Source organism: Phascolarctos cinereus, unplaced genomic scaffold, assembly GCF_003287225.1.
Source record: "Phascolarctos cinereus isolate Bilbo 61053 unplaced genomic scaffold, phaCin_HiC Scaffold_4;HRSCAF=312, whole genome shotgun sequence".
In the NCBI taxonomy this organism is placed as follows: Eukaryota; Metazoa; Chordata; class Mammalia; order Diprotodontia; family Phascolarctidae; genus Phascolarctos; species Phascolarctos cinereus.
The window spans coordinates 485,641,474-485,713,223 of NW_027555847.1; the positions used below are offsets into that span (position 1 = coordinate 485,641,474).

Sequence of the window (71,750 nt, forward strand, 5' to 3'; positions counted from 1 at the left end):
AATATCATATTATAAGCAAGTCATTACATGCACGTATTCCTACCCAGGTATGCTGGACTTCCCCACAATACACAACATGCTCACCTGCCAACACCTGATTGTTAAGCCCTTGGTGGGGGACTTGACCACTGATTGGTTATAACTTGCATTTTGTGTGTCCATTTGGAAAATAATATAATCACTATGACTTCAATTCTATTACACAATAGATGAAACATGCATGAATGGTTTTCCAAAATTTTCTTATCCTCTCTTTCCTTATGCTCCTACCACCCCTTTATTTTTATTCAATGCCCCCAATTGCACCTGAGGTTACTATCACCCCCCTGGATTGTTCCAGGGGGTAGTATTGACCACTTCAGGAATCTGTGATAACTCAGAATCAAGGGGAAAAGAAAAGTAGCTAACATTTGTCTTTTTATTTCTCCTACTAATCAGGCACAGATCAGCAGCAAAGAAAAAGGATGAGAAAGGAGGTTGGCATGAGTGTTAGAGACAGAGTCAAGCACATTCAAGCTCTATACTAACTGAGGAAAGTACTTAAAGAGGAGGGCAAAGACATCTTACAGCTGGCAGGAAAGAAGGAAAATGCTATGACAAAGGTCATAGTCACATCCAACACAGAAGTCAGTGTAGAGTCCATGCATTTGTTACTGCTCTACAATTCTTGGAAATTATATTGTACATATTTTGTAATTACTTATCTATAGACTTGACTCTCATTCGTGGTCACTTCCCATCCTGGTCACCCTCTTGAGAGCTGAGCCAAAAGTATTTTTTATTCAGTCATTTCAGTCATGTCCAACTCTTTGAAACTCCATTTGGGGTTTTCTGGGCTAAGATACTAGAGTGGTTTGCCACTTCCTTCTCCAGCTCATTTTATGGATAAGGAAACTGAGACAAATCAGGGTTGAGTAACTTGCCCAGGGTCACACAATACATTTCTAAGGCCTGATTTGAACTCAAATCTTCTTGACTCCAGGTACAGCATCTTACCCACTGCACCACCTAACTGCCCCACTTAACTGCCCCTCAGAGTATTTTTACCTTTGGTCTTTATGTCTCTAGCATCTAGGACTACAGGGACAGCTAGGTGGCACAGTGGACAGATTGGTGGGAGTAAAGTTCAAATCTGGCCTTAGACATGTATTAATTATATGACCCTGGCAAGTCACTTAACCTTGTTTGCCTCAGTTTCCTCATCTGTAAAATGAGCTAGAGAAGGGAATGACAAACCACCCAGTATCTTTGCCAAAAAACAAACAAACAAACCAAATGGGGTCAGGAAAAGTAAGACAGGACTGAATAAACCAAAACAAAACATCTAATGCAGTGCTTGGCACATTGTATCTGCTTAATAAATATTTGCTGCATTAATGAATGAATTTAGCCTTTTGGAAACATGCACTCCTGCCAGGTCATCTTATCTTGAAAACATAATCATATCCTTCCACTTAGAGCTCATAAGGAAGACTCTATTTAAGGAAAAAGAGATTCTTACCCAACTCAGGTGTAACTCTTACATGAACTAAGAATGACTTAGTGGCTATGCTCTTTTCTGGAAGCAGAAATAGAGTTGTTGCATGAAGTCAATACATTCAAACAAGTGAACTATGATTTGAAACAGGCATCGTAAGGGGAAAAATGGGGACAGGAGAAGCATTCATACAACTCTGGTCAAAAGATGAGCTGACAAATGAAAAAAAAAGGCAAATGGAGAATCATGGCCAATCCATCACTGTCTAAATTGAAATAAAACCCTTCTACTTTTGGTAAAGAGAAAACTGTAATACCACACCAGAGCCAACTGGAATAGACACTTCCTTTATGGAAAAACTGTGGTTTAGGTTCCCCTTGGGAAATTTCTTATTAAATTACCATTTTTCAGATCCATAAAGAGAATAACTCCCAAAGTGCTTTGAAATGCATTTCTGTCTAGCCTGAAACTCACAGAACCAATTAGTAGTTTACATTTATGCATATCTACACACAGAGAGAGTCTTAAAACAATTCATCCAAACCCTAAAGCAGGGAATTATAGTGTTATGATTGTGCAATGTTTTCCCTAGAATCTTATAGGGTCGTTGTTGTTGTTTGTTGTTGTTGCTGCTGTTTTCAATTCAGTTGTCCTCCATGCTGAATTTTTACCTTGTTGCAATCACCACATCAAATCGACCAGCATTTGTTGAGTCTCTTCCTATAGGAAGTAGTTAGCAGTACTGGTAGTGTTAGGTACTGAGCATAAGATGAAAAATGATACAGTCCTTATTTTCAATAAAGTTACAATTGTGTAGAGAGGTGAAATATGCATAAGAAATAAGTATGATGCTGTGATAAGTGCAAAGGAGGGATCTAGATGAAATTTCATGAAACAGTATAAGAAGAGAGATATTACTTTCAACAAAGTTTCAAGAAAAGATTAATAGAGAAATGCCACTTAAGTTGGTCCCTTAAGGATAAGAAGGATGTCCACAGGGGGCAATGTAAGAGTAGGGCTGATTGATTTACTCAATCCCTCAAGCTACCCCACCCCACTTAAAGTAAGTGATAAGATGTCCCAATCAATCTCAATCTTGGGCTTTAGACTGATTACTAAAAGTACTTGGAACTGGAAAGATTGTATGGAAAGAGTTGACAGACGAGAAAACTTGGCCACACCCAGAGGTCATCTATAAACTATCAAGCTATTTCAGAGCTCAAATCATTTGAGAGGTTAGAGCAAGTGCAGCTTTTCAGTAAAACACTTGAGGAAGAACTGGAAAGGGTGGAGGGGAGGGAAGAATAAAAGAATGGAGGGAGAAAGGGAAAGAAGAGACCTCAGTTTTGGCTTTGTCTAAGTTTCATTCCCACCCCCACATACCCTTTAGTCAGAGGAAAACCTTGTGAACTTGGAAAGGTCTGGAGAAGTTTGGACTTCTAACAAAGTCCAAATGGTGTCCCCAGACCAGGTGTCTGCATTGGGAACTAAAGATAAGCTGGACATACATTCAGGACTTGGCTAGAAGCCCACCATCTCTAATGGGAATTTCTTGAGCACCCCACAAATGGGAGATGTTTTCTGCACCTTTGTAAACACCTCTTTCTTAAAACTACTTAAGAGTGAATGACTAAAACAAGTCTCAACTAATAATATTTGAAGGAAATACATTGGTAGAGGCTTGAGCCAATGATATAAAAGAATAACCCAGCCCCTTCAGCCCCCTAATAACCCATCGTTGAAGCCCTGAGAGGGTGATATAATCAGCACAGATCTGGGAATCCTACTTGCTAGTGTGCATATGGGTTGGGAGAATATGTCAGGAGCCACTGTTACAGACATTTTAAGGGAGTGGTCCAAGCATGGGGGATGACTTGTGCTAATGAATAGCAACAGAGAGGACAGAACAAAACTGAAGGACAAGTAGTGGTATAATTTGTCTAGAATTATTCACGAGGAGGGAAAGAGAAAAGGAAAATTGTAAGGATAGGTTAGTGTCACACTAGGAATGTTCTTAAAAGCCAGGTCAATACATTGTTGTTATACCATTTAGCAATAAAGAGACACTGGATATTTACAAGGAGCAGTATAATATAGTAAGACTGGGGCGTTAGGAAAATGATGTTGACAGTGATGTAAAGGATAGACTAGAGAAGGAAGAGTCTGGAAGAAGGGAAGCCAATTAGAATACTGTTACAATGATATAAGTGAAAGATAATGCAAGCTAACCCAAGGTGGAGACAATAGGAATGGAGAAGAGGTCACAGAGGCAAGGATATTGTTGAGAATCAAGAAATCATAGCAACTAATTAAATATAGGATGGGGTGAGAGAGAGAGAGGAAAGGCAAAGATAACTCCAATGTTCGGGGCTTGGGTGCCTTAAAGGATAGTGAAACAACAGCTAAAATAAGGAAGCTGGTAGGAGAGGTAAAATTTTTAAAAGAAAGATGAAAGAGTGATCATAGTGTATGAGCATAACTCTTGGAGTCAGAACACCTGGGCCTGAGCCCTAGCTTTGACAATATGAGTTGAATGAAACTAAACAAGTCAATTTCTTCATCTTCAAAATATGGAGATGGCATTTATACCAGGTCATTGTGAGAAAAGTCTTTCACAAACTCAGAGCTCTACTTAAATGTAACTTATTGTTCTTGTTATAAATTTCATTCTGGACATATTGAGTTTTAGGTGCCAAGAGAACATCTATGCTGAGATGTTCAACTCACAGCTGGAAATGTGGTACTGAAGCTTAAGGAGAGACTGAGGTTTAAGTAGGTAGATTTAAAAAGTTACTTGCAAAAAGGTGATATAGTAATTGAAACCATGTGGATTCACGAGATAACTGAAGAGGAGAGGAGAAGAGAGGAAAGGAGAAAAGAGGAGAGGAAAGGAGAGGAGAGAGAACACAATATCAGGGAAGCCAACAATTAGGAGGCAAGAAATGGATAAGAAGGAAACAGGTGAAAATATTGAGAAGTTGTCAGACAAGTAAAGAAGAGTGTCATTAAAGATATGGAAGAAGAGTGTATGTTAAAAGCTCAGGCTAATTCTTATTCTCAATGGCAAATGCTGCCAAGAATGATGTCAACTGAGAAAAGGCCACTGACTTTGGCAATTATGAGGTCATCAGAGACCCCTGGGAGAGTATCTTCAGTACGATGGTGGGAACCAAAGCCAGATTTCAGAAAGTTGAGGATAATTGATCGCACAAGGTCCCAGTAGAAAGGAACAGGATTAAGTAAATGGTCTAGTCTTAAAAAGGAAGAGAGTCACCACTTCCTCTTACACAAGAGGGAAGAAAGGAAGAGAGCATGGTTCAGTCCTGTCCAACTCTTCATGACCTCAGTTGGGGTTTTCTTGGAAAAGACAATAGAGTGGCTTGCCATTTCCTTCTCCAGCTCATTTTACAGATGAGGAAACAGGCAAACAGAGTTAAGTGACTTGCCCAGCCAGTAAATGTGTGAACCTGGAATTAAACTCAGGTCTACCTGACTCCAGGCCAGGCACTGTATCCACTGTACCACCTAGAGCATGGAGACAACATGAAAAGGTTTTGAGATACAGAGGAATAGCTACGAAGTAGAGAAGATGAGAGCTTGTGACAGGTAGTCTCATTCTTCTCAATAAAGCAGAACATAATGTCATATGCAGAAATGGGGAGCTCCAGGCTTAGATTTAGGGATTGAGTGAAGAAGTGGTATTTTAAAATAATTTTTGGTGATAGGGAAGAAACACTCCCAGATATGAACCTTCTTCAAATGAATAAGAACAGAACCAATTAAAGAAAATACATCTTACCTAGTTACAATTATTATACCTGTGTATACTCATTAAACCATAAAATAAGTTCTAATAAATCTTTGTGTTCAAATTATAACTCAAATAGAACATTTCAGGAGCCCATTCTCCTATGTACTTTGGAAATGCCAGATACTGAATAAATAATAGGAGTCCTGATAAATATAGAGGGATTTTTCCCAAATGGGAAAGGTTTTGTTTTGTTATTTTAAATCACAAGTAAGAGATAAGTTAATTGCTCACCATTTCACTATCTAGTTTACTCTAGTTCTTAGTATTAGATTCTCTAGCATTTAGTACTAGGGTATTCTAAAGCAAGAATTGTCCATCTTTTTTATATCATGGATCCCTATGGAAGTCTGGCAAAGCCTATGAACTATTCCAAATGTTTTAAATGAATAAAACAAAATACACAAGATTACAAAGGAATGAAAACAGAGATATAATTTTTCTGCTACCCAATGTCATGGACCCCCTGAAATCAATCCATAGGCACCCATGGATCCCAGTTAAAGAACTCCTGCTCTAGAATGATTTTCCTATGACTGTACCCAAGAGCTTTAACATATGAGCTTAGGCATCCTGTGACTCACCATTCTGCCACAGTACATTTTGATCAGCCCTATTGTTCCAATATAGCCTCTACCCTCATTTAACTACATCAGTGGTATGGTTATGGTCCTCAACAGTGACAGACAGCATCCCTAGTGCAGCAGCATCTGTTTGCTGCTAGCCAAATTTCTGGATTTCACACACTTTAAGTAATCCATAAGTTAAAACAGCAGTGATTAGAGCATGAAGTTGTTTACTCAGTGACTTAACCTTTCTCCTTGAAATCATCAATAGCAGTCATCTTGTTAACCATGTCCTCTAAAACCTGCATTAGTCACACTTCATTTCATAGCTCCATAGATCTGAGTTTAATAGGCCTCCTCAGGGAATACTAAAAAGGCACATCAATAGTGAAGGTTCATTGACACATACAGACAGTTGACAAATATTTTCCACATGCTGTATGCATCAGGGAAAAGAAGCAAAACAACTTCATCCTTTGTACCTTGACCCTCTACTTACTATGCCTTTTGAATAATCACGAATATGCAATCAGAGCTTTAATAAGAGTCTCTAAGATTTGCCAAAGCAAAAACTTGACCTCAATCAGGAACTAATTTCAGCAAAGATGAATGATGATGAAGAAGAATGTATTTGGATTTCTCCAGGGCCCATGTTAACCAAACTGAGGTCATTATGTGGCCCCCATAAAATCAATATTTTATTAAAGTAGAGAAATCTTGGCCTGTAACTCCATTGGTACAGCTAAACTCTGTGTGTGGCTAAGAACAAAGGAAAGACCAGTGATGTGGATGTTTGTGACTGCTGTTCATCATAAAAAGCAAAAAAGGGTGGTAGAGGGAGTCATAGTGCTTAAAAGGAAGAGTCTAACTGTTCTGAGGCTGACTCATCAGAGAGGCTTAATAGATGTGATGGTGATGGCCCAGAAAAAATGTAGGAAATTAATTATCCACAGAACTCAAACCAATCTTTGACATGGAGAATGATGTGATTGTAAGTGCACCTCCAAATGACCCATCTTATTATCTTGCAGGCATCTCTTTAAAATGGGACCTGATATCATTTAATAGGGTACAATGTAGTTGAAGGTTTTAATAATCTCAAAAATAATCAAAATAAAGAGAATAAATTTAAAGAAAGCATATTTTAACATACTTGGGGAGCTAGATAAAAAGGGCTTTTAAGAATACAAAAAAATTACATGTCCATTAAGGAAACAATACTAAAACCATCCCAGTGAGAAAAAAAAATAAGGTAAAAAAATAAGGAAAATGAAGGTAACCTACTTTACTAAATCAGAAACTGCAAAAAGACATGAGTTAGTTATGGCAGCCTGCTAGGAGCTAATATCAAATTAGCCAAAACCTATATTCAGAGGCATCTGGAAGTTTAACACAGGGAAAAAGAAACAGCTCTCAAACTAAACAGAAAAAAAAAGAATTATGTCAGAATGAGAAAAAACTAAGATTACTTTGGTGGAATTTGAATGATAATAAAAGGTGACATGTAAAAGGCAGATATTGAAAACCTTGAAGTATGATATAAGTATGAGTGATTATTATATGACGATGAGTAATTATGATTCAATGACTTGTTATGTTAGACTTTTAGGTTGTTATTTGTTTCGAGTTACATCATGAGGTGGCTAGTGATACACTGGATAGAGTAGACCTGGAGTCAGGAGGACCTGAATGCAAATCTAGTGTCAGACACATACTAGGTGTGTGACCCTGGGCAAGTCATTTAACCTTCCTTAACCTCAGTTTCTTCAACTATAAATATGGTGAGATATTAGCTAGATTGTGGCACTGAACTGCACCCTTAAGAGAGAAAACAATTTCAACAGGTAAAGATGAAGGGAGATGTGCCTTCTAAGCCCATTGTGTGAATTCATGGAAGTGAGAGAACACTGAATAAGATTTTACAATTGCTGCTTTTCATTGTGGCTAGAGCTTGGACTGCATGAAGGGCAGTAGTATAAAATAAAAGTGGAAAGATATATTACAGAGGGCCTTAAAGACAAGGAGTTTATATTTACCCATTGGGCAATAGAGAAGCATTGGAGGTTTTTGAGAAGGAATGTGATATGATCATGACAGTTCACTAGGAAGATTATTTTGATGGTTAAATAGGGAGGAGTACAAGAGTCAGAGAATGCTAACTGAAGGAATAAGAGGCTATTTACAGGAATACAGAAACCAGAAGTGATGAGGGCCTGAATTAGGAGGTGGCATTGGTGAATGGAGAGAAGAGGCAGATTGAAGACAATATTGTGGAAACAGATAAAACAGAACTTGACAAGAAGTTGTGCTTTGATCTTCTGTTAACTCAAAGTTCTTTGAGACCTATGAGGAAACAAAGGTTTTCTACCAGCCAATGCTGTACAATTTATACATGAAATCATTGGTTACAAAAAATGGAGAAATTTTGAATGCTGTGGATAAGTTCACTTACCTTGACAGTACTATGAGGTTGATGCACACATTTCCAGATCATTTGGGAAGTTCTGAAAGAAAGTATGGAATAGAAGAGTCATTATGCTGCCTAACAAACTGAATTTCCACAGAGTCATTGTGCTGATGTCATTGTTGTATGCCTGTGAAACCTGAACAGTCTATCAACTCCATGCCAGGAAATTGAACTGCTTCCATTTTGACTGTCTTAAGGAAGATTCTGAAGATTACCTAGCAAGATAAGGTACCAGACACTGTGGTCCTCTATAGAGCTGAACTGCCAACCTTTCAAACTCTACCACTTTCAACTCCAATGGGCTGGCCATATAGTCAGAATGCCAAACATATGTTTACCTAAAAGGCTATTTTACAGAGAATTAACACAAGGTAAGTGCCCCCATGGAGGTCAGAAGAAGAGATACAAAGACACTCTGGAGGTCTCTATGAAGAACTTTAGTATCATTGTGTGACAGGGGAGATTTTGGCACAGGACCACCCAGCATGGCATGCTTGCATCAAAAAAAAAAAAAAACCCAAAAACCAAAAAGCATTGTGCTCTATGAGCAAAGCAGAACTGAAGTAGCTCAAAAGAAACACAATATGCTCAAATTTAGAGCTATCTTTACCTCAAATGTTCAAACAAACTATTTGTGTGCCACCTGTGGTAGAACTTTTTGACCTTGTACTGGTCTGAACAGCCACAGTTGAACACACATTGACCCCAACATCATGATGTCATTTTGGTCTTCTTTGAGTACAAAGGACAAACAACAATATCAAAGAAGTGGTGCTAACTTCTACTATATGCCAACATTATAGCTACATGCTCCTATCTTCCATCTTCATGCAATCACATTTGCTACCTTTCCTTCAGTATTTGAGAATAAGTTATAATTAGGCCAATAGTCTCAGCTATTCCACTAATCAAATTCCTGATCTCAATCAGGTCACATTATTGGGATCATGGCTAGAGAGCTGGACTGATGTGTTTCTTCATCTCCTTACCATTTCTACTAAGGACCCAACCCTTTCATGATCCTCTTCTTGATGTCCTTATCGCAATATTGCTTGAAGAAGTAGAAAGCTTCTAGCACAGTAATATGCTCCAACACTCTTATCTTCATGCCACCCCACAACCAATAGCCTATTTAAGATATGAAAGAAAGAGGAATGGGTAGAGGAAGTCCATTGAATCATTCACCCCACTTCACTTAAGGTCCTAACTTTGTCAGGTGAATATACCTCAATTGAGTCAATCAATAAGAGGTATGACTTAGATATGAACAAGGCCTTGATGTCTCTGGATCAATAACAGACATTAGAATAGGTGTGAAAAGTCCTTGAAATCCATTAGATGAAATGGTGTTGACTCTTTACAAGAGGTATCTTGGGATTGGCTGAAGAAATCAGTCATGTCCTGTGGGGTTTTTATAAAATAGCAGACTGATTCGATACTCAGAAGATTCTAATGTGGATCCAAGAGAGATAAGTTTCAGCCCCGTCTCTGAAATGGAATCACATGCAAGGGAAGAAGTAGAGTCTCTGTCTGTTTCCCAACTTCAGAGGGTCAGGATGCTCATACTTCTCACAAGACTCCTAGCAGTGTCCCCAGAATAACTGACAGAACTATTGCTATCCAAGGACAAACTAAGTCGTTCTAAACTATGGAAAACCAGGTTCTAGACTCTAGGAGGCACGACAGCTAAGATGAACAAGTGGGGACATCAGAAAAAAGAAAACACCTTGCAGGAACACTGATTGCCCCCTTTACTCAAAGCTTGAGCCCACTCCCCTAACCTCTGTATGTACTAATAGGAGAAATGTGTCATGGACTTTTGAGAGGGAAGTTTTGTACCAAATAGTCTTAATATCCGACTTTAGTAAATACTCCCTTTCTAATAGCTAATTAATTCTGATTGCTAATTAATGTTAATAAGAAACCATGGGTGAAGCACACCAGTGGGGCCTAACTATAATACTAGAAAAAACCATAGCTCTGCCACTTTTCAGGTTCCCCTAAAACTCTGGGGACCTGGCCTATGAGTGCCTGTGGAGTTGGAAGAATAGCTCCAGTGTATATTGGGAGAATAGCTCCAGAGCAGCATTTCTATTCTCATTTTTTTAAGGCAATTGGGGTTAAGTGACTTGTCCAGGGTCACACAACTAGTAAGTATCAAGTGTTTGGGCTGAGGCTGGATGTGAACTCAGGCCCTCCTGACTTCAGGGCCAGTGCTCTATCCACTGTGCCACCTAGCTGCCCCTCTAAACTCACTGTTCACAAAGTAATTTTCTGAGCAGGTATACATATGAATTCTGGCAATCAAGGCAATAAGCAAAAAACAGAGTTTTCCTCTAATTGACTTTTTAAAGAAAAAATAATTTGGTAAGGAAAAGCTTTCAGACCTCAGAAAGCCAAGAACCCAGGAATCAGGACTCACTTGGGCTAGCCTATAACTAAGAAAGAATTCCATCTGATGGTGTCTTACTTGAATGTATTAATTTTGCTAACTAGGTATTAAAATCAAAGTTCAGTTGTCTCTATCAAAGGAGAGTGCTGTCAATGCCCTCTAAATTGTGGTACCCTGGGGGACAAAGCTTTTGCCACCATACCTTAGTCACAGCTGTACTCCTAGAACCACACTCCTAGAATCCAGTCAAAGACTCCATATTTCCATTCCACAGTCTGTCAAGTAAACCAGTATGTCCTTCTGAATGTAGAAAACCATTATGCAAATCCATAAATGTTTGGATATTGCTACTGGACAAATCATTTTAAAATAATTAATGAGAAATAGTCTTTTTTGAGTCAATTAAGTTCATACTACCAAAAAACAAATGCTCCTTTCTAAGGATCCTGACATATAACCCCATGTTAAAGATTAGATCAGAGCAGGAAGAGGATTTTCCTATAACACAGGCTTTCATTTCTCAAGTGCTAGAACAAAATGTGCTCTGAGTGGCTTGGCACTATTAATTTTAATGAAAGGCCAGAAGATATATCCACATGGTTTTATGTGTCTCTCTTTATGAGTTGTATGTCCAATTTCCTCAGGGCACAAAAATGTTTCAATGGCAAACCATGAGTGATGCCTTGCTCAAGTCCCATAAGATTTTATGACAGCCATTTGGTGTTCCCAAGAAAACATGTAAAATGGCAAGAGGGGCTAGGAAAGGAGAGAAGGGGAGGAGAGAAGAGGGGAAGAGAAGGGAAGGGATGGGTTGGAGGACAAGAGAGGAGAGGAATGAAAGTTGGATTCTCTGTCTTAAAAATAACTCATAAATGTGAAATGAGAAAAGGGCATTTGAATAAAAAGGTAATAAAGCTAGCTTGGGTTTTTAGATGATATCATGGCTTTTACTCAAATAATTTGAAGCCATGAGGAAAGTGTTAAATATTAAATTACCAGGATGGATGTGGGCTCAAGATGAATACAGCCAAGATGAAGGCATGTTTTGTACTAAATCTTTATCATGGTATTATAGTGTCAAGAGGGTCTTTAGAGACCACAGCACACATAGTAGGCTTTATAGTAGGTAGCATTGTTGTTAGATGAATGAATCTAGACTGCCATGCTAATTTTGCAGAAGAAGAAACCAAAACCCAGAGTGGTTGTCATTTGTCTAAACTCACATTGACAGCAGAGACTACATATTTAGAACCCTTCTAGCTGAGAAAAATCTGTTTTCTAGTTTCTGCTACATCCTTCTTTATCTCTTTCTACATTAACAAAAGTTTTCAAATAGTATTTATACGTACAAAATCACATTCTAAGATAAAAGAAAACTTTGAAGGATTCCTATTAAATTCCTGGAATAACATTGACTACATTTTGACCAGTGAATAATATCAATTTTATATTCTGTTTACTTCTCTTCCTCCATTTTCTGTTCCATAAAAATAGTATAGTATCTATAAGGATAATACTTGTTACTCACTCTTAGTAATGTAGGCTTGACTTTTTTCTAATTAGCATTGAAAGATTTGGATAAAAAATTAATTAGAAATTATCTGAATAACTATGGTATATGAAGATAGTATAACATTTTTGTGTTAAGATAAGAGGAATCTAGAGAAATAGGGAAATATTTGTATAACCTGGTAAAGAGTAAAATAAAATAAACTATGAGAACAACATATAAAAATGCCTACAATGAGATAAATGAAAAGATAACTTTTGAACACTGAATTATTTTTTTTAAATAGTGAAGACTGAAGAAAACAGATAATGAAAAATAACTTCCCATCCCTAATAGCAGACAGTAGACTACTACTAGGACAGAATATTGTATATATTGATAGATGTGGTCTCAGCATCAGGTACTTTTGTTTAATTGCTTTCTTTGTCAAAATGGAAAGTTCAGGGGGACAGAGTCAAGATGTATAAGATATACAAGAGTGAGAGGTAGCATTTTTGCCTTGGCTACTCCATAACAACAGAGAAATAATTCAAATACCATGGAGCCACAGTCAGTATCACATAAAATTTAGCAGCTACCACTATAAAGGAGTTGGGGGCTTGGATATAATATTCTGGAAAGTAAAGGAGCTAAAATGAAATTAAGAATAACTTACCCAGCATATATGTGTGTATAATGTAAAATAATGTATACATAATATATATGTATATGTAAGTATATACATATTAATATATTATATATAATGTATATAAAACACATATATACATGTGTGTATATATGTATGTATATATATGTATGTGTATATGTATATATACATAATTTTATAAGGGAAAATGGATATTTAATGAAATAGCAGACTTTCAAGAATTCTTGATAAATATACCAGAGCAAAATAGAAAAAGTGACATTCAAGCACAAGACATAAGGGAACATAAAAGGTAATCATGAGTGAGAAATAATAAAGGATTAAACAAGATTAAACTAATTATATCCCTATATTAAAAGATAATACATATAACCACTCAGAATTTTATCATCACTATCACTATTAGAAGAAGTCTTCATCGTCAGAGCACATAGGTGTGAGTCTATTATGTTGGGATGGTCTCAGAAGAAAAATGGAAGTGTGTGAAAGAGGGATGTACTGGAAGAGGAGGGGAAGAAAGAGGAAGAATTGGACAAATTATCTCACATAAATGGGGAGTGCAAGGAGTTTATACTATGAAAGGGAGGATGGGGAGATGAACATTATTTGAACACCACTCTCAGACAAACTGGTTCAAGGAGGGAAGACAAGACTATATGCACACACATTTAGATACAGAAATTCATCTTACTCAACATGGAAGTAGGAGGGGAAAGGGTAAAAGAAAAAAGGAGAAGAAAAAGGGTAAATTAAGTTAGGCAAGTTTAAAAAAGTAGAAGTATAGAACAATAGGTTGGAAGTAAATATACAGTTAGCGATTATAAGTGTGAATGTGAATGAAATGACCTCACCCATAAAATAGAAGCAGATAGCAGAATGGATTAACTACCAGAACCCAACAATATCTTGCTTATAAGACACACACCTGAATAAGAAAGATACAAATAGAATAAAAATAAGAAGATGGAGTGGAATCTATTATGTATTAGTCAAAGAAAAAAAAAGGATTCAGGGGTAGCAATTATGATCTCAAACAAAGGAAAAGCAAAAACAGATTAAGTAAAAGAGATAAGCAGGGAAACTACATTTGGCTGAAAAGTTACCATAGAAAATTAGTTAATATCAATATAGAATATATATGTATCAAATGGCATACCATCCAAATTCTTGAAAGAAAAGTTAAATGAATAAAGGAAGAAATAGAAAGTAAAAGTATAACAATGGAAAATATTAATTTACCCCTCTCAGACTTAGAAAAATCTAAACATAAAATAAGAAGGAAGTTAAGGAGTTAAATAGAATGTTAGAAAAGTTAAATATGATAGACCTCTGGAGAATGTTGAATAGGAATAGAAAGGAGAATACCTATTCCTTAACTGTACATGGCACCTTCACAAAATTTGAGCATGTACTAAGGCATAAAAATCTCACAAAAAAATTCAGAAAAGCAGAAATATTAAACACATTTTTCTGACCATAAGGCAATAAAATTTTATTCGATAAAGGAACCTTGAAACATAGATTAAAAATTAAGTAGAAACTAAATAATCTCACCCTAAATAATAAGGGTAGCTAGGTGTGTAGAGCACCAGCTCTAGAGTCAGGAGGACCTGAGTTCAAATCTGGCCTCAGACACTTGATACTTACTAGCTGTGTGACCCTGGGCAACTCACTTAACCCTACTGTCTAGCCAAAAAAATAAAAATCTAACCCTAAATAATGAGTAGTTCAAATAACAAATCATACAAAAAAACAATTTCATTAATTGAAAAATTCAGATAAATTATCTTTAATGAAATTATTTTTTCTATGATTTGCTGTTTGAAGCACTCATTAGGGCAATTGTATGTGCAACCATCTTTTTTATTATTATTTATACTGTGTTATGGAAATGCTTGTTTTATTCCACAAATTAAAAAAATAAAGATGGTAACAGTGACACAACATACCAAAACTTTGGTATGCAGCCAAAGTAGTACTTAGGGGAAAATTTACATCTGTAAGTGTGTGTGTGTGTGTGTGTGTGTGTGTGTGTGTGTGTGTGTGTGTGTGAGAGAGAGAGAGAGAGAGAGAGAGAGAGAGAGAGAGAGAGAAAGAGAGAGACAGACAGACAGACAGACAGACAGAGAGAGAAAATATAAATGAATTGGTCATGCAACTAAAAATGCTAGAGAAACAAATGAACCCCCCGCTGAATTAAACACTAAAAGAGAAATCCTGAAAATCAATGGAGAGATTAATAAAATAGAAAGTAAAAATAACTTTGAACTAATAAACAAAACTAGGAACCAGTTTTTTTGGGGGGTGAAAAACATAAAATAGATTAATTATTGGCTAATTTGATTTTCTAAAACAAAGAAGAAAACCAAATCACCAATATCAAAAATGAAGAGTGAATGCACCACCAATGAAGATGAAATTTCAGCAACTATTAGGAGTTATTTTGTCCAATTATAAGCTACCAAAACTGCCAATCTAAATGAAATAGAGGAATATTTACAAAACTGTAAATTGCCCAGATTAACAGAAGATGAAATAGGATATTTAAATAACCTTATCATAAGAAAAGACATTGAATAAGCAAGCAATAAATGAGCTCCCTAAGAAAAAATCCCCTGAACCAGACAGATTTATAAGTGAATTCCACCAACCATTTAAGGAATAATTAATCCCAATACTATATTAACTATTTGAAAAAATGGGTAAAGAAAGAGTCCTACCAAATTCCTTTTATGGTGCAAATATGGTTTTGATACTTGAACCAGAGAGAGCAAAAACAGAGGAGGAAAACTATAGGCTAATTACTCCAGTAATATTGATGCAAATTTTTTAAATAAAAAACTAGAAAAAAAGATTGCAGCAATATATGGCTAAGATGACAGAAAAGGAAAATGACAAGTTCTGGAGGGAATGTGGGGAAAAGATGTGCTATTGGTGGAGTGGTAAAATAGTCCAACCACTCTAGAAAACAATTTGGAACTATGCACACAGACACACACACACACAGACACACACATACACACACACACACACACACACACACACACACACACACACATACATACACCCCTATGAAACTGTGCTTATTCTTAGACCCAGCAATAGCACTTTAGTTGCTGCTCAGTCATTTTGGTTGTGTCTGACTCTTTGTGACTCCATTTGGGGCCTTCCTGGCAAAGACACTGGAATGGTTTGCTATTTGCTTCTCCAACTTACTTTACAGATAAGGAAACTGAGGCAAACAGAGTTAATTGCTTTGCCCTGAGTCACACAGCTAGTAAATGTCTGAGGCCAGATGTGAACTCAAGAAAAATGAGTTGTCCTGACTTCAGGCCTGGCATTCTATCCAAAGTGCCACTTAGCTGCCCAGCAATACTATTATTAGATCTTTTTCCTCTTTCTTTGATCTCTTTGGAGTAGAGCAATACCACTACTAGGTCCATGGACCAAAGAGATAAAAAAAAAAGAGGAAAAGAACCCATACTTACAAAAATAGTTATGGCATCTCTTTTTGTAATGGTAAGGAATTGGAAATTGAGGGGATGCCTATCACCTGGGGAATGGCTGAACAAGTTATAATATATGAATGTGATGGGACAATATTATGCTGTAAGAAATTATGAAAGGAATGGTTTTAGAAAAACTTGGGAAATATAAACTGATGGAGAGTGAAGTAAGCAGAACCAGAGCATTTTATGTAGTAACAACAATATCTTAAAACTAATCAACTATGAAAGACTTAGTAACTGACCAACACAATGATTCACTGCAATTCTATCTACCATCAGATAAAGAATTGATGGATTCAGGGTACAAGTTGAAGCATTGTTTTGTTTTGTTTTTCTTTTTCTCTTTTTTTCTTGCTTTCTTTTAAACACTTTAATGTGGGACTTTGTTTTGCATGGCTTCATATTTTAAAAGTGTTTTGTATTTCTTGCCTTCTCAATGGATGATGAAGAGGGTCAGAAGAGGGAGAGAATTTTGGAACTGAAAATAAAATTGAAAAACAAAATAGAAAGTTCAGTCTTTGGAAGGCTATGGAATGATTGATATAAAGACAAAAGGAAAGCAAAGAAAGCTAAGATCAATCATGAAGGAATCCAGGGTTGGGAGTTTAAAAGAAATAACTTATAGATTCTTTGGGAGGAGTGGAAGAGATAGGGCTTGAGCTGAATAAGAAGGAAATTACAAGAGTGACTTAGAGGGAGTGCATCAGTGAAGTAGATCAGAATTTGAATTTGTAGAAGAAAAATTTTGTGAAATTTCAGGGAACTTATAAAAAATTAAGGAGACAAATCTTCAGAATATTTTAAAAGAAGATCAGGAGTTAGGATAATTAAGGAGGATATAATAGATTAAGGAGAATCAAGTAGGATTAGTGAGTAGATCCTGAAGGAGTACTCAAGAAGGAGAAGGTAGTTGGCAAGACAAAGCAAGGTAATAAAATGGGAGTGTAAATAGAGAGTAAAAACAAAGATGTAGAGTGGATTGGTAGGTATGGCAAATTGGTGAAATAGGAAGTTGGTGAAAGGATGAAGGTGAATTGGATGTAGCTGTCAAGTTGTTTAAGTTAAAGAAAGAAAGTTGAGTGAAATTCTCAAGTTATTAAGAAGTGATAATTGGCTATTAAAGATTTAACTAGGTATTTAGTGTTGATATGTAAACACCCACAAGTAGTTTTTTTAAAAAGATTAAAAAATCTCAACCAGAATGAAAAACACTGTTATGTGACCTTCACCAAATGTGTGCTATGTTTGTCATCTGCCATAGGCAAGGAATTAATAATCTGTGTTCCAAATGTAGGCTGATCAACCTCTTGGAGAAGAAGGTGAAAAGGAATTAAAAAAAAAAAAAGCTTTTCACACTCCATGTTTTTAGGACTAATGAAGAGTTCCTAAAAGAAACAGAAATGTTGAAACCTGAGAAGGAAAAAAAATTCCAAAGCATGCTAAGAGGAAAGGAAACTTTTTAGTATGTTGGAAAATAGCAGCATATGACATAGAGAACACAGGGAAGGAAAAGGATAGGTGTATAAGTAGACTTTACAAGCAGATTTTATTCTCTTCCTGATGAGGATAGAGGAAGAAGTTCTGAGAAGAAAGAAGCTGCAACTCTCTCAAAGAATGATATCGTATAGTCATAGAAGCTATCAGGTAAAGGGTCATCCAGTAATGGTGTGGAGGGAAGAAGAGTAGTAATAGTTGGTGATTTCTTGTTCAAGGGTACTGAAACAGCTATTTGTTGACCTGATAATGATTAAGAGGTTTTTATTTTTGTTTATCATCTTTCCAGAACATACACCTAAGCCATAAGAGAGAACACCTCAACTTTTATCAAAATGGATGACAACTACCTACTTCTGGTAATTCATTGGAGATCCATGAAACTGCCAGAAGGAAATTAAAAAATATTGCCAAAACTATGAAGACTTGCACAAAAAATAAATAAATAAATAAAATCACAAGGGTAGAGGTTGTGTTTTCCCCACTGTTTCCTATTGAAATTAAGGAATGCAGAAGAGAAATTTTAATTTGTAAATTGAAAAACTGGCTAATAAGGTGGTATATGTGAATGGGATTTGGATTTCTGGACTTCAAATATGGAGAGAGGAGTAGAGTAGTAACCCTTTCCTCCTAGAGTGTTAAATACCACATAGTCTGACATTTAAAAAAGTAGATTTCAAAATGTTCAGAGGAAAGATAGGCAGGACCCCATGGACTGAAATGCTATAGGAAAGGTCATCCCAGGAGAGATTAAAGATATTCAAGAATGGAATTCTGAAGACAAAAATAAAATAATCTAACGAAGTTGATTTTTCTTAGACATAACCACAGAAAGGGGGTCAGATAACAAGTGTTCCACTAAATGTAAAAATGCAGAAAGGGGGGTAGTGCCCAGGAAATCAGAAAGGCAAGGATATGACAAAGAAAAATAGGCCACCCCCCCAGGTGATCTACAAAAATTAATTCATTGAATATAGGAGAGATACTCAAAGATGCATGGAGCTGCAGAATGGGAAGGTGTGAGAAGTCACATGAAGTTGGTAGAACAAAAGAAAAGGCAAGAGCAATCACCGTAAGGAAAGAATCCAAGAACTATGGAAGTCAAATCGCTATCACTTGTTTTTACCTTCTTTTGAGTTTTGTTTCATCTTTCTGATGGTTCCTCCTATTGGTTTTAATTTTTACTTACAACTTCACTAATGTGAAAATATGTTTAATGGGTATGTAAATGTAAAGCCTATATCAGATTGTGTGCCGTTTTGGGGAGGGTGGGGGTGAGCAAGGGGCAGAAAAATTTTAAACTCAAAAGCATATGGAAATCATTGTTGATAAATCAAAATAAATTAATAAATTTTTTTTATTAAAAAAAAGGAAAGAATCCATGACTCTAGTAGGGAGATCATTTGGGCTGATCAGGCACAAGGGGTGTTGGGAAAGAAGCTGTGTTATTGAAAATTTCCTGGGCTACAGACTTCAAGAAGCTATATTACTGGAAATATCCTGGGGTACAGACTTTCCTCTCTTCTCTTGAACTTCTTCATGAGAGCTTTTTCAGACCGCTGGCATGGTCTTAGGTAGAGTATACTAATCGGGAATACAGTTGTGGGAAGGCAGCCGAGGGTTGGACATTCCTAGAGAAAAGACAGATAGCTCTAACACTTGAAGTATTTTGTCAGAAATCCTGTCTCTAGCTTAGGGCTTGGAGATAACAAAAAATAAAGATAATTATAGATCCACTTCCCAGAGTGGAAAAGGAGCATTTATATTAGGAAATCCATCGGGGTGACAAGAAGTCAATAGTTATAAGGAGTGGTTGTACAATCCTAGTCACCATACCATCCCCCTAACTCTGTGACATACAGATGATGGAATCTAGGCTGCATAAGAGAAGAGGAATATAAAAGAAGAGCAGAGTTCTATAAAAATAGTATTAGGAATACTAAAGCTCATAAGCCTAGTTAGAGAAGACGAGGACAATGAAAAGTTTTTTAGCTATATTAAGAAATAAAAGGAGGAAGGGTATTTACTGAAGCGGATGGGACTATAAGAACTGATGTCATAGGGAAGGCAAAAGCTGCTCAAATTCTTGATTTATGTTTTTTCCTCCAAGAAGAAATGCACTGGAAATAATAGACAAAAAATGATTAAATTAGATTTAATACTCAAGAAAAATGATGGTCATAATAAAAACACCTAGCTTCCCTTGATGAATTTGTCACTTAGTAAAGGTGAAATGTCTCAAATATTGAAAGTACTGAAAGAAATGATTGCTAAGCCACTTTCAGTGATACATGAAATTCCATGGAACATGGGAAAGATAGCACAAGATTAGAGAGGAGCACATTTTTTTCCTGCTTTTCAAAAAAAGGAAGAAATTATGTCTAAAATAGATTGGTATATAAGGCTGCTTCCTACCTTTCCAATCTTTTCACATTCTATCCCACTGCATGTACTTTATATCCCAGCTCTACTAGTATATTTGATGCTACTCAATCACCACCCACCTTTCTGTCTTTGTACTAGCTGAATTCCTATATCTAGAATAGTCTCCTCAACCTCAGCTTCTTAAAACCTCCAACTTCCCTTGTAACTTAACCACTATCGCCCCCAGGAGCTCTTACCTGGCACTCCCAGATGATAGTGCCATCTCCTCTAAGGTTAGCATGCATCTACTTAATACTTACCATGCATGTTCTGATTTAGTTATATTGTCACCCCCATTAGAATGTAAAGTCCCAGATGACAAACTAGTTCTACTTTTTCTTTGTAACCTCAGCACTTAACAGAGAATCTGGAATAAAGTAAGCTCTTAAAGTAAATGCTTGTTGATTGGTTGATTAACAATGATCCATATATTTGGGAGGATTATCTACATTGTATCACAGATTTGAGTATTTACTTGTTAAAGAAAATAAAAGAACTTCCTAACAACCAAAGTTGTCCCAAAATGACTGCCTCAGAGGCCAGTGAAATTCTTCTTCACTGGAATCTTTTTTTTGGGAGGAGGGAAGGCTAGGTAATGGGGTTAAGTGACTCACCCAGGGTCACACAGCTAGTAAGTGTTATGTGTCTGAGGCTGGATTTGGCCTCAGGTTCTCCTGACTCCATAGCCAGTGCTCTATTCATTGCACCACCTAGCTGCCCCCTTCACTGGCGTCTTTCAAAGGCAGATGGATGATCATTTTGGAGGGATGTAGTACAGGGCATTTGTGCTTCTGGTGGGAGATTGAATCTCGAGTTTTGGTCCGAAGAGAGCAGAAACAGCAACTGTGGATAGAAGCTACGAAGAGAAAAATTTAGACGATGTCAAGGGAAAAAAAAAAACTTTCTAGCCATTAGACCTTTCCAAAAGTGTCTAACTGCCTAGGCAAGGAAGTTGACAATAATTGGTTATAAATTAAGGACAGGAAAAACAACACAATAGAATTCTTTATACTTGCTTCCTATTATAATGGTTCAGAGATGTTTGATATTTGTAAAAATAAAATCCATTATAAACTTTGCAGTTCTCTTCCATGGTGAGAGAACTTTGTTATTAAAAAGAGGATACAGTTATGGCTGTAACAGTATCAAAACATCCCTTATATCTAAGCCTAAAGTCACAGACTGACCTAGCATAGGTATAGCAGGACTAACTTCCCTTAGCTCTGTTTGATTTCAGGTGGAAGTCATAGATACCTTCTGGAATAGCCATTCATGCAATACAGTAGTACAATTATTCTTAGGGTATCATAACTGGACCCAGAATCAATGAGGTGGGAAATATTCCTGTTCAAAAAGGAAATGGTGGGGAAAACTGAGTCAAGAGGATCTTTCTATTACCTTTGTAAGGCATCTTCTAAACTTGCCATCTCCCTATATCCACCTGTACAACTTCAAATCATACTTCCTTTGAGGAGCTAGTGACTTTTCCCTTGAACAGCAGATTACTTGCTAAACAATAATTTGAAACAGTTATACTAAAATTTAAAACTTGAATCAAATCAAATTACAGTTCTACTTCACACAACAAGTTCTACTGTGCAAATTTAGAGAAGGGTAAAGTGCTTCCCCCCCCCCTTTTTGTTGCTATAGCAGTTAGTTAACAGTAAATAACATTTATCTTCAGTACTTGTTAAGTACATATAAGGTCTTTACAAAAACATTCATATAGCATTTTTTTTCTTTCTAGTTTAATAACATCCTGATGCAAAAATCAATCACTAGACAAGGCTCTTGTTACTCACATACTTTCTTACAGCCACTTCTTTCACATAGCTAGCAAGATTTTATGACCTTGTCAAGGCTGAAGGTTCAGAGAACCTGGCAAGGCTCCAAAGAACTTTATAGATAATGAGAATTTACAAGGGCTTTTTATATTTTTTCCCAAACCCTAAGTAATTATTATTATTTAATTTAAAGCAAAATATATCTAATTAAAGACTTATGACATATTTGAAACCATAATGACAAAAGTCTCTAATAAGTGAGTGATCAAATTCATAATTTCATAACAATTAGATCAAAAGAGAAGCTAATCTCCCAAAATATCAATGCAGTGTACTGTAGGTATGATTTTTCAAATTAACAGCATTTCTTATACAATGGTTTCTCAAAATCACAGTGCAAACACTCAGAAGTATAATAATAACACAAAACAATATTATAGACTTAAAACATGAAACAAAATCTACTGCCTATCAGATGACATCAATTCAATTGAATGCATTTATGAATTATCTTTCCTAGAAATTAATTTCATCTTTCTATCAATTTGGTCATTCTATACTAGCTTATTCAGAGACCAGAATAGATCAAATTGTTCTCATAGGTACAAGAGTGGCATCAACAGTTGATTTCCCATAATTGATTTATCAAAGCCCATTATAAATCCAAATCTTAAATTGCTCAATTTTAAATTGTGTTACATCACTCCCCCTTACTTTTTCACATCAATGGGAATATCAAAATTGGTGAAATAAATATGAGATCAAGAGAAATCTCAAAATTAACTTGAACTATCTGAAGCAGAAATAAGCCCTATTTCAATATAGAATAAGAATTTTATAAGCATGAAAATCTTCCTATTCTCTTCTTATCAAAATGATACGAAACTTCACTGATACTTTCTGCAATATTTACTTTGCTCAATTGTCAGCTTTTCTTTAGAGTTTACACCTATGAAAAGTTTTATCACACAATGCAATCAACTGAAAAATTTATGCTTTGCCCAAAAGAGAAACTTCAAAGTTTACAAACAGTTTCTCAAATTGTCAAGAAAAAATTTCAAATTTGGTGTCTTTAGAACTTTCAAATGCACAATTTATTCTAATTCTTTTTAGGTGATTTTGTTTGTAATTTGCCCATGCAATTAAATTCATTCACCAAATTATTCACCAGTCTTAAAATGAGATTTTGCTTACTCCCCAATCATTTTACTCTCTAATTGAAACAATCCTTTCTCCTTCCAAGATGGGAAGAAGAGACAATAATGGGTGGCTCTTAAGCACCAGAGAATGCTTTAAAACCACAAAGCTATTTTATTTTTCACTTTTAGACTTCACTGGAGATAAAACTTTAAAATGGCTTCAGTTCTGTTTATTCTCTGGTCAGTGAAATCACCTTCTTCCCTTACACTAAAACCATAAATCTGTCATTCACTTGGGAAGAGAGAGTGATAGAAGAGTCTGCTGTTTATATGTTCCTTAGTCCTAGGGTGCTGCAACCCCAAAATCCCACTAGGATCTTTCAGATTTTCACCACAATTTGGTAAACAGATTTCCTTTCAGTTCCCAAATTCAGCCTCTATTTAGTTTGCAAATGCTACAAATCTCTGCAAAGAGGGAAAGGATCTCTTTCTCTCTTATCTCTTGCTCTCTTTGCATTCCCAATTTGGCCAGAATTAGGAACACAAAGATGAGAGCATATCTTTTGAAAGCTTAAAAATTTTAGCAGAAAAAAAATGTTCCCACTCTTTTCTTGCCCTTTCCTAAGACAATAGGGCTTTACATTTTCCTGCAAGGTCTAGAAAAGTTAGCAGATGAATCATAAAACCCTTGGGAAATTCTTTGCCATCCATACTAAGATTCCCCCACAAGTAAAGGCAAAGAAGAATTTAAAGTCTTCAACTAATAGAAAAGAAAACAGAATGTAGATCAACTACTAAAAAGAACCATGGTAGAAGGTACAGAAAAAGAGTAACAGGATTTGGAACAACAGAAATCATAGGAATATTTACTTATTTACAACTCTTGAATCTTGAAAAAACTGATACATTGATCAACCTCCTTCATCTAATTTTTCTTTTCTTAATGATAAAATGGGGCATCATATGGAGACTCTGACTTTTGGACAACTCCTTGTTTCTCCAAATCTATTGATGGCTATGGCTTATCTCTGTAATAGCTAATCACAACTAGATTAATTTCTTTTATCAAGTCACTATCATTACCAGAATAGGTTCACAATACAGAATCAATTTTTCTCAATTCAGGGTGCTTCTCCAGCATGGGGTAGAACTTCCACACATACACCCCACTCCATAACAGAAGGTACATTAGTAACTAAATCAGGTGTCTTTTCTCTCAGGTGCTCCAAAAATATTCCTTCTAGGGTACAGAATATGGTCATCCTAAATTATACATCAAACCTCTTCCCAAGAGATTAACCAAAAAAGCCTAATTTTCAATTGAAAGTCCTATTTGAATGGAGGGTTCAATGACAGAACTTTTGTTTCTTTTCTTCCTGCATTGTCTTTAGTTTTTTTTCTTTTTCTTTCTGATCATCCAAATCATTCTTGTTTGTTAGAGGTATAATACCCATCCCAAAGATACCAATAATCCATTTGCTTTGGGTGTGTGGTTTCTAAAAGTCCCATTAAATAAACCAGCTTTCATTCTTCAAATGAACCTCCTTTTAAATCTGGCCTTCCATAAGTATAAGCATTCCAGATATGACAGTGAGATATTAACCTCTTGAGATAGAGATACCTGCCAGCAACATATAGGCTTCTCATATTTCGGTGCCATGTTAACCAATAGAAGCCCAGACCAGCTTTCTTTAGATCCCATGCTGCCCATTTTTCCACTTTTATCATACCAGGCCAGATCTCTCTAGATCCCATGCTGTTCGTTTTCCAGTTTTACCATATTTAGTCTCCATTTTCTTCACATGTCTTTACTTCCTAAGGAACCAGATAGTTAGCAGAGTCCCAGCAGGGAGATTTTGTAGACAGTCAAGGTCTCTTACCTGCTAGAAAGTTCCCACAATTACCCACAGAGAGATTGTTCACTGCCCTCTAGTACCTGGGAATATTGCCAATTACATCAAATTGTTAGGTTGAAATAAACCTATATGGAGATAATCCTCAAAATAATACAGTTTATTGAAAAGATAAAAATAGGAGCATGCAGAACACAGCCCGGTGAGACTAAGGAGAGAAATCAGCAAGAACACTCTTTTTATAGTTATATAAAAGTAATTTGTGCATAATAAAACTATTTCTCAGAACTATCTCAATAGGACTATTTTTTTTTGGAACTTTCATCCCATTATTTCTCTACTAGTAAGTTTATCATGACCTAGGTGTATCAATAACTTTGACATAACATTGACAGAATGATCTGTTTACGCTTGGTTTCAGTATGTGCACCTGTTTTTGGCAGGAGCTAAGGAATTATAGAAGATTACTCCCCAAAACTATGTGATGTAACAATTTTACCTCCCCAAAACCATGTTATGTTATAATTTGACCCTCACTTGTTCCTTACACTTTGAAGATCTGTTTGAAGTTTTAGCAAGTCACTGACAATGTTAAGAGTCAACATTTCCCAATAGTAGAAAGGTTTGTTTATTACACATTTTTATAATAAAGCTAATCAAATATTAGTCATCAAAACCATTATTCTGACAAAGTGTCCCCTCCCACATATTACCAGTCATCAGCGTAATGGCTAAGAAATCTTTTCCTCTGAAATACTTGGCATTGGTATAGTTTATATCTAATTGTTTTGTCTATTGAAATCAGACATTCCCTTGCTACGCAACAATGGTGTTTACCTTTGTTTTGAGCACTTCCAAAGCATGCCATCAGTGATTAACAAACACTGAAAAACTTCATTAATATGCTCCTGTTTGGTCTGTAGGTTTCAGATGCATGAATCTGAGGAAACAGAAAAACAATCAGTTCAGATTTCTCAAAGCCAAAACTAAATAAGAGTATAACAAAGATCAAGGTTAGGAAATGTACATATCACACCTGCAGGATATTTTAGATTTTATTTCCTAAAAGTCAGAAGTTTGTATTTTAATGAGGGCTTGAGAAAATACTATAATTTCCAGTGCCCAGGACTTTGAGCAATACTTTGATTCCAGAAGGGGTAGATAAAAAGTTTTTAGTCCAAATAATTAAAGTGGAAGTGGAATTCTTAGGCCAGGTTTTATTTTGTTGTATATATTTTTTTTTCCTGGCAATTATTTGATTTTTGTTGGGTTTTATTTGTTTGTTGCTGGGGGAGGGGGGAGGATTGACCAATATAACATGTTTGCCTTAGATCAGGGGCAGGGAACCTGCGGCCTTGGTTCCACATGTGGCCCTCTAGGTCCTCAACTGGGACCCTTTAACTGAATCCAAACTTCACAGAACAAATTCACTAAATAAAAGGATTTGTTCTGTAAAACATGAACTCAGTCAAAAGGCTGCACCCAAGGACCTAGAATGCCACAAGTGGCCTCAAGGTCACAGGTTCTCCATCCCTTCTTAGATAAACATAAACTCCTGGAGAACAGGAAAATGCCATCAATGTATGTCTTCAAAGCCTAGTTTATGACTGAGGTTGAGTACCAATCTGACTCTACTCAATTCATTCAGCACTCTTATATAACTCTAGTTAACCTATCTGTTGGTACCAAGTATCTGTATTACCCTCTTATTTACAGTCATCCAAATTATAATCCTATTTCTATTGTGAAACAAGTTAACAAATCTGCATTTGAAAGGAAGAAAATGAACCACAAAGGCAATCAAAGGTAACAAAGATACTATTCCTACTGAGAAGGCAACTCAGGTTATCCTAATCTCTGTGAGTACTTATAATGCCTTGATACCTGCAGATGCAGCTACCATAGATAATGGTGTTACCATTTTTACAAGGAAGGAAGGAAGGAAGGAAGGAAGGAAGGAAGGAAGGAAGGAAGGAAGGAAGGAAGGAAGGAAGGAAGGAAGGAAGGAAGGAAGGAAGGAAGGAAGGAAGGAAGGAAGGAAGGAAGGAAGGAAGGAAGGAAGGAAGGAATATGGTATCCACTTCCCATCTGCAGCTATGCCTGGTTTCAACAAGATGTCCCTCCCAGGAAAAGCTGATCCCTTCTAAACTCATCATCATGTTTTGAGAACCCTTCTCTTTCTTTAGGTTTCAAAGTTGTTTGTCTTTTGTTCTCTAAGAGGACCATGACATCAGGAAGATGAGGCCATGACTTGCAAGTGAATTGGATTTAAATGAGAGAGAGTTGTGCAAAGTTACCAGCCTCACTTTCTCCTTCAGAGCCATCTGAACCTAATGGCAAGACAGAGATGAGGAAGAAATGCCATCCAGGTATGTGGGATGGACTGATCAAATTATGTGAATTACTAGCTATCAATGCATAGTCACTAGCCTTCTCCTGCTCAGCCACCCAATCTGTCAAAACTACTTCCTAATGTTTTATATCCATTAGATGCCTTACTTATGGAATGATATTAGTAAAATTGAGTTTAAATTAATTATGATCACATAGATAACAAACTGTTTTAATTTCCTCCTATTAGCACAACTGCAAGAGAGATTTGCAATATGCCTAGAGTAAGAGTGTGATGTCATATTATAAACATTCTTCCATACATAAAAGATTACACTATTTAAAACATCATTTGATCTGTTAAAAATTCAATTCTATAATGTTTGTCATGGCATGATTCCAATTAATTTTTAGACTAATGGAGAGTTTTCCTCAAATAAGAACTTAAGTGTAATATAGTCTTAATCTTCACTTTATTGGATTCAATAATACTTTATATTGACATAATGACTGTCTCCCAGTAGACTCCAGCATTCAAAAACATTGTGCTTTTGTGGAAGCTTTGGAAAAATCCATCATACATGAATTCATTATAAACAATTGCGCTGGTCCATTTATCTTGTCATAAAAAGTACCAGGTCCACAAATACAGGGGTAAAGGATCATACTGAACAAGAAAGCAATCAGCAACAAATATTTACTGCATGCCTATTCCATGAGGCAGTGTGATATAATAAAGTATTGTATTTAGAATCCAGTTCAAAGGGCTCCAGGTTTAACCCATTTGACTCTGCTGTTTACTGTGTGACCCTGGACAAGCTACTTTTCTGACACTGTTTGTGCTTCAGGTTTATTTATTTTTTTCATTATAAAATTAGAGCAATTGGATAATGCCCCACTACAAACTCTACATCTATGATCCTATGCTGATGTATATGTAAGATTCAATGCTTGGAGCTATATTCAGTAATTTATTATTCCTGCCCTTAGCAAGTTTACTGTCCAGTCAAGGAAATAATATGAAAAAGACTTAACTCCCTCCATCTTGGGTTCCCCTCCAGTTTTCCTCAGTTCAATATGGTCATGACTTGATTTCCTCATCAACCTCAAGTGTTTTACCTCCAAAATGTATAGCTCTTTACTTATTCTATATAATCATAAGCTCCTATCCTACCATTCCCTATGGCTCTCTCTTCCTAAACCTTTTTCTGTCCTCAGATTTTAATCTAAAGCTTTAGCATACTTTGAAACCTCAACAACTTAGGTTATAGATATTAAAGAAAAATTTTGTAAGTGACATTAAAAGCATGTATAGCTTAGGGTAGGTACACTACACAATTAATGTATTCTTGTTTCACATCCTCTGACACACAGAAATGGAAAGGCCCTATTGTGGCATGTCAGATATATTGTATCCTGTGGTTACACCTATAACTAACAATTCTGGCACCCAGGGCAAGTAATACAAGATGAGCCCTCAAATCAACTTTTTTAAAAAGATAAATTGTTGTAGCAAGAATAGATCCTTGGACATTGACCTGCAGCAGAAATGCCCTATACAACTGCCACCTGAGTAGGAAGAAGAGACAGGGTATAGCTAGGCCAAAAAAGAGATTCAGCTGCAATACCAGTGGAAATAAACATTGGTAGATCTCTGTTTATGTGCTAGCTATGTGCTAAGTCCATTTGCGTCTATGCTGGAAAGAAATGCAAGTGCTGTTAGCACTCACCAAATTTTAGTGTTTGAGACCACATCCCCATCACCCTGTCCTAGTTATACCTCTACCTAAAGCTAACAGCACTGAATCCCCATCAGCTATATGTCAATTCAATTTGTCTTTAAATGTTCCTTACAGATTGTTCCTATCATAACAAGTCTAATCAACTTTATTATAATCATTCCATAGAAACAACGTTACGCTGGAAGTTCACTGTACCCACAGATGTACTAAAGCCAGTTTGAACTGGCTCATGATAGCCATTTGTTAAAATTTCAGAATAATCATTTATACCTTAGAAATCAGCAAATCAAAGTTTTATTTATCGTCTTGATGATTGCCTAAACTTAATAAAGTGATGGAGAAAATTTTAATAATTCAAATAAAACTTAAAAGTGTATAATGCTACATCCTAAACCCCAAGCTAGTTGTTAAACATTTCAAAAACACCCCTGACTCTAACCTGGACACCTCACACTGGAAGTACCCTGTAGTGCCTTCCTCTCATTGGCTAGTTCTTTCCAGAGCATCCATTTTAATGATATGTTCATTCCTCTCTGTCTAGAGCATCCATTTTAATGATATGTTCATTCCTCTCCGTACTAAACTCCTGACCCTGTGGACTGTTGTTTTTTTTTTAATCAGGGCCTTACATTGGCACCACATCCCCTTTTCAGTTTCCTTTTATGTTTTATTTTCTGCCCATATTGTAAGCTCTTTCTCTGAGAGCAGGAACTGTCCTTCTGCTTATATTTGTTTTCCCAGGGATTAGCAGAATACCAAGGATAGAGTAAGTGCTTAATAAATGCTTGTTGATTGGATATGCCTATCAAAATTTGTTCATGTGACAACTACGCAAGGACTTTATGAAATCACTCTGTTTAAATAGTAGTATGTTGAAGAAATGTGCCATAGGCATAAAAGGTTCTACCTCTATTAGTACAGGATGAGAAAAAGATCTGCCAAGCATCATGGTGAGGTAAGCACTGCAACTGAGGATGTTCCAAAGAAAGCTGTAAGTTTCAGACATGAACTCATAGTGGATATTTTTCTACTGTGTTTGAAACAGAAAATTATGCGTAGCAAAGGGTATGGTTTTATCTCTCTTCACAAGAAAAAAAGATTTCTCAATAAGTAATTATTGCTGCCATCAGACTTAACCATTTTATTCTCAAGTCTGTGATAACCCACATATCACATTTTCCACTTAGTGAACACAGGTGATTGGTCCTGAGCCTAAAGCTTGTGAAATAAGAACTCATTACCTCACTCTGTGGATGCTCCCCAGCAAGATAAGTATGCAGAATGTTTGTCAAGATATGTGGACACCACATAAATGTGCTATCCACTAGTACAGACTTGCCTAACACTAAGGCTTGACAATCTACGTGTTCTCAATGTTTTGCTAGGTGGTACTTAAGAGACACTAGCTAGAGACAGGTGGGGCTTGCGGGCTTTTTAGGAACCATTAAAACAATCCTTTCAGCTCCTAATTTTCTGAAATGAGGGAAGGATCCACTTTACCAAAAAGTTCTCTATGAAAATCGGCAGGAATTCCACACAGGATGCAATGAAATGCAGCCACTAGAATGTCATGGCTGAGTGAAATCATCTTGCTTTTACAGTTCTTTCTATCTATTCTCTACCACCTCCATTAAGAATTTAACAGCCTTGTACACAGTAACAGTAACATTATTCAATGACTAACTTTGACAGACTTACCTCTTCTTAGCAATGCAAGGATCTAAGACAACTCCAAAAGACTCATGACGGAAAATGCTATCCACATCCAGAAAAAAGAACTATGGAGACTGAATGAAGATTGAAGCATACTATTTGCTCTCTAATTTTTTTTGTTTGTTTCTTCTTTCTCTTCTTTCTCCCATTAGTTCTAATTCTTCTTTACAACATGACTAATGTGAAAATTATTTAAAATAAATATATATGTAGAGCCTATATCAGACTGCATGCCATCTTGGGGGTGGAGAGAGGAGAGGGAGGAGGAGAAAATTTGGAACTCAAAATCTTACGGAAATCATGTTGAAAACTAAAAATAAATTCATTTATTAATATAAAAAAAATAAAATAAAAGACAAGAATTTAACAGCCAAGGTGACATCAATACTGTTCAAGTTAGATGCTGATGCATCTCATACTCATTCTTGATACCATTTAGTATTACAAAGTATTTGCAAAAACATGGGTACTGGGCTGAACATGTAGACATCCCTGGGTTTACTGAGCTATACCAGCCCTGGTTGCAGAAACCATTCCAATGCAGTCATCCATTCATTCAACTTGCATCTGAAGCAGAAAAACTAAGACAATTTTTCCTCTTTGGGGTAAATGATTCAGAATAGTTATATCATAAAGCAAATATTGCATGTTCTCAAAGGTCCATAAGTCTTCTCTCATACCGGATTCTATTCGGTTCAGACCAAAGAGACATAATGGTATAGCACTAACACAGTCATTAAGTGCTTAAGGTCCCTCATATGACTGAATCAGTCAACAAGTATTAAGTACCTACTAAGCACCAAGCAGTGTGCTAATGGTGGGGATTCAAAGAAAGAAAAAAAAAAGCAGCTCCTGCTCTCAAGGAACTCAGTCTAATGAGGCAGACAAGATGCAAACAACAATGTACAAATAAGAAATCTATACTAGATAAATTGGGTTTACTCTCAGAACAAAACTGCTAAGATTAGGAGAACTGGGAAAGGCTTCTTGCAAAAGGTAGGATTTTAGCTAAGACTTGAAGGAATCTAGACAATCCAGAAGACAGAGGTGAAGATGAAGAGGAAGTTTCAGGCATAAAGGACACACAGTGAAACTGCCCAGAGTCAGGAGATGGGGTGTCTTATCTTACAAAGAGCAAGGACACCAGTGTTACTGGATTGCAGAGTAAATGGTAGGAACTAAGGTTTAAGAAGACAAGCTTTTTTTCTTTTGTTGTTGTTGTTGTTGTTGTTGTTGTTGTTTGTTTTATTAAAGGTCAAGTTATAAAGAACTTTAAAAGCCAAAGAGATTTTATATTTCATCCCGGAGGAGATAGTCACCAGTGTTTATTTAAAAGAGGAGTGGCGTGGTCAGGCTTGTGCTTAAGGAAGATCAATTTGACAGCTGAGTGGAGGATAGACTAGAGTTGAAAGAAACTTAAGTCAGGGAGACCAATCAACTATTTTAATAGACCTTGCTATAAGGTGGTTAGGGCCCTGGGTAAATCACTTAACTCCTCTAGCCATCCATTTACTCATATATTAAATAAGGTGCCTGTAGTAGATTTCTGAGGCTCTTTTCACATCCTTCCAAGAGAAATTGCATCTTATCTTTGTTGTCAGTGATACATGTCCATTATATAATTATCCTAAAGCAGATGTTGCCAATGCATAGATGAAAAGACTAGCACTTATTCTCAAACTTCATACGTGAGAAAACTACATTGTTTGCTGCCAGAGATAATATTTAGAATAAGTAGAAAATCAATTATACTAGTCTCTTTCCATAAGGACAGAACTGGGCTCATTTTACAACATATAAGGCTATAGCTTGGCCCTTTCTGTGTCTTCTTTTGCTTTTTCACCAATGACTTCCTTCCATTATTCCATTCATACCATGCACAGTGTTCAAAGATCCTCTTTGCCAGATGCAGACTACTTCTGTTAGAAGCTCTGCAGTTCCAGCCTCCCTCTTGGCAACATAGAAAATCATAAAAGGCAAGAGCCCAGAAAGCCTTAAGGCTACCTCACTCCCTTCAGAAGACAAGCAAGTCAGAAGGCCAGAAAGTTAAGAGTTGGAAGGATCCTATGTTCCCATATCTAGAGCTAGAGAGCTGAAAGAGAATGAACCAGAACTTCCTCTGGCTAGTCACTTCTGACCTTATACTTTCTAGCTCCTGATGCATGTGTCCCCTCAAGGACAGCCAACTTCCATTTGTGCTAGCACAAGGCAATTCCCATCCCCTGCTGCCAGCCTGATCTCCCACCTACAATGTGGAGACCATTCCCAATGTGCAACAATCTTACCTTTGACCTTCCATCTCCTGCTACACCTGCCCCTTGAAAAAAGAACAAGAGGAAAGTCGGTGGGGAGTGGGACTTCCTATTCCTGTTGTGCAGATTTGACTTCCATCTCCTGGTGGGTCATTTCCTGCCTAATCTTCAGCCTTCAGAGGGAAAAGGAGTAGTGGAATGGGGTAAATCATCTGACCATGTGCCCCTTCTTTCTTGTGTTGTACTCCAGCCTTCTTTGGAAAGTTCTCTCTGTCATCCCCACTTTATTACTTATTATTAATCTCTCCTTCTATTACAACTCCTTCCCTATTGCCTAAAACCGCATGCATCTCCCACATGCTCAAAAAGCCCTCCCTTGACCTTTTCATCCCCACTAACTTTCACCTTGTATCTCTTCTGCTTTTTGTGGCTAAATTCCTTGAAAATATTCATCTACAATAGGTGGCTTCATTCTCTCTCCATTCACTTTCTTCTTAACTTCTTACAATCCAGCTTCTGACCTCATTATTCTACTAAAAACTATTCACTCCAAAGTTACCAATGATACTAGTTACCAAACCCAATAGCCTTTTCTCAATCCTCATTCTCCTTGACCTCTCTGCAGCCTTTGACACTGTTGATCACTCTCTCTTCCTTGACACTTTCTTTTCTCTAGGTTTTTAGGACACCAGTCTTCCTGATTCTCCTCTGACCTGTCTGACTGCTCCTTCTCAGCATCTTTTGCTGGATCCTCCCCCAGATCATACTTTCTAACTCCAAGCGTCCCTCATGTTTCTATCCTAGGCCCTCTTTTTTCTCTCTTTATACTAATTCACTTAGTGATCTCATCAGCTTCCATGAATTATCATTTCTATGCTGATGATTTACAAATCTATGTATTCTACCCCAAACTCTCTCCTGACCACCAAATCTCACATCACCAACTGCTTTTTAGATATTTCTAACTAGATGTCCAGTAGACATTTTAAACCCAGCACATCAAAAACCATACTCATTATCTTCTCCCCTAAATCCTCTGCACCTCCTAATTTCCCTAATACTGTTAAGGGTAGTTCCATTCTCCCAATCCCCAAGGCTAACAACCTCAATGACATCTTGGACTCTTTACTCTCTCTTCCATTCTATATCCAAATTGTTTCCATGCCCTGTCCATTTCACTTTTGCAACATCTTTCAGTACTCCCCTTTCTATCTTCTGACACTACCACCACTCTAGTGTAAGTTCTTATCACCTCTCACCTAGACTATTGCAATATCTGTTGTTAGTGGGTCCCCTGCCTTAAAAGACTCTCCTCACTACAATCCATCCTTAGTTCATCCTCCAAAGTCATTCTCTTTAGGTGCAGGTCTGCCCATGTTACTCCCCTACTTCAGTGACACCTAAATGCCACAAAGATCAAATACAAAATCTTCTCTTTGGCATTCAAAGCCCTTCGTAACCTAGTCTTTTCTTGCCTTCTTACACCTTGTTGCCTTCCATAGACAATTCTCAATTCAGTGAATTCAATTCAATTCATTCATTGCTGTTCCAAAAACAAGACATTCAATCTCTTGGCTCTAGGCATTTTCTCTAGCTGTCTCCCATGCCTGGAATGCTTTCTGTCCTCATCTGTAGCTACTGACATCAAGTCACAATTAAAATTCTTTAAATTCTGGTGACTCCCCTTTCTTATTTCATATTTATCTTGTAAATGAATTTTGTACATATTTGTTTGCTTGTTGTCTTCCTCATTAGTTTGTGAGCTCCTTGAGTGCAGGGACTATCTTCTTTCATTTCTTTTTGTATCCCTAGTGCTTAAAACAGTGCCTAGGACGTAGTAGGCACTTACTAAATGTTTATTGACTGTCCAACTCTTGCCTTTTATGAGGAAATGGAACCGTTGGGAACAACTAAATGATTTGCCCAATGTCACACAAATAGTAAAACATAAACATAAGGCTTCTGACTCCAGAGCCAACAGTCTTTCGTTAGGTCATCTAGTCTAACCAGACGCTGAATGCAAACATTCTCCTTACTGTCTCCGAGGTAAATCTCAAGCCTAACCCTGGTAAACATCACTGATGGAGGTCAGACACAAATCCCAGCATCTCTAAAATTCATTAACATTCATCAGTTTAGTGGGCAAAATGCAGGCTTCAGTCGGGAAAATCTAGACTCATTGCCTGCCTTTCGCAAATACTGGCCGTAAGACAATGAGCAAATCATTTAACCTCCCAGCGCCCAAGGCAACTCTCTAAACTTTGAGTTGCAGAGCGTGTAGAGATCTACATAATTAAGGAAGTTTCCTCACACAGAGTCCCTTATATGTGTCATCACAGGTAGGGAGAAAGGGGCAATGACTCCCAAAAGCTGTAGGAGCTGGTCCAAAGGCAAACAGAATCAAAATTGGTAGATTAGTATAAAGTTATGAACGCAATTGTAGCTGATTTCTCTCAGGTCTCCAAACTTGAAATGTGAATACCCTATCTATGTCTCTACCAATTACAGGCAAAAGAAAAGAAAAGAAAGAAAGGAAGAGAGACAGACAGAAAGAAAGAAAGAAAGAAAGAAAGAAAGAAAGAAAGAAAGAAAGAAAGAAAGAAAGAAAGAAAGAAAGAAAAGAAAGAAAGAAAAGAAGGAAGGAAGGAAGGAAGGAAGGAAGGAAGGAAGGAAGGAAGGAAGGAAGGAAGGAAGGAAGGAAGGAAAGAAAGAGGGGCAGCTAGGTGGCGCAGTGGATAGAGCACCGGCCCTGGAGTCAGAACGACCTGAGTTCAAATTCGGTCTCAGACCAAACACTTGACACTTGCTAGCTGTGTGACCCTGGGCAAGTCACTTAACCCCAATTGCGTGGCAAAAAAAAAAAAGAGTTGGAAAAAGAGAGGCAAAGATAGAGACAGAAAGACAGAGACAGAGACAAAGAGACGGCCAGAAACACAGAGGCGGAGATACAGAATGGATAGAGGAGATAAACAGAAACAGAGATAGAGGTAAAAAAAAAAAAAACAATTGAAAGCGAAGCTGCAAGAGCCAGAGCAAAAGCAATTTATCCGCACCTGGCAACTAGTCACGCTGGAATCCGAGAGGGGTTTCTCCAGACGCTCTAGACACTTATCTTCCCAGGAACCAATAGCAGGCTGGTCCCTGAGTCGGTTGCCATGGTCACGTTGTGTGTTTGGAGAGGGGCGGGGCGGGCAATGGAGCGGGGCGGGTCTGGGCAGGTAGGGAGGCGAGGTGGGGAGGGGCGGGGAGGTGCTGAAGAGGGGGCGATCCTGCTGGCCTGTGGACCACCACACCAGAGGGGTTCGGGTGGGAGGCTCCAGGTGACTCCGGAGAGCTCGCAGGGATATAGACCATCAAGAGACTATCAGCTCTCTCCTCACCCGGCCCGACAATGTATACTGCGACCCGGAAGAGACTGCAGAAGCTAACGGACTCCACGAGTAAAGCCTCCAAGCATTGTGAGTAGCGATGATCACAGCCCTGGCGAGCGGTGTAGACCCCGGGACAGGCAGCTGCGGACCCCAGGAGACCCTAGCTCCGTCTTCTGGGCCAGGCCCAAGGCTCAGACTATCACGCTTTCTCCTTCCCCACCCCCTTCATTCACATCAATTAGCTCCATGTACAGAAATCGTCCCGTTTTCTCTCTGACTTCTAAAATTTACCTCTCGAGGAAACTTAAAAAGTGACGGTTTGTTCCCAAGCCCTAAGATGTCTATGTGCTCCCCGGTGCATGCCCCCGATTCTTCCACTGCTGGGTCGCCAATCCCAGCAGGGCTTCCTCCTCATCATTCCTTCAATTTACACCAAAGAAAATCCTCCAAACCTTCAGAACTTGAGCTCCCTCCGTAACTCATCTCATAGGAGACCTTTATCCATATATGCCGTAAGGCTAAAAAAAATAAGGGGCAGGGGGAGAGGGAGAAATTAATGAATCTCAGCAACTGCCTTCACCTTTTAACTCCTCAGGACAGGAAACCATCTTTATAGTAAGCGTTTGAAAATAAAAAGCTGTCCTCCAGTCCCCTATCCCCTATCTCATTGCACATATGCCTAGTCTCCTGTTGGCTTGTCTGTACAATTTTTTGGGAAAAGAAAAAGAAATTCATATTCCTGCGAGATAGTTGTGGCTTCTTATAATTATCAGTGGACTAATAACTACTGTGTTCAAGAAAATTGCATAATTATCCTGTACCATGTAATATATATCCCCTCCCCTCCAAGAACAATCCAGTCCAATTCAGTAAGACTTTATTAACAGGCTATTGTGATCTAGACACTGTGCTGTCAGTGGATATAAAACTTCAAAAGTGTAAGCAAGGACATGTAGGAATAGTATGTTTATGCAACTTACATAACTATAGTTTTGGGATCAGTTATAATAATGGTTCCAAGCCAAATATATTGGGATACTATCTTTCAAACTTTTTGAGGAAGTGCTATCACCCTGCAATTCCCCCTCCCCACATTTTGGTCTGTACCCTCACTCCCAGTCCATCCTTCAAACAGCTGCCAAATTAATATCAGCAGAACATAGGTTTGACAATGTCACTATCCTGCTCAAAAATATTCAGTGGTATCCTATTACCTTCAAGAAGAAATTCAAAACTGCTCAACTTGCCACTTAAGCCATAATCTGGCTCCAACCTACTTGTTCCACTTTCCACAGATCTCTCCATCATACATTCTACATTACAAACTGGCCCACCAGTTGTTCCCCATTCCAATTCCCCATTTTTTTTTTGCCTTCTCTCAAGCTGTCCATTTTGTGATAGTGTTCAGAATCACAGGTTTTTGTGAATATTTTAATAATTTCCCTTCAAGTTTTGCTTTTATAATATTCCTTAGACATATTTATAATACAGTCATTTAATATATGTAAACATTATGAGGAATGTGCATAAATATTTTCCACTAAATATCTTGGTTGTTGTCCTTCCTTCTTGAAGAAGACCAAAATGACATCACTATGCTAGAGTCAAGTAACAGTGCACCCAACTGTGGCTGACCAGACCAATACAACCTCAGGATGTTCTATCACAGGTTGAGCACAAGTAGTCCGTGTGAACATCGTACGTCTAAAGTTTTTTTTTAATCTACTTCAAGTCCGGTATGCTCATAGTACAGCACCTTTTCTGATATGGGCACACCATGCCTAGTGGTCCTGTGCCAGTGTCTCCCATGTCACACAATCAATTCCAAAGTTCTTTTTTTTTCAATTTTTTTTGGCAATTGGGGTAAAGTGACTTGCCCAGGGTCACACAGCTAATAAGTGTCAAGTGTTTGGTCTGAGGCCAGATTTGAACTCAGGTCCTCCTGACTTCAGGGTTGGTGCTCTATCCACTGTGCCACCTAGCTGCCCCTTCCAAAGTCCTTAAGAGAGACCTTGAGAGTGTCCTTGTATCACTTCTTTTGACCACCATGTGAGTGCTTGCCCTATGTGAGCTCTCCATAAAATAGTCTTTTGGGCAAGCAAATCTTTTGCATTCAAACAGTAGATTTTGAATACTTGGCAGTTTAGTTCAAGAAAGGACTTCAAAAGTGTATGTGGAAGCAGTTTATGAAATAAGCACTCCCACTTCACCCATGTCTTATTTAAAATCTCTAGCTTCCTTCAAAGTTCTGCTCAGGTGCCACATTCTTCAAGAAGTCTGATACCTACATTCAAACCCACCACCACCACCACTACCAAGTTGTCAACACTTACATCTAATTAACTTGTATATATTGCATCTTCAGGTAGAATGCAAACTCCTTAAGGGCAAAGATTATTTTGTTTTTTAATATTCCCAGCACCTAACACACTTTTGGTGAATGGTTTTGTGCATGTTTGTTGAGATGAATTGAATACAAGAATTTCCCCTTTGGGGTGCTTGATGCAATGTTTGGGGAATTGAGTAGATTGATAGCGGTGATGCAGACATTAAATATACCTTACACGATTGTAAGAGGAAGTACACCTTGCTAGGGACAAGCTTACTTTTGATTTTGTTTACTATTTTAATATTTGTGACTGCCTGAGAAAACAGGAGCAACTGTGAACCTGGGATTACCCCTGTATTACCAAGAATAAAGGGAAAGAACAAGCGTGTTCTTTAGTGGCTGTCCTAGAGATTGTAGGATTCAGCAATTTCTAATCACTAGTATCTGATGTAATGAGTGTGATTTACTTTTTGGCTGTGGCAACAAAAGAGAACTCTTACAGGACTATACTGTAAATAAAAGTTATACTATATAGAGAACATTTTAAACTCCTTAGAACAAAGAAGCCATATACATTTAAAGTATTACTATGATTATTATAATCTTACGCTTTTTCACTTAAACATTTTTATCTCTGGAAAAAACAACTGTTCTTAAATTTTTCAATAGCTGTTTTGAATAAACATTCTGATGAAACAATACAATAGGTATTACGCAAAACACTAAATGAAACATAGTCCTTTCACAGTAGGTTTGCAATGTGTTATAAACAGACCTCATGATGCAAACAAGTGAGGGAAAGGGGTACAATTTTCAAAGGGCTGGTGGTAACAACAACAAAAAGTTATTAAACTTTTTTGCCATCTTGTTATTCTAGAAAAGGAAAAAGGAAACTCTAATAACTATTTGATTGTATTGTGCATGGTACCTGGAATATAGTAGGTATTTAATAAATATGTTTTTTGATTAATTGATCAAATTTGAAAGAAGTCTGTGCATTGACTTGAAACGATTTAAGATGAGGGAGGAGATGGAGTATGAAATATTATCTTTTTACTGAGTATATATCTATTATATTCTGTCCCTGGTGGTCAAGTTATATTGATTGTGGAGATGATTGTGCCATCATTCTTCAGTGGATAAGCTTAATATAATCCTAGAACAAGAAAATTTCTTTAAAAATCACCCAGTCAATCTTCAAGAACTACATCAATGCCATCCCAGCAAATCACAGGATTTAGAACTAAAAGGGACCATAGACATATGTGTGTATAATATATATATATATATGTATATATATATGTATATGTATATGTATATACATATACACATATATACACATGTCTACATTGTAAAGATGGGAAAGTGAAGGCGGTTTGTGATCTTCCATGATAGAGGAAATATTCTAACATGAAAGATCCATTATAGTATAAATATTTTTAAAAAGGAATTAATTTCTTTTATCCAAAGTTCCCCAGTTTAGGATATGAGCAATGGAAGAAATGTTAGGGAGTTTCAGGTCCCCTAATAGATGAAAAAAATGAGGGCCAGAGAGGTTATGGTTAGATACAGAGGCAGTCTTAGAGAGCCTTGCTTTCCTATCTCCCAGATCTGTTATCTGTCCAGCATAAATCTTGTTTACTTCTTTCTGACTACTTGCATGTTGGCAGTAGCATAAAATCATTTTTGAGTGATATCAATTGAGACTTGTAGATAGTAGGTTAAATATCACAGTTTTATTTGAAAAGATGTTTCTACTTTCAATGAGAATACTTATGAATCGATTGATGTTTAATTGGAATGAAAATTAGTGCCCATGTAATTTTACATAAGCCTGAAACCCATTTCTTTGGAAATAGAATGTATCACTATGTGAAGTAAAGTTGATAGTCCCATGGACTTTCATAACTAAGATGTTGAAAGGATAATTGATAGAAGAATTTTTGATTCAGCATTTTTATTAGTCAGGTTTTTTATTTATTTTCCTATTTCTAAACTTTTATCTTCACTCAAACATACTTTTAAAGTTCCAAGTAAAAGAGATATTTGAGGCAGCTAGATGGTTCAATGGATAGAGTGCTGAGCCTGGAGACAAGAAGATCTGAGTTCAAATGTGGCATCAGATACTTACTAGCTGTGTGACACTAGACAAGTCACTTAACCTCTTTTTGCCTTAATCCACTGGACAAGGAAATAGAAAACCATTCCAGGATCTTTTCCAAGAGAACCTCATGAATAGTATTTGTGGTCAATGGCCCACAGGGTCACAAAGAATCAGGCACAACTGAACAACAAAACAGATATTGTTTAATACTTCCAGTGTTTGCCAGTCATCATTTTTCCTAACTCTAATGTGACTTGATTCTATTGAAGCAACATAGAATAGAATGATTGCTGGTTTTCAAGTCAGGAAGACTAGGGTTCAGGTCTGACCTCAGACATTTAGTAGCTATGTGACCTTGGATAAGACACTTATTTTCTCTATGCCTTAGTTTGCTCATCTGAAAAAAGGGAATTTTGGACTTGATGACCTCTTAAGTCCTTCCTAGCTCTAAAACTATGATTATACAATACTATGACAAACCCATTCAAAAAATTTACTATTGAAAATTCTAGGTACTCCCAACCTCCCTCTTTGTTAAGCTAAATTTAGCTTCTGAAATCTTCTTATAACCAGCAGTTTCTAAAATATCTCAAAATGTAGTAGCTATCATTGAGAATTGTACATTTGGTACATCACCCATTGGTAAAAAAAAATTGTAAATTCAGTGTTTTATAAGTTTTATTGTCATGTCTTGCCTTTTTCATCACAGTTAACAGATATGAAATAGAGTGCCTCATAAAACTTTTTTATACCTTGCTGGAAGAAACAACTGAGAAACAAAGTAGCATTGGGATAGATCGTAATGCATTTCGAAACTTCCTGCATACTACATTTGGAATGACTGATGACATGATTATGGACAGGGGTAAGAGGACATAATCAATCCATATTGACCAAATTCTGCTGAAAACAAGGCTTCATTGGCTTTGGAGTTTGGGAGGTATTCTGTATAACAAAATTAGCATTTGATGTTTCAAATTTCACTTGAAAATAAGCTTAAGCTATATATGCAGAGACAAAAATATTTAAGCAAGCATTAAGAACAAGAAAAATTGTCATATCTAGTTTGCCTCATTTTATAGAAAAATCCTAAAGTTCATAAAATATGTTGTTTACATCATATTTCTATTTAATAAATACCTTATTTTCTACATAATTTGTTTTTAAGGAATTTTTGGCTTTTCTCTTCATCATAGAAAGCATACTGTATTCGTACATAAAAGATTGTGTACAAAAATTACAAATGAAATGTTATTTAATAGGTATAAACTCCAATTATGACTGTACAAACATCTATAGAGAAATTTGTTTTCTGTATATAACTAATTACCTCAAATTTCCAAAATTTTCATTTTCCCCACATACAGAGAAAATTCAAATGTAGAGAAAAAAAATTTTGTGCTTTCGTAGTCTCTGACAAAATATTACATTGAAAAATGTTCTAAAAAGAAGTTTTATATAAATCATTGTATTTGTATCAAATTCTCTTTGTAGTATTTCGTGCCTTTGACAAAGACAATGATGGAATTGTGAATGTAACAGAGTGGATTTCAGGACTATGTATATTCCTTCGAGGGAATTTGGAAGAAAGAACAAAATGTAAGGTTTCAGTGTTTGATTTAGAAATGGTTATTTTCTGGATTTTGTGCTTAAAATATGTAAAGATTGTTTTATTTGGAGTTATCCAAACTGTAGACAAGCAGAGGTTTCTGGTGACACTCATTTTCCTCATATACCTTTCCTTTGAAGTCTGAGTTTCTATCCTAGTTATTGTAATGAATTTTAATCAATGACATTGAGTGGGTAATGGACAATAAAAAGGAAAATCAAGAAATGACATTTTTATTTTATTTTAATTGCATGAAAATTAAGTGCATATTTGATATAGGTTCATGCTAATTATATATATGTATGCATGCATGTATGTATATATATATATATATATATATATATGTATGGATGGATGTTTAGAATTCTAATTATTTCATTGGATGAAAAACATTATGGCATAGTAAGTGAGGAAGAAGAGAAATATCAGTAGAGAATTCAATTAAATTTACACAATAAGTATTTATTAAAGAGGCTGAATGGCATAAGTGATGGAGAACCAGTTTTGGAGTCAGAGAGACCCAGATTTAAATCTCCCCTTTGATATATATTGTCTGCATGACCCTGGGCAAGTCATTTGACCTCCTAATGCCTCAGGCAACTCATTATTCTTGTTCAGTCCTGTCTGATTCTTTGTGACCCCATTTGGGGTTTTCTTGGCATAGTTACTGGAATGGTTTGCCATTTGCTTCTCCAGCTCATTTTCTACATGAAAAAACTGAAGCAAACATGGTTAAGTGACTTGCCCAGGGTCACACAGCTGGTAGGTATCTGAGGTGAGATTTGAACTCAGGTCCTCCTGACTCTAAGCCAGCACTCTATCCACTGCACCACCTAGCTATTACACTGTAAGTTAGAGAAGAGTGGACTATGTGTATTGATAGAAAGAGTTTTTACTCCAGAGAGTTCTCTCATTGATGAAATCACAGATCTTACTCCTCCCCCCAAAGAAGTTATTTTGTTAAGCCATATCACTTAGTGATTGTGTTCAAGATCAATATTTGACTCTGACTCTATGTAGTTTAATTTTCATGGTAAGGCATTATAAAATTAGCATTCGTTCAGGTGCTTTTTACTCATTTACTTATAGTTGATTTAAAAAAAATATTCAAAGATTGAGTCCAAACATTTATACATATCAGTTCATCATATATTAACTACATATCTTCTATGTGAGAGGTAAGGTAAAGTGGATCGAACACTTGCCTCAGAGGCAGGAAGACCTGGGTTGTTAAGTCCAGATTCTGATACATATTGACCATGTGATCCTGGGAAAGTCATGTATCTTCTCAGTTCACAGATTCAGTTCTCCTCCTTCCCCACTCTATTTCCAAACAATGGTGTTTGCACTGTGCTAGACACCATGGGGAATGATATAATGGCTCACATTTACATAGTGCTTTACAGTTTGAGAAATTTTCCTGAGAAAAAACCCACAAGATAGGTAAATGAAGCGCATATTATGATCTCCATTTAATAGTTGAGAAAGCCGAGAGATGTTAAATGACAAGCCAAGATCATATTGATAATAAATGATATAGCAGTAACTTCAGTTTAAGACTTGCAACATCTAAGTGCAGTACTCTTTTCATTTATACCACATTATTACAATAAATATATGTGTGTCACTACATATATGTGTATATATGTGCAAATCAATGCAGTTTCCCTTCTATATCCAGTCTTCATTCCTCCTCTAACAAGTATATGCTACTTCCAGAAATATTTATAGATATTTAAAATATGAATTTGCAATTACATAGAAGCAATCTGTCATAGTGAATTCATGAGGTAAGCACAAGAGCCCAGGGAGTGGCAGCACCATCACGCATAGACTACTAGTCTGCTTCTAGCCCAAACCCTCACAGCCATCATCCAGGGATGATGGCAACTCTTCTCCTATGGAGAAGGGACGAGCTGCCAATCAACTGCTACTCACAGGGTAGGCAAGCCAGCCTGGGTGAAGTAGCAAGGCACCTTGGGAGAGTCAGGAGGAAGCATTTGCCAGGCAAGCTACCACCATCTTTATTATTACCTCCTGTTGGACTGTAAAAAAGAAAGCCCAAGGCCCTGAACCAACAGCCTTGGAAACAGCAGTGTTCCCCAAACCTCAACCCTTGCTTTTAGCCCAGCCCCCGAAGCCATCACTAGGAGAAATTGTGGAGAAGGGGACCACATTCCTCATTATCACCAACAATAATTTCTGATAAACTGTTACCAAAAGGAATTAGGCATAAGAGCCCTAGGAGGGGAAAGATAACTCCTCCCCAATGACCCGTCCTGCTTTTAACCTGTCCCTCACATCTATCATATGGGGAGGTAATTCCATGGAAAAGGGGTCAGCCATCTCTGTCAAATGCCTACTAACTGCCACTCATATGGATGAAGCAGCAGGGCTCCCCGAGGAAAAACAAACAAACAAACCAGGAGGCAGTGTGCACCAGACTGACATTGTCCATCAGACCCTGATAGAGACAGCCAACCCAGGACCCTGTACCCAAGGACCTTAGGAATAGTAATGCCCAAAGCCATCACTCTGGGAAGCAACTGCTATAAAGATGCAACCTGGCAACTGTTCCTACAGGTACTATCACCACATTTCTGAAGATCTTGACGAAAGAGCTTGCCACCAAGCTCTTGGCACCGTAAAATAGTTAAGCACCAGAAACCCGTGTGATTTTACCAGTGGAAATGACATTAAAGAAGAGGCATTACCATCTGCTTTGTTATTGTACCCTAAGGACCATGAGAACTTGTTATCTGGATTGCAGCTGAGACCTTCATGCGCATTATCTGTAGAATTAGACTGAGAACAGACTGTGTTATTTATGTGCCTGCTGCTTTGAAAATAGTAAGCACTTAATAAATACTTCATTCATTCACTTAAAAATACCTGGGATCAACCTCCCTCTAATACTTATTAGCTATGTGACCCTGGGCAAGACATTTAACCCCATGTTACTCAAGTACCTCCCTAAGACTTATGAAATCATAGATTGGTTGTAATTTGCACTGGTACAAAGATCCTCACACTGTGGAAATTCTGAGAGCATATTGTTATTTACAGCTATTTGCTGCATATTAGTGTATTGTCACAGATAAAATAAACTTTATTTATCAGGATTTCAAGCTTTTATTTTAAGGTCTTTGCTTAACTCATTCATTAAGCAAATATTTCTAAGGCATCTATGTTGTGTGCAAAGACAGTGGTGCTAGATCTTAATATCAGAGACCCTACTTAGGACCTCCACAAAAGACAAAAAAGAAGGCATTTATTGCTATTTTGCAATCTAGGACATTTGTCATATTTTCATTTTTTGAAAAATCTTTTGCTTTTCTTTTTCTAAAGTAGTCCTAAAGCAAATTTCCAGGCTTATTCTTAGCAATATTTAAAGTAACTCCATAACACAATATAACTTCAAATTGTGTATTCTTTAACAAGGTAACTTGATACAATATACTTTAAATTTTTTTATGTTTTTTAAGACTACTAGCTAAACAAATTCTATCATCTTTTTTAATGTATCACATTTTTCTGATGATAGGAGGCTGAAATTAGAGCACTCATGATGTGATTCTAGTTTAAATCAGAAAGACAAATAAACTGAACCAAATTTGAAAAATTCATTTCCATAAGTATGGAATTAGTTATCTCTCATGTCAGTTCAACTTCTTTCATATCATATCATGAAACAAATAATGTTTCTATATTTAAAAATTCAGATGATTTGGTTTAATTCATTTCTTAATCACCTATCATGTTCTTGGTCTTGGGTTCAAAGGCCAAAATGAGACAGCCCTGCCTGTTTCCTTCTACTGGATGGAAACACCAACTATATAGACAGAGAAATACAAAATAGATGCAAAAAAAAAAAACTTCCGGGACAAAGGCACTAACAACTGGGGAGGAGCAGTTTAGGATAGACTTCCTTTAAGATATGACACTCAATCTGAACTTTGAAGGATGCTAGTAGGGTCCTTTGTGGTGAGGAGAGGTGTGCATTCCAGGCCATATATAAAGGCACAGAGATTAGAGATGAAAAGTAGTCTTTGGAGACAAGGAGGCAGGTCATTTAGGATGAGGGTAAAGGGCATAAAGGAGAATTAATTTGCCTGGGAAGACATACTGAATCCAGATTATGAAGGACTTTAAACGGAAAGAGTTTTTACCTTATCCTTGAGGTAAAAGGTAAATCATGTTTGTTTTATCTACAAAAGGTAAAAGGGATTTGCTTAATTAGTGTCTTGATGCCTTTAGTCTTTTGCTTTAAGAATATCAGTTTGGCAGCTGATAGGACAGATTGGTCAAGGAGAAAGACTTGAGGCAAATGGATGAGTTGAGAGGATGTTCATCCAGAAGAGGTGATGTGGGCCTGAACTAGGGTGGTAGCTGTGTGAGTGGAGAGAAGGGGATAGATGTGAGATTGTATTGTTGAGGTAGAATCAATTATTGGTAATTGATTGGATGTGGAAAGGTGAAGAGAGAGAGTTGAATCAAGGATTATTCCAATGAGAATTCAGGTGACTAGAAGGTAGTCCCCTCAACAAAAATAGGGAAGTTAAAATGAGAAAAGTTTGGGAGGAAATGCAATAAGTGCTTTTTTGGATGTATTAAATTTGAGATGATTCTCAGACATCCATTTGACAATATCCAGTAGGCAGTTATAGATAAAGGAAGGTGGAAGACAGACCAAACACATACGTAGTTCTACATAAATGCAATAATAAACTATTTCCTTTGACAGCTGATGAGCTCTCCAGGGGAGAAAACATTTAAAGAGAAGATTGAGGACAAATCCCTGAGGCACACTGTCAGGTTGGTCCAGAGAAAAGAGTGTTTATCATACACAGGAAACTGAGAAGGAGCAGTCAGCAAGTAGGAAGAAAAACAGTGGAGAGCAATGTCATGAAAACCTAGGAAGTAGAGAGTATGCAGGAGGAAGAAGGAATGGTCAAAAAGAGTGTCAGATACCAAAGAGAGGTCAAGAAGAATAAAGACAAAGAAAAACATAGTAGGGTATGGCAAATAAAAGATCACTGATAATCTTAGAACAACTTCCTTTGAGTGATGTCATCAAAAGCCAAATTGATGAGCAGTTACGAGTTATTAATACTGAATAGGAAGGGGAGGTGGAAAAGGTAACTTGACTTTTGAAGTGTAATACAAGGACATTAGTACTAACTGTGGAGGAATATTTTGACAGCAACACTGTTCAACACATTTTGTCACATAGACATTTCTTGGTGAATTCATTTTTAGCCGAATTAAAATGTGAATGGAATTTCTCTTGTTATTGAATGATATCACAATTTTTACAAATATCCTATAGTATGATTCAGCAAGAAGGCATAGTTTGGTCAAGTAGAGATGGGGGAACAGGGAAAGATTTGTGAGACGTTACTGGTACGTTTGTCCTTGAATAGTTTGCAAAGCCTCAACTTACGTACTATGTGGCAGTGCAGGCTGCGACATCTTTATCCAAATCTAACCACCTCTTGATGTGTAACAGACTGTTACATCAAGTTTTCATTTAAGGGTTCTCTATCCAAACTATACCTACTTACACACACACACACACACACACACACACAAAATCACTGATAGCTATTCTCTAATAAATAAATCATCAAAGGATATTACCAAACATTTCTCAAAAGAAGAACTGCAAAGAATTCACAACCATATGAAAAAAATGCTCTAAATCACTAATAATAAAACGCAAATCAAAGCAACCCTGAAGTTTTACCTCACATTGACAAATTGGGAAAAATGACCAAAAAATGGCAACAATATTGGAGACGTTTTGCAAAGAAAAACTGCATTAATACATTGTTGGTGGAACTGTGAAACAGTACAGCTATTTTGGAAAGCAATTTGGAATTAAGCAAATAAAAAGTGACTAAAATGTCCATACTCTTTGGACCAGAGAGTCTATTACTACTTATGGAGTCATGGATGAGAAAAACATCCCCGTATGCTCCAAAATATATGTAGCAGCACCTTTTGTGATGGATAAGAATTGGAAATAAAGTAGATACCCACCAATTGGGGAATAGCTAAACAAACTGTGGTACATAAACGTAATGGGATAATGTGCTGCAAGAAATGATGTGTATAATGAATACAGAAAAAAACATGGAAAGATCTATATGAATGGATGCAGAGTGAAGTAAGCAGAACCAATAAAACTGTACACACACGCACACACACATAGTAACTACAATGTAAATGGACATAGCAAAAAAATCAAAAGTCAAATGGGACACAAATGGACACTTCATGGAAGTGGGATGTCTATAAGTGTTAACACATTGAACATTTTCAGACTTTATATGGATCAGTTATGCTGACTATTTTTTCCTCTCTAAAAAAAATATTTGTCATATGAGATGGCTCTTGGGGAGAGGTAGGCAGAGGGATAAATAGGATACTATGGTGCTATAAGAAACAGAAAATATCAATGCAATCATTTCTAAAGAATCACAAAGCCTAATGCACAATATATAAATCTGCTATCAACTATAAGATCTCTTTAACAAAATAAAGGAATTCTAAACTAAAACCACTAGAAATTTGGAACTTGAATGAAGATGGACCTGATGCTTCTGATTATAAAGATAAACCTCAGCATAGCAAGGTAGGAGTCTAACCAAGTAATGATTTCTCTTTTGTAGAAACCTCTCTATCCTTGCATTCTCATTTAATAACTCAACAATTCTAAGTGACCTTGTTCATCATCTTAACATATATGAAAATAAAGATGAATTATTGATTAAAGAAATGCAAATCAAAACAGCTCTGAGGTACCACATCACACCTATCAGATTGGCTAATATGACAGAAAAGAAAAATGATAAATGTTGAAAATGATGTGAGATAATTGGAACACTAATGCACTGTTGGTGAAATTGTGAACTGATCCAACCGTTCCGGAGACCAATTTGGAACTATCCCCAAAGGGCTATAAAACTGTGCATACCCTTTGACTCAGCAATACCATTTCTAGGTCTGTATCCCAAAGAGATCATACAAATGGAAAAGTACCAATGTGCAATGACTAACTTTGATAGGCTCATCTCTTCTTAGCAATGCAAGGATCCAAGACAATTCCAAAGGACTCATAATGGAAAATGCTGTCCACATCCGGAAAAAGAACTATGGAGTCTGAATGCAGATCAAAGCATATTATCTGCTCTTTTTAAATTTTTTTGTTTCTTTGTTTCTTCTTTCTCATGGTTTTTCCCATTGGTTCTAATTCATCTTTACAACACGACTAATGTTCAGTGTAAATGTATATGTAGAGCCTATATCAAATTGCACACTGTCTTGAGGTGGAGAGAGGGGAGAGATGGGGAGAAAATTTAGGACTCAAAATCTTATGGAAGGGAATATAGAAAGCTAAAAATACATAAATAGATTTTTTTTAAAAAATAAAAATGAACTTTTGGCTTCTGAAATAAAAGAATAGAATCTCGTACAAGGTGGCACACAAAATGTTCAAAATATGAAAATTCAATATTTGATCAGTAAGTATAAAAAATATTCATGCCATACCTCATTAGGTATGAGTAGTCATGGAATATCTGTGGAACTCTAAACACAATTGTTCTTTTAGTACCAGGATTACATCTTAGCTATATCAAATACTGCTTACCCCAAACTGCTGCTTTATATTCGATTGGGACAGCAGAGACAAAAATCAGCCCCCCTACATTAACACAAGCCTCAAAGGAAAGAATTGACTCCAAGAATGAAAAATATAGTAAACTACTGGTTAGTAGTCCTTGTAAAGTTTTCTTATGACCATTCAGCTTTGCTTAATGAAAATTTGTCAGTTTAGTGTATTGAAATGATATGGGCTATTTTTATCTGAAAAATTTTTCCAAAAATCAATAAGGCTAAAATAGAAGAGGGAATATGTTGTGACTCTTCAAACAATAGAAGTGAATGAAAGATGAACATTGTGAAGAACAGGTGAATTAAGTTGAAGGAGCAGCATGGAAATATTTTTTTTTAAAGTGACCAAATACATTTTGGGAAACTACAAAGCAGAATATTACCAAGAAAGTGTCAATGTCTTCTCAAAGCCCATAAAGTTATGGAATGCAACATGCTACTCCAGATCCATTTCTCGGATTCATGCTTGGACTTCTTCCTGGAAAACCTAGGCATTGTTAGTGATGAGCACGAGGAATGTTTCTATCAAGAAATATCCATAATGAAAAAGTAATGCCAGGATAAATAGAGTACATGCTGTCTGATAACAATTGAGTGCTGAGGAAGGATATTTCACAGATAAAATACAACAAGGAACCATTGGTAGCTACATTTTAGGTTACATAAGCATAGTCTTGTTTACTAACAATGATACTAATATAAAATTTTGATTGATATGAATCATGGGAAAAAGACAAAGTATAAAGCCATATTTGAAATTAGCACAAAAATACTACAAGTTCCCCGTTTTATGGATATAACACAGAAAATTTTTTTTCTGGTATTTTGTAACCAATTTATAATATAAGATATATACATACATATATACGTGTGTGTGTGTGTGTGTGTGTGTGTGTGTGTGTGTGTATGTGTGTGTACCAGACTGGGTGTTGTCACTGAAGGGCTTGCTGACTGGGATATCTTTTTCTTCCTTTTTCTATTTAAAAGAAAGAATGTGATATCCCCATTACTCTACATAGGCTAACATGTCTTTTCATAATTTATTATAATTGTGATTTATCTAAAAATAAATTTTATTTCAATCTTTGTTTTTATGCTTTTTAATGTGTTAGCCTTACTTATAAATTTACATTTCAATATCTGGCTTAGATATGCCCCCAAGCTTTGTTTTCCAGAATGTAGTATATTATTTTGTGAAGTATTTATGGTTTTCCTGGTCTTCACACTTAATTCTTAATTCCATATTGATCTATTCTCTGAAATAAACAATGCATAAATTTTTTTACTGTTAGATTCTATAAATGAGTTGTTAACTTGAATTAATGTATCAATCTGAATATAGCCAGGCATTCATGAGTTTTATCCTTGGTTTTAGAGCAGTAGTTCTTAAAGAGTGTGTTACAAATCATACGAATTATGCTGAGAAGTTTTGGATATTATTGCAGATAAAAAATTATATAAATAGTTTAATATAAATTTTGCTTCCTCAACATACATAGTATGTTTAACACAGTATATGAAACAAAAAAACAATTTGCCTATAAAATTATGCGCTAACCTCAAAACGTTTCAGACCTTGAACTCACCAAAAACAAAAAAGATTACCTTGAGTTTTCTGACTCCTTTGTATTGTGATGTCAAATTAAATAGCCAATATGCTACAGTGCCCTTCTGCAAAAAATAATGTACTTTGAACAAAAATGAAAGTTTAAAAACCACTACTTTAATATTTTTTATGCTTTTATCATTGCCTTGTATGGCCCTGGATAAAATATCCATTCTAAGTGCATAGGTCCATATTCTCTAAGAGATAAAAAAAGACATCAGACAGAAATATCCAAAGAATTGACCACCTAACTTTGAAAGAAAGTGTAAAGAATTCTAAGGTGAAGCAATGTAGTTTGAGGCAAACACTATTGAAATTTTAACTTTACTGAAAGTTATCAAGGTGAACAAGAGTCCAAAAGATAATAAGGATTCTACATGAAAATGGTTGTCCTTTCGCCTGGTTTTTAAAAATAATTTTCAGCAAGCAAAAATTTTCTGTGTATCCAGACAAACAGGATAACAAAAAGATTTCAGAAACATATTCTGTGCTTTGATACTGTCAAATCAGTTAATTCTCATCCTTTTGTTTTACTTGGACAGTAGAAGTATAGACTTTAGAGCTAAAAGAGATCTTAGGTATCATCTAGTTCAATTCCATCCCTTTACAGGTGGGAGTATTGCCACCCAGAGAGATTGAGTCACTTCATCTTGTAGTGAACAGCAAGAGGATGGATTATGAATCCGTGTTTCTTACCATTGTGCAATCTATGACACCATGCTGTCTTGCCCTATTCTATTTTCCAAGTCTGGCCGCTATCTGTTTCTTTGTCTGAAATGGCATTTATTGTTTGTTGTCGTTCAGTCATTCAGTAAAGTCCAACTCTTAGTGACTGCATATGGGGCTTTCTTGGCAAAGATACTGGAGTAGTTTGCCATTTCCTGCTCCTGTGGATTAAGGCAAAAAGAGGTTAACCTTTCCCAGGGTCACACGGTTATTGTGTATGAGGACAGATTTGAACTCAGATCTTTCTGACTCCAGACCCAACACTGAGTCATCTATCTCCCTCTATATATCTTATCTACATACTCTCTATTGCATAGCTATCACAAAGTATGGTTAAGATTCACAGTGATATTTGCATAATTAATTACTACTTCAAAATCACTTTAGCAAGAGAATATCTGCAAAACCGAGGAACTGTAAGCCTCATTTAACACATTACAAAAGATATTTAGCCTAGCGGCAAGGGGAAGAAAGGAGCAGAAACTTGAGTTTAAGGCGTGTGGTATTTTTTATTTTTTTTTTGTAATCTTGTTGAAAAATGTTTCATCTTATAATTAAAAGGAAGTGTGGTAAATCATTAAATATCACATAGAAGGCCAAAAAGCATTTAACCTTTTGGGGCCCCATTGGACTATTAGGAATTTCTCAAGAACCAACATTTGTAAGCACTCTATACCAAATAGTACCAATATACTCTTCCCTAGAGCCATTCCATCCAGTTTAGTTTTGTGTTAAGGTTATTTTTAACAAATCATATCATATTCAGGAGGATAGGGCTGGTGTGGAGGGAGCAGAACTATACAGTATACTCTGGATATTGCCAAGGGTCTCAACCTGAACAAAGATTTTTTTTTTTACCTTGCCCAGAATAAAACAGAAACTTGAGGTTAGCACTATGTTCTAAACTCAACCAGATCTCTTAAACTGATAGAGATTTAAGCAGCACCCAAAGTAACCTGGGACCTACTGGAGTCCTTGAACTTCATAGTCCTATAGTTGATATGTTCAGTTCATCTTCCACCCCAACACTGAGAAGATTTAGAAGGCATATATCAGAATGGAATATTTTTACATTTACTGAGAGGTGGTCAAATTTTCTAACACTGTGAAGTTAGCAGATATTATCACTATGGCCGATAGCATGTGGCATCGATCAACATAGGGGAACAGAGTCAGGCCCCAAATTCACTAAGAAGATACTGGAAATTAAGTATGCTCTGTGTTTCATTAACCTAGCCCACCCTTTAGAGAGAAATTACATATTGGATATGATGAAAGATGATTACAGGGAGTAAGTAATACGAGAGGACAATCTACCCAATGTAGTCAGTTTCTAAGTGGAAAGGAAAAGAAGACTCTATGCTAAGCTATAATTGCAGCATTAGGTCATAGATGTGTGCTTAAGTGTTGTGTATATGAATACAAAACTGGCTCTAATATTAGGCTGATTACATGAATTTTTATCTCCAAATCAAAATTATAAAGGCAGCAATAGCTCTAAACATACTAGTGAAGTCACTATGAAAATTATTAAAATTTCTAGTGTCCTAGCTACCTACCCTATGTATGTCCTAAAATTATGTAAGAGAAACTCAATAAAATGTCAACCTTCTAACACTACAATTCGCTATGTTTTTAAAAGATTGTTTTGAAGTTTACGATTTGAATGGTGATGGTTTCATTTCACGAGAGGAAATGTTTCACATGCTGAAAAACAGCCTTCTCAAGCAACCAAGTGAAGAAGATCCAGATGAAGGGATTAAAGATTTAGTTGATATAACACTTAAGAAAATGGTAAGTATATTTTAATAAAATATAATCAGTATATTATGATCAAAAATAATCAGTTGGATATGAGAGAAAAGCAAAAAGGGAAATGCAGTAACCATTTTGTTCCTCTTTGGTGGAGATAGTACATAGAGACTGAACCTGTGGTTTCCTTAGTATAAGGAATTCCTTATGAGGCAACTCCCTCTACCAATGCAAGTACCTCCACAGTTTATAGTCTTAGAGAAATACAAGATCATGAGAAAACTAAGTGACTTGCCCAGGTTCATAGAGCCTTAAAACCCAGGTCTTCCTGGCCCTGAGAACAGCTCTCTACCCACTGTGCCATGTGCCTTCTCTTCCTTAATAAAAAGAAAATCATGTGTATTTTTCTTTCTATCATGTATGTAATGTTATACATATGTAACACATAATGTTAGCAAAACTACTATTGTCATGAAATCTATTTTCTGATCTTCATCTTTCCTAGGATCATGACCATGATGGGAAGCTATCCTTTGCTGACTATGAAACATCTGTACAAGAAGAAGCTCTTTTGTTGGAAGCATTTGGTCCATGTTTACCGGACGCAAAGGTATTAACAGTCATTTAAAATACCCATATTCATTCCATAGCATTAAATGAAATGAGTAGTTGGCCATGAACAAATACATTTTCCCATGTGGGAAGAGTAATCTCTACCCACAGGAAAGGACAACTGAATTAGTACTGAGGGTCTCCTATTACAATTCTCTCATAGCTCCTTATTATTTTCTGTAGCTTCTGAAGAAACTTTTCAATCCTAAAAAGAAAGTACCCAAAGGAACTATGAGACACCACAGTGGAACTAGGGTAAGACCAGTTGTCCTCTCTTGTCATATGAAATATATTTTAAGTTTCCATCTGCCAAGATGAGGTATCACCCAAGGCTTCCCACAGTTAAGTTACTAATATGGTTTGTTTTGAGTATCTCTCTGCTTTCACTACTTGGGAATTGTGAAGTGAATTTTTCTCTAAAGACTTTAACCTTGGGATACAGTCTTTCTCCACTTTCTCTTTTAGGGGCTTTCCTCCTCAACCATCTCCTTTTTCTTTTATGTTTTTTTTTTAATGTTTCCTTATCCACTAGTTTCTTCCTTGCAAATATGCCCTCATCATCCTCATTCATAAAAACAAAGCCTTCATTTGAATCTCTCTTCAGTTTATCATCCTATATTAATCAGCAAACATTTGTTAAATGCTTTCTATGTCCCAGGCACTGTGCTAGCCAGTGAATATACAAATATAGAATGAAATAATCCCTGCTCTCAAGAGCTTTCATTGTATCAGAGGGCCATGGCATGTTTTCGTTGTTCAGCCATGTATGACTCTTCATGATTCCATGGATTATAGTATTCCAAATCCTTCTATCCTCTACTATCTCCTGAAGTCTGTCCAAATTCATGTTCATTGTTTCCATGACACTATTCATCTCATTCTCTGCCATCCTCTTTTCCTTTTGCCTTTAATCTTTCCTAACATCAAGGTCTTTTCCAATGAGTGCCATCTTCTCATTATCTTGCCTAAGTATTTAAGCTTCAGTATTTGCCCTTCCAGAGAAATCCTCAGTTAATTTCTTTAAGTACTGACTGATTTGATCCCCTTGCTGTCCAAAGGACTCTCAAGTTTCTCCAGCACCACAATTTGAAAGTATCGACTCTGTGGAGTTCATGTTTCCTTGCGGTTCAACTCTCACAAGCCATATGTTGCTGCTGGAAAAACCATAGCTTTGACTATAGGGACCTTTGTCAGCAGAGTGATGTCTCTTCTTTTTTAGTATGCTGTCCAGATATGCCAGAGTTTTCCTTCCAAAGAGCAAGCATCTTTTAATTTTATGGCTGCAGTGATTTTTGAGTCTAAGAATATGAAATCTAACTTTCCTTCTGCATGCCAGGAAGTGAAGGGACTAGTTGCAAGATCTTAGTTGTTGTTGTTGTTGTTGTCATTGTTGTTTTTTTAATGTTAAGCTTCCAGCCAGCTTTTAAACTCTCCCTTTTCACCCTTAAGAGGCTTCTTAATTCTTTACTTTCTGCCATCAGAATGGTATTGTCTGTTTAATCTAAGATTATTCATATTTCTCCCAGCATCCTTAATTCCAACTTTTTATTTGGCCATCTTGGAATTTCACATGATGTTAAGAACTTAAATAAATAAAATGACAATATACAGCCTTGTTATACTCCTTTCTCAATCTTAAACCAATCAGTTCCACATGCGACTCTAACTTGCTTCTTGGCCCACACACAGGTTCCTTAGGAGATAAGTAAGATGATCTGATACTCCCATCTCTTTGAGGACTGGCCACATTTTTTGTGATCCACACAGTCAAAGGCTTTGATGTAGTCAATGAACCAGAAGTAGATGTTTTGTTTTGTTTTCTGGATCTCCCTTATTTTCTCCATAATCTAGCAAATGTTGGCAATTTGGTCTTCAGTTCCTCTGCCTCGAAAACCAGTCTGTTCTTCTTGTAATTAATTCAGCTTCACATGTTGCTGAAGTGTGGCTTGCGGAATCTTAAGCATAACCTCACTGACATGTGAAATGAACACAATTGTTCTAAAATTTGAACGTTCTTTGGCATTATCCTCCTTTAGGATTGAGATGCAAACTGAGCTTTTCCAATCTAGTGGCCACTGTTAAGTTTTCCAAATTTGCTGGCATATTAAGTGCAGCAGTTTAATAGCACCACCTTGTAGGATTGTAAATAACTCCGCTGGAATTCCTCCAGGCTTATTAGCAATGCTTCTTAGCACTTGACTTCATTCTCCAGGATGTCTGGCGTTAGATTAGTAACCACACCATTGTGGTTATCGGTGATATTAAGATTTTTCTCTTATAGTTCTTCTGCATATTCTTGCCGCCTCTTCTTAATCTGTTCAACTTCTATTAAGTCCCTACCATTTTTGTCTTCTATCATGTTCATGTTTGTCTGAAATGTTCCCTTGATATCTCTAATTTTCTGGAAGAGATCTGTCTTTCCCATTCTATTATTTTCTTTTCTTTCTTTCTTTTTTTGCATTACTCATTTAAGAAAACCTTATCTCTTTTTTGCTATTCCTTGGAATTCTGCATTCAGTTGGGTTTCTTTCTCTTTCCTTTTCCTTCTATTGTAAAGCTTCATTAGACAGTCATTTTGCTTTCTTGCTCTTTTGTTTCTTTGGAATGATTTTTATTTTTGCCTCCTAAACAATCTTGGGAACCTCTATCCATACTTATTCAGACACTTATCTATAAGATCTAATCCCTTAAATCTATTCATCACTTCCACTTCATATTCATAAAGGATATTTACAGATAAATACAAGGCAGCTACATGGCACAGTGGATAGAGTGCAGGGCCTGGAGTCAGGAAGACTCAACTTTGTGAGTTCAAATATGGTCTCAGGCCCTTACTCACTGTGTGACCCTGGGCAAGTTACTTAACCCATGTTTGCCTCAGTTTTCTCATCTGTGAAATGAGCTGCAGAAGGAAATGGCAAACCACTCTAGTACCTTTGCCAAGAAAACCCCAAATGGGATCATGAAGAGTTGGACGCAACTGAAAAAATTGAATGACAGCAAAAACAAATACAGGATATGTCCAAAATAAATGAGTGGTAATTTGGTAGAGGTACTAATCACTGGTGGCTTCAGGAAAGACCTCTTTAAGGGGTGGCAAAAGAGTTGAACTTTCAAGGGAGTTAGGAATTTCAAAAGACAGAGATGAGGAAAAGTATTCTAGGCATTAGGAATAGCTTGTACAAAAGCGCAGAGCTGGAAAGTGGAATTTTGCGTGTGAGGAACAGAAAGAGAGCTAGTTGGTAGGAGCATGAAGGAAGAGTAATGTGTGATCAGCCTGGAAAGGTAAGGTGTAGCCAGATTATGAAGGTCTTTAAATATGAACAAAGGAGTTTGTATTTTATTCTAAAGGCTTTAGGGAACTACTGGACAAAAGTGATAGTATGAAAAAATAGTCAGAGCTAGGATTTAGTAAAAGATAGGACAGTGTGGGAAAGGATTCAGTGGCTTCATCTCTGAAGTGGATTGATTTGAGATTTCTTTCATATTTCCCAAGATTCTAAAAGGATACACTTCATCCATTACTCACTACCTTGCTAAGCATTGTAAGGAAATTAATCTTTGGATATGGACAGCATTACTTGTATAGATAATTGTATATTCTAGTTTTTAAAGTATTCACAACAGATAATAAGATCATTGTGTTATAACATGGACTGGATTTCATATCTTTTAAATACTTTCTCCCACTAGTTCAATAGCTCTTTCCCTCAGCAGCTCCCTAATTCTCCCCATTTCCCCAATTGTTGTACCTTTCTTAACAGGATTAAAACATTTTAATTGTTTTACTCAGTTTGGAAAGGCTTTTTAATTAGACTTATGATTAAGTCATCAGTTGAAATGGGCCACTTTAAGAATACTACAAGAGTTTAGTGTAAGCTATATCTAATTTTTTTCACTTTTATTTTGCAGAGCCATCTAGAATTTGAAGCCCAGGTCTTCAAAGACCCCCATGATCTCTAGAATAAGGACACCTAACAGCTGTGTTAGTTTCAAGACAGCAAATTAAAAAGCACATTCCAAATGCTTTGCAATTTAATACTTTAAATATTTGTAATTTGAATTGGGCTGAGACTTATTGTGGACCAACCAATGAAAGCCAGAGTGATTTGGGTTTAAAGGCATAATCAAGTAGCTCCATCTTGGGGTTTAGGGCTAGATTTTTCCCCTCTACTTATTTATTCTGTCATTTTCCCCTGAAAAACTAGGACAGTTAACTCTTTTGTCTCATGGAGTTTTCATTTATGTAATTTAAATAAGCATTGATAAAGTTTTAAATTTTATTTTACTTACCTGTAAACTATTATGACAGATTGGTGGAAGATCAGAACTCAAGACCAGCAGTTCTGCTTGTTGACAAAAATGATTTACATTTATTCTACAATTTATACAAGGCTATAAATTTATATTTGGATCTATAGTAATACTTACAATTCCATGAACAAAAAAGAGGTAATGCTATTATGAAGCATCAATAGGATGAATACAGACAATGACTCAGTACCAGGTTAAAGAAAATAGCTAAAACTATTTAATTCCCTTTGCATGAAAACAAATTAAATGTGTTTTTTGTACCAATGGTACACAGTTTTCTTGATTTTAATGAGTAATTCAAAAGCACCTCTCCCTGATGAAGGTTGTCAGATGATGGTTTTCTTTCAAAACAGAAAAAAAAAACGAATCAAGAGGGTTTTTTTGTTTTTTACTTTTAAAATATTATTCCCTTTCTTGTCTCTGTTTCTTTAGTGCACATATATAATAAGCAGCAGGAGGAAAGATAATGCTAACAGTTTGCTCAGATGCAAATACTGTCAAGGTGGACTTGGAGTAAGGAAGACCTGTGTTCAAATCCTGACCTTCCTTCTTAATAGCTGTGTGACCTTGGGCGAGTCATTTAACTTCTGATTTAACTCCCTGGGACTTATCTACCAAGTCATAGATAGGTTGCTTCCTAGAGAGAATTCCTATCCTGGGAGTTCCCCAGCTGATGAAATCACAGATCATTTGCCTACTTGTATATTCTTTGTCACTATATTATGCATCATTATCATGATAAATTAATTATGTATAAATAATGAAATTATGAAATTAACATTTGTAAAATATCATTGAAAATAATTGAATTAAATAAATACTTTCCTGAAATAAAAGATTTATTACCTTTTTGCTATTCAAATGTTTTCTTGATTTTTAAAAATTGTTTTGTATAGACAGATTGATATTTTCTTAATAAATGATTTCTTGACAGAATTATATTTTCTTCTAGCAGCAAGTTAAACCAGAGTTAGCAAATCTTGTATTTATTTAAAATGTAATCTCCTAGTCTTTAGGTGAACCAAAATGATTATACAAAGCAAAATGGGATTTGGACTCAGGACATCTATGGTTCTAATCCCAACATTAAGATTTACCTTGTGAAACTCAAGTAGCTTCATTTGAAGCCCAATAGGCTTTCTCAAGCCTGGTTTTCCAGAGCTATATTTCAAGAAATCATAATGAAAACTACATGAGACAAAAGAGTTAATTGTCCTAGTTTTTCAGGGGGAAATGACAGAATAAACAAGTAGAGGGAAAAAAATCTAGTCCCAAACTCTAAGATAGAACTGCTTGATTATGCCTTTAAACCCAAATCACTCTGGCTCTCATTGTTTGGTCCACAATAGGTCACAGCCCAAGCCTCACTTGCTCATTGTTGGGGTTTTGGTGCCTCAGAGTGAGTATTAATGGCAACTGTTTTTGTTCTAGCCAGAGATCCTAAGGGTCTTCCCCTCCCAGACTGATTCTTTTGAGAAGGCAAGCTAGTCTATCTTTTGCCTCAATTCTTACCCATCTTTTAAACACTGAATGGGTCTTTTCTCATACAAACTGAGACCTGGGAAGGACCTTAAGTTAAAAAGGCCAAGGTATCTCACTGTATCTGGGGCCATCTCCAGTCATCCTGATCTGTACCTTGCCACTGGACCCAGAGGGCTCCAGAAGAGAGAGTGGGGATGATGATTTTGAACAGCCCCGCCTCACTTAAATCCATTCACTTGCAAGTCAAGACATCACCCTCTTGATGTCATTGGTCCTCTTCCAGAACAAGGATGAACAACAGCAACAACAACACCTTGTGACAATGGGTAAGTCTCAAGTTTCAACATCCTTCTCTGTAAAATGTTAGCAGTGATACTTTCCTTACTTTCCTGATGGAGTAGTTGTGATAAAAGTTCTTCAAATTCTAAGAATATTTTAATACTTCATCTTATTGATATGGATACTCTATGTGGTACTAATTGCCTTAGCAAGCTATACACACACATGCATAAACATGAATAACATGTATCTCTATATATACATGTACATGTATGTATACATATATATGATTTGGAAGGTATCATTGAGCTCTTTGTATAATTTTTCAACATGCTAATCCTTCAAAATAGCATGGAATAGAATGCACGGTACATAGTAGGTACTTAATATAAATGCATATTGAGATGAATATTAATGGAAAAACCTGCAATTATCATCCTGGTTCTTGTTTCATTTATAGCAAAAATCTCAACGTTGGTAATGATCCAATTCTTCCAACAATATGTACATTCATCTCATATTTCAAGTATCAACAGTTAATGTTTATACATAATCTAGAAACTACAAAAGTCTTAGCATTCCTGCCTGCTTTTCCACCAGTGAGTAGATGCCTACTTTTTCCATCACTTCAAAAGGGTCATTTTTGTATCTTCCTTTGTTTCTTACCATAATCCTGGCCAAAGAAGTAATTACCTAGAGGGAAAATGTAGCTATGTAAGAGTGAGCTTCCACCATTATTATGATACTTCAATTTTTACATCCTAACTTTGAATTGCAAGTTGGTAGTTATATCTAGTTTACCCAAATCTTAGATTTATGAATAAAATGAAGAATAAAAAGATGATTAATAAGCATTTGTTTATTAAAAACAATAGATAATTTCTTTAAAAATGACAGCAATGAGACAACATACCAAAATGTATGGGATGCAGTAAAAGCAGTACTTAGGGGAATAATTATATCTCTAATTGCTTACATCAATAAAATAGAGAAAAAGCAGATCAATGAATTGGACGTGCAACTGAAAACTAGAAAAATAACAGATTAAAACCTCCCAATTAAATACCAAGTTGGAAATCCTGAAAATCAAAGAGGAGATTAATAAAATTGAACATAAGTAAACCATTGAACTAATAAATAAAACTAGAAGCTGGTTTTATGAAAAAAAAACTGCTGGTTAATTTAATCAGAAAAAGAAAGAAGAAAACCAAATTACAATGTATCAAAAATGAATTCACCACCAATAAATAGGAGATTAAGACAATTGTTATGAGCTATTTTGCCTAATTTTATGCCAATAAATTTGACAATTTAAATAAAATGGATGAATATCTAAAAAAATATAAATTACCCAGATTAACAAGGAAGAAATAAAATACTTAAATAACTCAATCTTAGAAAAAAAAATTGAGCAAGCCATCAATGAACTTCTGAAGAAGAATTTTCCAGGGCCAGATGGATTCACAAGCAAATTCTATCAAATATTTAAAGAACAATTAATAATAATAAGAAGAAGAACAATTAATCCCAATACTATATAAAGTATTTGGAAAAAATGATGAAGAAGGAGTCCTACCAAATTCCTTTTATAACACAAATATGGTACTGATATCTAAACCAGAATGAGTGAAAACAGAGAAAGAAAATTATAGACCAATTTCCCAAGCATATTAAATAAAAAACAAAGAGATTACAGCAATATATCACAAGGATCATATATTATGACTAGGAGAGATTTATACCAGGAATACAGGGCTGGTTCAATATTAAGAAAGCCATCAGCATAATTGATCATATCAATACACAACCAACAGAAACCATATGATTATCTCGATAGATGAAGAAAAAGCCTTTGACCAAATACAACTTCCATTCCTATTAATAAACACTAGAGAACATAGGAATAAATGAAGCTTACCTTAAAAAGATAAGTAATATTTATCTAAAACCATCAGTAAGCATTATCTATAATGAGATTAACCTAGAAGCCTTCCCAGTACCATTGGGGTAAAGCAAGGATGCCCATTATCACCTCTATTATTCAATATTCTACTAAAAATGTTAGTTATAGCAATAAGAGAAGAAAAGGAAATGGAAGGAATTAGAATAGGCAAACAAATTTTCATCTTTGCAGATGATATGTTATACTTAGAGAATTCTAGAGAATCAACTAAAAAACTACTTGAAATAATAAACAACTTTAGCAAAGTTGCAGGATACAAAATGAATCCACATAAATGATCAGCATTTCTATATATTACCAATAAAGTCCAGCATCAAGAAATAGAAAGAGAAATTCCATTTAAAGTTATGGTAGACATTATAAAATATTTGGGAGTCCATCTGCCAAAATAAACTCAGAAACTATATGAGCTCAAGTCCAAAACACTTTTCATACAAATAAAATTAGATCTAAACAATTGGAAAAATATTAATTATTCATGGGTAGGCTAAGCCAATATAATAAAAATGACAATTCAACCTAAATCTATTTGGTGCCATACCAATGAAACCATCAAAAAAGTACTTTATAGAGCTAGAAAAAAATAATGACCAAATTCATCTAGAAGGAAAAAAGGTCAAGGATGTCAAGGGAATCAATGGGGGGGGGAAAGTGAAGGAAGGCTGTCCAGCTGTGCCAGACCTCAAACTGTACTACAAAGTGGTAATTCTCAAAACAATCTGGTTCTGGCTAAGAAATAGGGTGGTGGATCAATGGAATAGATTAGGTACAAATTACATTATAATAAATCACCATGATAATCTGGTACATGATAAACCCAAATATCTAAGCTTTTGAAACAAAAGCTCATTATTTGATAAAAACTGCTGGGAAAACTGGAAAACAGTATGGCAGAAAGTACGTGTAAACTAACATCTCACACTGTATATACCAAGATGAGGCCAAAATGGGTACATGATTTACACATAAAGGATGATACCATAAGCAAATTAGGGAAGCATGGAATAGTTTATCTGTCAGATCTATGGATGAAGAAAGAGTTTGTGACCAAACAAGAGATAGAGAGCATTACAAAATATAAAATAGATAATTTTGATTATATAAAATTAAAAAGTTTTAGTGCAAACAAAATCTTTGAAAACAGAAAACTGGGGGAAAACTGCAACAAGTATCTCTGATAAGGGTCTCATTTCTCAACTATATAGAGAACTGAGTCTCATTTATAAAAATACAAGTCATTCCCCAATTGATAAATGATTAAAGGATATGAACAGGCAGTTTTCAGACAAAGTGATAAACGCTATTTATAGCCATATGAAAAACTGCTCTAAATCACTATTGATTGGAGAAATGCAAATTAAAACAACCCTGAGGTGCCACCTCACACCTATCAGATTGGCTAATATTAAAAAAAGAAAGAAAAACAATGGATGTTGGAGGGGATTTGGGAAAACTGGGACAATAATGCACTGCTGGTAGAGTTGTAAACTGATCCAACCATTCTGGAGAACAATTTGGAACTATGCCCAAAGGGCTATAAAACTGTTCATACCCTTCAATATAGCCATACCATTGCTAGATCTGTATCCCAAAGACCTCAAAAAAAATGGTGAAAGGACCTATTTGTACAAAAACATTCATAGCAGCCCTTTCTGTGGTGGCTAAGAATTGGAAATCGAAGGAATATCCATCAATTGAGGAATGGCAAAACAAGCTGCAGTATATAGCTGTGATGGAATATTTTCGTGCTATAAGGAATGACAAGCAGGATGATTTCAGAAAAACTTAGAAAGACTTGCACGAACTGATGCAAAGTGAAGTGAATGGAACCAGGAGAATGTTGTACACAGTAACAACAATATTGTTCAATGAAAACTGTGAATGACTTAACTATTCTCAGCAATACAATGATCTAAGACAATCCCGAAGGACTAATGATGAAGTATATTATCCACCTCCAGGGAAAGAATTGACAATGTTTGAATACAGACTGAAGCATGTTATTTTTCATTTTAAATTCTTTTTCTTTTATTCAAGTCTTCTTGTACAAAATGCCTAATATGGAAATGTTTTACATGATTCCACATGTATAACCTGTATCTGACTGTCTCAGGGAGAGGTGGAAGGGAAGGATAGAATTTGGAACTTGGAACTTCAAAAAAATGTTAAAAATTTGTGTTAACATGTAATTGAGGGGAAAAAAATGTATTAAAAAATAAAATTAATGATAAATACTACATAATTCTAAAAAATAAGCATTTATTAAGCACTACTATGTGAAGGCACCACACTAAAGACTGAGGATACAAAGAAAGGCAAAAACAAAACAACAGAAACCTGGTCATATTCTAAAGGAGCTCACAGTCTAATAAGGGAGACAACATGCAAACAACTGTGTATGCACAAGATATATACAGGGTAAATTGTGGGTAATCTAAGAAGGAAAGCACTAAGATGAAGTAAGCCTGGAAAAAAAACTTCTTGCCGAAGGCAGGCTTTTAACTGGGACCAATGATGGCAGTGCTTTAGAAGCAAGAACACGTAGACTAGTCTACTACATTGATTAACTAGGCAGGGTCCTGGTTAAGAGCTTGCCTATATCCATAGAATTAATCTTCTTTGCTGCTTGCTTCTCATTCCAACTCCACTTCCCATTGCTATGATTTCTAGATTTCATAAAATAGATGACAGACCACACTTCCCTGGCTTCCCTTTGATGTAGGCCGTTCCATCAAATTAATGGCCAGAATGTCTAAGTACATGCAAAATGCACTTGGCAGGAGCAAAGAAAATCTATCCTCTGCTCATATATTGGCAAATTAAAATTTAACAAAATTTTACTTAGTGACATGTTCTTTGCTCCTTACTCTTTTCCTACTGCTTTTCTTCCTCTGCTGCCAGACCCAGACCTGGCTCCTCTTTCTAGTAAGTGTATCCAGCTTTGGCTGAGCCCTCCTACTTTTCCCTTCTGAAAATAGTTTAGTTGGAGCTATAGGCAAAGTGTTGTGGTTAGGAGGAATGGAGTGGAGCCTTCCTTTTACTTGATATTCAAAATCTTGGCTTCTTTTTGCTCATTCCAGCTGTTTTCTGAAGGAAGCCAGGTTATAAACAATGATATGTGTTAAGCAGAGGAGAGCCTGGGCATAGGGCTCTTTGGCTATCATGCATTGTCACCTCTCAAGCAGAAGTGAACATTTCTCTTAAGAAATCAAATAACTGTATATACATATGCATACATATGCATGCATGCAGGTATATATGCATATATATGTATGCATGTGTATATATATATGTATGTATGTATTTTTTTTTACCACTAGCTTTTCATTTTCGCTGAAAACTACTCATCCTGAGCTCTTAGCCAACAAATGCAATTGAAGATATGATTGTACAAGTCAGAAATTGGTCCTGCAGTTATTAGCACCATAAAATCATCACGATCTTTTGAGTATTTTGCACAAAAGCCATAAGAATAAGAAAAAGAGCTTATCCTCAGAGAATTTACAGTCACAAACTAATAACTCCAGGACTTTTAAGAACTATGCTTTCATAGTTTCATTATTTTTTTGTTTCATAGCATTTCTTATTCCTCCTTTTAATCATTGATTCTATAATTGTTCTTGAAAACACATACAACTTCACATTTTAGGTTTCTTATTTTCATAATTTCATATTTGTGTTTTAATTTAAAAGAATTATTAAGAAGAACTAAAATTAAATTAATTTTGAGCATCTTATGAAAGCCATTGAGTTAATTAGTGTTACAAAACCAGGTGCTGGAATGAGATGAAAAAAAGGCCAGTGTTGTTCCCAAGCAAAGTCTTCCCAGAAAGTTTTGTCAGCATGTTGGAATGACTCCTCTGAAGATTGTGTCCTGACTATTAGCATCCCTTGTTCCATGTTATTTTGTCAGTACCTCTCTTCACTCCTCTCCCTATAAATAAAATTATATTTTATTCCATTCAATTCAACAATTTTTGAATATTTATAAAGTACCTGCTATGTACCAGGCAGCAAGTTGATACTGGAGATCTAAAACTGAAAAACAACAACTTAGGTGTAGTAGCTCCATAAAAGTGTCTTAATTTAAAAAAAAGGAAAAAGAGAGAAGGGAAAAGGAAGGGAAGAGAAAGAAAGGAAAGGGAAGGGAAGAAAAAGAAAAACAGTATATATTTCAGTCTTCCATGAACATGTTCTCAACCCCACTTGTCTTCTGCTCTCAAGATCCCTCCTTGTTTCTGAAATAAAGTTGTCAGCTTTATTCATAACTTCATTCATATGTTCATTCAATTCAATTTAACAGACATATATCAAACATCTACTCAGAGCACCTTGCTCTATGCTGGGGCAATAGTACTTGCCCTCATGGTGCTAGAAGTCTAGAAAGCATATGTAACACATGCCTAAAAACAAAATAAAAATACTAAGTGATAAATCAGACAGCAATATGTGGAATTAATTGGAGAGATTAGAAAGCGGAAGTGTGAAGACCCTGTTAGGAAGCAGCAGGATTAGGGTAGACAGATGTGGCAACGGGAATTGACCATCAAGAGATGTTGCTGAGATGAACCTGACAGGATTTGATAACCAATGGACCATGAAAAATGAGGGAAAGTCAAAACCTTCAAAAAAGGTTTTGAGGACAGTAAATGGTGAATGCTGTGCCACTGATAGGAACAGTGAAATCAAGAGAGTTTTAAGGAAAAGCTCAGGGGTGGAAATGATGAGCTTGTAGTACCAATAGGTCAAGTGAAGTCAACATGCTATTTATTTAACACTGCTATGTGACAGGTGATGTAATTAGTGTTGGAGATACACATCCAAGCAAAAAGATAGTCCCTTCCCTCAAGGGAGGTGACTTTTTTTTAAATTTTTTTTTCTTTTTAGGCAATTGGGGTTAAGCAACTTGCCCAGGGTCACACAGCTAATAAATGTCAAGTGTTTGGTCTGAGGTCAGATTTGAACTCAGGTCCTCCTGACTTCAGGGCCAGTGCTGCATCCACTGTGCCACCTACCTGCCCTGGAAAGTGACTTTTTAATAAAGGAAGACAATATTTGAAAAAAAAATCACTGACAAGGGGAGACAGGGAGGGAGTATTTGTATTGTGGCATAATCTGGAGGATTAAACATGGTCGGTCTGGACTCTTTCTTTCAGGAGGAACTCACCAATGGGAAAATGGAGCCACAAGGGCACAGGGAGAAGGCCACTGGAGCAAAGTGGCAAAGTCCACAAATGATACACAAATGACATTATTCTACAGATGATTGGAAATGTGAGTCTGGAGGTTGGGATTCAGGGCAAAGCTGCAGCTATAGATAATGGAAATTATTTGTATATGGGATAACTGAAATTTGAGATCGAATGGGGTTGTCAAGGAAGAGACAATGCAAAGAAAAGTGGTAGAGGGCCAAAAAAAAAAAACTGGGGGGACTATCCCCCTTAAGTATTCGGTGAGATGGCAAGAGACTATTATGTTTCAAGAGTCAAGGTAAGTGAAACTATCGAGAAGGTGTGGTCAACTGTGATAAAAGCTGTACAGTTAACCACTTTCTGATCTTCCATTACTGACAAATGAAACAAAGTCTGGTTAAATATAGGGAAGTAACTCTTGATCATTGTATTAAGAAACCTTTGAATTGGCTGGGGAATTAGATCCATTAGTTACTTCAGAAGATAAAATAGTAATCTGTCTTAGATTTATCATTATATTGGTAAGGAAATAGAGCAGAATTAAAGTCATATGATATTCAAGGCCCCATGTTCCAGGCTGGGGAAACTATATAGCAGAATAAGATGTGTTCACTACCATCAATGACCTTAAATTCAGAAACTGAAACCTCCTGTATCTATTTAAACTATGTCAAGGAAACTTCTTTATTTCTATTTTGGGATGGGGAGAATGGGATATAAAACCAAAATAATTAGAACAAAAATGAGTTGGTTTTTTTTTCACGTTTGAAATCTCTTCAGCAGGGTGTCATTACAACCTCCTGTGGCAGTTAGCTTCTTACTACTCTGTCCTAGGTAATTTCTGGCTTTCTGTGTGTCCTTAAGCCTCCTACTTAATCCGTCAAGAAAATATCCCTCCCCCTCAGACACACATGCTTTTGTTGATTTTTACCTCCCTCATGCCTGTTTAGCTCTACACTGCCCCTATTATGTGGCCTCCCTTAGGCTCACAGAGCTTTCCCTCATCTGAGGGGACTTGACAAGATTAAGTACATTTGAAAAATGTGTAAAATATAGACCCCACACTTTCCTCCCTTAACCTAGGCTGCACTTTCAAAGCATCACCTGCCTCCAAAACCAAATATACATGTGGATCGAAGAGAATTCTGAGCTGTCAATCAAATAGGTGAGGGTTTCACCACCTCAGAGCTAGCCAAAATAGAGCTTAAAGGTACCACCAACCCATATTTGAAAGTATCATTAGTATGAGAAAAGGCCTTTTCAAGTCAAATATTCAGGGGTGATATTCTTTGTTTGATCACTGTGTGGTCAAAACAGTGACAGCAATGTTATGGTCGTTTATAGCCAAACTGTCTTCCATATCTGGGGCAGATCAAATGGCAGGCATTGGTATGAATTGGTATTAATTAATTATTCAGTCAATTCCTTCCTGATGAGTCTTCTTTGGCATTTCACTGCCAGGAGGAATTTGACCATTTGACTTGGAGTTCATGGAAGTAGCCAGTCACCAGGAATAGGAGAGTGCTTATAGCAGTGGCAGAGAAAGTAGTAGTTGGCTACTAAACCTTGGTGACTGTGAACAATTAAAGGTAAAAGGAAAGAAGTCAGACCAGTGTTTGCAGAAGAGTGGAGAGGTAAGTCTGAACCTGTTGGACTTAAAGGCAAAGAATCATCTTCAAACTGGACAGGAAAAAATTAATCTCTTTGGCCATAGGATAAAGGGAAAATATGGACAGGCTTCCAGAGTATGGAGGAGAAGGGAAATGATAATACCCAGAAAAGGGGTGAATGAGTCCTGCAAGAGAATATCCTTTCCAATTTAATGACTAGAGTGTGCTTACAAGGCTTTGGACCCTCAAGTGTTTGAGTATATATTTATATTTTTATCCCCACAGGAGGTCTGAGTTTCTAAAAGTGAATTCTTTAAAGGTGAACATTTGTATAACCACTCCTCCAACCCATTCTCAGACCCCTCACTACCTTGAGGGTCAATGTACTCTTTAATCAGTTATGAAAGAAAAATCATATTTTGACCTTCCATTCAGTACATCTTTAAATCACAAATTAGATAAGAATCACAAGTCAAACAGCAAAATATTTCATCAAAGCAGATTAACAAGGCAATTCTCAAGAAATTAAAAAGCAATAGAATCCTCCTCAGTCTCTCCAACACCCTACTCAAAATTGGCTTGTATTCTCTTAAAGAAGCCAGTAGGGAAAAAGCAACTTCTTGAGAAATTCACAAAGGAGTAGTCAAATTATCAGTCTTGGGCGTGGGGAGATGGAGTAAAGGAGGAGTCAGTACTTCTGTGTCTCTATTTGCCTTGGTTGTGCTTCCATAATCATCATGGAAGTACTTTCATAGTCACAGATCAATAGATGTTTTTGTACTTCATTTAGGGTGTTCCATTGCATATCTCCACCTTTTGTCATTCTTTCAAAAGTAGTATATCCTCGGAGAATCACTCAAGAGCCACACTACCTTTTTTGTTGACCTTTATATCATTTCTTATAAATTCATACATCTGCTCTAGTTGCCAATCAACTGAGGACAGTTGGCACAGTGAGGATTGATACAATGCTGCAGGTTGACGTCCACCAATGGCACACTTTCTGGAGAAGTCCCAGACAATCAGCTATGCCTTAATGTATGTCACAGATTTTCTTCGATCCCTCCATGGTCATTAACATGGATTCAGACATATGGGACCTTTGGCATAGGGCATCTGCATCCATATTCATCTTCTTTGGCTAGATATACATACTAAGTTTGTACTCAAAGATTGTCACTACCCATCTCTGATTGCTAGCATCTAATTTAGCTCATTGAAACGTGTCAGTAGGTTATTGTTCATCCATATTTAGAACTGAGCTCCATACACGTAGCCTTATACAGTCCATTGGCAGCTTACTTAAAGACCAAGAACTATAATTTGTGGATGGCATAATGAATCTCATTGCCAGAGAGTTCTTTTATGACAAATGCATAACTTGGATATATGGGCTCTCACACTGAGCTTCTTCTTTACATAATCTTTCATTCCCGAGGTGTCTCTAAAGTTAAACTTCTTGTTTCAAGCCACTCATGAGTAGAAGGGTTGAGTGTTCATTTAATACTCTGCCGGCTCTGTCCAGTCTCTTAAGTTTCTGCATAGGATGCATGAATTGTAATTGTTTCTAAGTACTGAGTACCAGCTCGTTGCCAGCCACACACTGACAGTACACTGAATAGAGAGGCGTTGATCCTAATTAATGCTTAATTTCAGAAAAATTTACCAGGTCTGGATATATCAGGACCATGATGTCCATCATCCACCCATGACTTTCCAAGGGAACTCCAGGTTCATTATATTGCAATCCACATATAGGTAGTCTTTTTTTCTCAGTCCACATAAACCTTGCCCCTTCAGAGGTAGCAAAAGGATATCTTGGAAGGGTTCTTCATAAAATGGCTAGAATATAATTATCACAGCTTCAAGGGGGCCTATGGATTCAGAAGGAAAGGACCAAAAAAGGTTGCTGGGTCAAAGAGCTTTTCTGTGACTCATGTAGCCTTCATCCCTTATATCACCTCGATTTGCCATTGACAGTGTAGTGGAACTCAACTACTGGAAAAGCAAGACCAGA

General features: G+C 36.4%; 1 protein-coding gene across 4 annotated transcripts; it reads left to right on the forward strand.

The window, feature by feature from the left end:
* Positions 1–36,373: 36,373 nt before the first annotated feature.
* CLXN (calaxin) lies at positions 36,374–60,048 on the forward strand. Of its 4 annotated transcripts, none has more exons than XM_020992596.2 (7): positions 36,374–36,565; positions 41,621–41,776; positions 42,406–42,510; positions 54,172–54,323; positions 54,787–54,891; positions 55,077–55,148; positions 59,640–60,045. In XM_020992596.2, exons 1-7 carry the CDS (start codon positions 36,499–36,501, stop codon positions 59,796–59,798), a joined length of 816 nt encoding a protein of 271 aa, XP_020848255.1. In that variant the 5' UTR covers positions 36,374–36,498; the 3' UTR covers positions 59,799–60,045. The 4 variants fall into 4 exon arrangements, with proteins under 4 accessions (XP_020848255.1, XP_020848257.1, XP_020848258.1 ...); XM_020992598.2 differs by lacking the exon at positions 59,640–60,045 and adding an exon at positions 58,806–59,633; XM_020992599.2 differs by lacking the exons at positions 55,077–55,148; positions 59,640–60,045 and adding an exon at positions 58,806–59,633.
* Positions 60,049–71,750: the final 11,702 nt, after the last annotated feature.

What these genes read in the sequence shown, in the direction of transcription:
- CLXN (XM_020992596.2), top strand. Translation starts at nt 36,499, where the DNA reads ATGTATACTGCGACCCGGAAGAGACTGCAGAAGCTAACGGACTCCACG. An exon ending in TGACATGATTATGGACAGGG is followed by an intron (nt 41,777 to 42,405) that starts GTAAGAGGACAT and finishes TTCTCTTTGTAG; the next exon opens with TATTTCGTGCCTTTGACAAA. An exon ending in GACACCACAGTGGAACTAGG is followed by an intron (nt 55,149 to 59,639) that starts GTAAGACCAGTT and finishes CTGTTTCTTTAG; the next exon opens with TGCACATATATAATAAGCAG.